The sequence below is a fragment of the Notothenia rossii genome (assembly GCF_949606895.1).
Source record: "Notothenia rossii genome assembly, chromosome: 9".
NCBI lineage: Eukaryota > Metazoa > Chordata > Actinopteri > Perciformes > Nototheniidae > Notothenia > Notothenia rossii.
The window spans coordinates 64264262-64325332 of NC_136907.1; the positions used below are offsets into that span (position 1 = coordinate 64264262).

Here is a 61071-nt window from a genome sequence, read left to right on the forward strand (position 1 = left end):
ACAACAAGATGTTTCCCTCATGCAATTTAGTAGATTACTCCAGACAATCTGAGAGTGACAGTATCTGGCTTTAGACAAGATTTAAAGGGACTGTTTTTTTCTTAACAGGATGTATGTTACGGTGTCGGGCCCTGTGGGAAAGAATAGACACAGAACAGCAGACAAGGCCATCCGATATGGAAGGATTGGTGAGGAATGTAATTGATAGTGTTGGAAGGAGTGGGATGGATTCCTCTCCCTGGCTCTCACATCCATGGAGGGCTTCCTCATTCACACAGTATACAATAGACAAGGACAAGGTGAGCTGCATTCAAGCGGTATCCTGTTCTCAGGAAACAACTGACAACCAGCTTCCCATGTATTCGTATTTCGACACAGCCAGGGTTGTGATGCCAGGGTTGATTTTTAGATTAATTTTTGCCAAGGCAAGCAGGCAAAGGCATGTTATTATATCATTAATACACCTGTGAAGAGCAGAAGTAAAATAAAAATAGTCCAGCGGTTAAGTATTCGTCTAAACTGATGAGTCCGGGACTCTTTGCATGTTGCAGCAGGTAAGGCTGCATTCATGGGAATTTCCAGACGTTCATAGCAAACAGACTTCAGACATGAGTCACGGGAGATGAATCTGTTAAGTGTGCAAACTGTACAAAGCAGATGTGAATAAGGCAGCTTAAGTGCTGATTGAAAGATGAAAGCAATCAATCTGATTCTGTGCAACAGATGTTGCTTAAAAATTGCATTTTGTGTAATACAATTAAAAATAAATAGTAAATATCAAGGTACAGCCAGCTTAGAGCTTAGCTTAGCAGAAATACTGGAAACAGCACATACTGTAACCCTTCCATGAAGCCACAACAAAAATAAATTGGAAACAGTTCTTCCTCTCCAATAGAGTTTGTTTGATGATCTCTTTGAATATGAATACACGTAGAACAGAAAATACCAGCAAACTTATTTTAAACAAACTAAAAAGCAATTGTCATGGCATGAAGAGAAAGTCCAACATGTTTTGGCATCAGAAGTCCACTATAAGGATTATTTGTACTTCTTGATGAAACCTTGGAGTTTTCTTGTTATTTTGTGTTTAATGTTTGAGGACTTCAGTTTTTGTAATGAACTAAAAGTGTTTATTGGTAAGATTAAGGTGCTGTTAGATTTGGATGAATCGAGGCTGTCAGTTTTCTCTTGATACGTTAAATGTCTGGCTGTAGCTGCATATATTCAGAGAGGGGTTTTTGTATTCTCATCAAATTTAAGAAAACATAAAAAAATACAAATAAAACCCTTTTCAAAAAAGATTATGAATTTGGACATGACTGAGTATTGCTATGTACAACTAAGAATATTGTCCAGTAATAGTAACTTTTGTTGACATAATGAATATGTTTAAATCTAACATTATTGAATTGCTTCAGTAGACCCTATCTATAATGCTCAGGTGAGTTTTCATAAAGACCACATGCACCCAACCCCAACTGCCTACTGGACCTGAAATTCCACATTTTTCTCCTCCTCCATGATATTGGAGAAGTCTTCTTGTTACTGCTGAGAAGCCAGTGTTACCATCATCTGAAAGTGAAAGGACTAAATGAGATGTGCTCCATGGACCATTTGACTAAAGCTAACAATGCTGTGGGGAACTTCTTGGCAAATGAAAGACCGTAATATGAACCAACAAAACACAACATGGTCTCAGAATTCAACTGTACAACAGAGAGGAGCAAGCTAGTTAGATCAGATGATCAACAGAAAGTATGGTTACATACTTCACAAAACATGCATTAGAAAACTGCACTTATGTTCTGCCTTTTCAAAATGTCCTGTGACACTGGCCACCCACATCCTTTAATTATTGCTTGGGCGGTTGTAAATTTGACATTTTGATGGAACAAAACAAACAATACAGACTTTTCAAACCAAGCACTCACAGATCTGGTTTACTAATAATGGAGGTATTTATCACCATCGCTGTCTCGCATAAGATTTATTGGATTTGTTTTGGTATTGGGTCATTCAACGCTTACATGTTGCAGCTTAAACATATGAGATGTACATGTCTACACTGCCATGGCAACTTGACTGTTTCTTTTCTGTCTCAAAACACTCGGAATATTTAGCCTCTGCTCTCAGACGCATTACTCATACATCGCTGAGGGCAAATAGCTGAGTGTCACTGTAATCATGTTCCTTTTCCATTTTCTTCCCATCCCTTTATTTCTCATGCCTCTTTTATGTCAGTTCTCTTTGAGTTTACACAGCATAGCTTTAGGTTAACTGTATTTCTGGTATGTGACAGGAAAATGTTAAGGTCAAGCGTCAAGATGCAAACAAGTCATAAAGTTGTTCAACAAAAGCTGTTCTGCCACAGGGCTAGCAGACAGACTTTGTTCATCTTGTAGAGTGACTAATAATTTAGTCTCTGGACCCACCTCAGTCTCAGTCATCCTGACCTTCAGGGCGAGACTGCACTAAACTGAGCACCGTTAATCTGAGGCAAAGCTCAGAGGCCCTTTATAAATACCAGCCCTAGCTGCCATTTAGAGGTGTGAAAACATATTTGCTGCTTTTGGCCCTGGAGACAACATGCCTACTGCAGACAAATGACACAGCAACCAGCCCTGACACCCTGTCCTAAAACAGCCCTGCACCCCGGGGGTTCGCTGCCATCCTGGGAGGTCACCAGAATGCCATGTCATTCATTCGGGCCCCAGCATGTGTCCCCCCAGCGAATAGCTCCTGTGCTGCTGAGGCTGCACATAGCATGTGATCTGATGGCTGGCTTTGGCCAGCGTCAATATGGAGAGAGAGAGAGGGGTCTCTGTGTCTGTCTATGAGCTCAGCAGCTCTGAAAATGTACCAGGGGCTTTCCATGGTCCAGCAATGAGGGGAATGTTGGGTGGGATGTTGAACTGGGTGTGGTGTTTGTTTGAGTGTGAGAGGAAAGGCAGGTAGGTAATGATCATAGTAGACTGAAGGGGGGGTTAAAGTTGATGGAAGGATGGTAATTTAAGCAAGGTGAGTTTGAGCCCCTAACTCCGAAATAAGCAGAAAATGTGATCGTGACATTAGAGTTTACAGCATTGGTTATGTCATATAGATGTATTTTCAAAAGCATGGCATGTTCTCATAATAAAGGACATGTTGGAAGCTTGACATATTTTTCCTCTTACTCTTGATGCTATTTATCAAACTGGATGGCTCGTGTGAGTGCCAAGTGAAGGAGATATCAGCCGAAGAGATGTCTGCCTTCTCTTCATTATTATGGAACTAGAAGGCATCAGGCTTGTGGTACCAAATGCACTGAGTCTGTCCAGAAAACATGGTTCCTCAAGAAAATCCACAGAATTTGTTTTAAGCAGTTTCATTTAGTCATTATTTATGTTCCACCACCTGCTGACTGTTCCACAGCACAGAGGGAAGTGTGCATCTTTTCAGGGACAAGGGGCAAACTAAAACCATCTTGAATCAATAATGTGCACTTCAGGAATTTTGGGTGCATTTAAATCTACTGTTGAAACATTAACCTGTTTTATATTATGTCTCTTTACTGGCGACTATTCAGCTATTTACACTCCTTCAACTGTCATACTGACATTGTGCAATACTGGGTGGTTATATTGTGCAATAAAACTGTATATACTGAGCCATCAAACTCTGAACAACCACTTGACCTAAACCTTTTTATTTTGACCAATAAGCTATTATACTGTAAAAAGACATTTATGATACATAGGTGGTGTCAATTTATAAGAAAAACTGCCTAAGGGAAGAAATGTAACAAATGCGTCTGTACACAAGACTTTACCAAATGGTTTAATGAGGATTAAATGGATATGCTATGGCATTCAAAGTCACCAAATGAACCCAACTGTTTCTTTTACTTTTCTTTGATTGACACTGGAAAGTAGTTTGGGCCTTAAATGACATGTTCAACACGTACACACCTCAGAAGTGTTGTAACAGTTAACTTCCTCTGGCAGCTTGTTCTTCGGCTTGACTTGCTTTAAGTATTGTGTAAACCAAAGAATTTCTTAAAGTGTCAACTGGAAAAATCCATTATCGTATGAATGACTTCTAGCTTTTGCCAGTAAGTGAAGATGATTCAGCTGCGAGATATGCTAATGGTGCAACTCAAGGCCTGTAGGGTCTGCTGACACACAAAGACAGCATTGTGTGGATCAAAAGAAGGCTATTGTCTTGTTATACACAGAATGTCTATTTTTAAGGCTAGGGGGGAAAGCCAGAGGAAAGTTTCTATTCTGAGACAAATTCAAATAGCCACAAATACGAAAGGAAAAATAAATAATTTGAAACGCTTCAAAGTTAATGAAAGGACACATTATGCATTGATCCAGATAGATAAAGGTCAGCTGTGTTGTTGTTGTTGGAAAACAGAATCAGAAAATGCTTTTGATTTCGACAGAAAATCATTGAATCTTTCTAATGAATAATTGTTATTAGTGTCTTTTACCCTTCTAGCATCATGTAATCAAAAACATTCTTTTATTATAACTCAACTGACTAAAACTTTCTTCAACTTTCAAATGTTACTGTAACCAAATCAAGCAATGATAATGACTAACATTATGTTTGCTTCTTAGGTGATGCTTGCCAACAGCTTTAAACATAGCAACTCAGTTATGTTACATTTGTTACACTAGCTTGAAATCCTTCTTTACAAATCCATTCAATGTCGACCAACAATCATGACATTACATTTTCAGAACGCACCATATGATACCATGTCCATTTTAAGATTAATTTATTCAAACTCAAAAATCTGGGTCGTGTAGTTTGGGTCATAAAGAATTACATATTAAAACAGCCCTTCAAATTCTAACTTTAGGATTGATTTCTTTTTCCATATTAAAATGACTGGGTACGTTTTTTGATTTCCGATATACAACTTTGTATTAACCTTACTATTATTTTCAACTCATAAAGATAAAATGGCGAACACATCCAGCACCTGACCAATGTTAGTCCACCATCTTCTATGGGAAATATCTGTCTCTTTTGTCCGTCAGTGTTTGGTTCTGTGTAGGCCTGCAGTTGGTTTTTAGAGCATTTCATAATAATTGTTTTTTAGAAACAAGGTGTTAGTGACACTTAACCAGAAGTTCTCAAAGTGTGGAGCCTAAAGGCATGTCAGGTGGGTAGAAAGTACATTCTTGATACCTTCCCCAAATCCCCAAAATTGGGAAATAACTTTGCAGTAGTAAAAAACAAAATTCAGTGCGACTTGCCCGTCTTGATTTAGCACTCCACTTAGGACTTAAGACTAACAAAACAATAACTAATAAATGCTAAAGAGATGTTTAGCTTTTAGTATTACACAACCCTTTGTGGACCTGTCCAGTCAAAGTTACACAGTGTACTCAGTGCAAGTCAATTCACTGGCTAATCTTCTGTAAAATGATATGATTAAATTAGATTTTAAATCTAAAAAAGCAGGACAAACATCTACTGTACTGACATGTACCTGCTGTCCACAGTTCACAGTTTGCAGAGGAATGTTCAACATCTGCTCACCGCTATTGCTCCTCATATACTTCTCTCTCGGGACAGGGCCGTGATCACAGGAGACCCTGTTAGCACTGCTGTCCCAAAGGAAGAATGCAAACACTAGAGAAGCTCTTCCAAGAAATTCCCAGTTGAGGATCTTTCTGGAATGTCCTAACGAGGTTTCTCCGCTGTGTTTACAGTTCCAGCCCGATGGCAACCCTGCAATCTGTGCTGCCAGCGTATCATTATCTGGCCTCTCTGGGGACTCAGGGAGAGTTAGAGGAGCTTTCTTCCCCCTAAGTAGATATTTTAGATTTTTGTCTTCGTTTTTGCTGTTTAGAGCAAAATGGTCAGCTCTGAAGACAGAGACAAGAGGCGACCACAGACAGTGGTAAATTAGTTCTAATAAATTGCTGTGCAATTAGTCAGATGTCTAGACGAATAGATGCTGAGCAGCCACTGTCATGCCACTTTATTCTTTTGCGTCACAGATACTTAGTGTTCTTGGCTGCTCTGCTTGGTGAAAGAAAAAGACACTTAATCATTGTTTAGCCAAGTAAAGTGGTTATTGTTTTGGACTTGTGCTTTATGTTGGGCTACACATGGAGCATGCATCACCCACCCAAGAAGATAAACTGACCCTGACATTTTACATCAGAAGAGAGAACACGCTTAATGGTTCTTGGCAGAAAAGGAAAAGCATGTGACACAGCTGTGTTGGTGGTGGAGTGTGTGTGTGTGTGTGTGTGTGTGTGTGTGTGTGTGTGTGTGTGTGTGTGTGTGTGTGTGTGTGTGTGTGTGTGTGTGTGTGTGTGTGTGTGTGTGTGTGTGTGTGTGTGTGGTTGTGTGTGTGTGTGTGTGTGTGTGTGTGTGTGCGCGTGCGTGCGTGCGTGCGTGCGTGCGTGCGTGCGTGCGTGCGTGCGTGCGTGCGTGCGTGTGTGCGTTGGCAGTGTGTTCACCCCCAGCTCACATTATGTTCTGATATACTTCAGTGAAATCAGAAACACAAATAAGAACTCGGACCTTATTGACTTCAGACCTCTCTTATGCAACGCAGGAATGTTGGACCTGGAACATTTCACTAGATACACAAGTTGCAAAGGAAAACTTTAAAATGAATTGCAATAAAATACACTAATAAACTTTGAAATATATATTACATATATTTGTTATCAAAAGTTAAAATACTCACTTTGCAGATTGGCCCCTTTCAGCATGTTGCATACATATTTACATTATATTACTGGATTATTAATGCTCAAGAAAAGGATGTTGTGAACAGCATGTTTCAGCCGGTGGTGATAGGGGTTTGACAGCTTAATATACTGTTGGCTAATCACATTTTATGAATTGATATTATCTAAGTCATTTTTTATTATCCTCTCATTAAAGCGTCTATCACTGAAAGTATTTATTAACTAAGCCTTCTGTGACTTCAGAGAAAGCACTGAGCCAAAATAACTTTAAAAGCCTGTTTATAACAAAAGACAGCTCTTAGAGAATGTAAATAATAAATAAAGCAACCTATCTAATAAACATCCTATATGTTCTCTTCAAAAGGGGGAACATAAAAATGAGCTTCAGATGACTGCTTTGTAGAAAAATATGTTGACGAAAAAGGTTCCTTTAGTTATGAAGATATTTCACATATTATGAAAAAGTAGAAAGTCTAGTTTGCCAATATTTTTGCTCCTGCAAAGTAACTTCCAAAGTGTTCCAGCTCTTATGACTTTCAGGGAGTTACACTTTCTGCTCTGAAGATTGAGCCAAGACAATGGAGGGCCTCTCGCAGTTTCCTGCCCACAACAATAGCATGAGGGAAAGGCGAAGGGTCCTGACTGGAAGTGCAGGCTTCACCTCTCAGAAACCATCAGCAGGAACACACACTGGACCGCTGCCTACACTTATGAAGTGCACAAAAATGTGAGGAGAGGATGCCCAAAGCGTGGGAATTTCATCTATTACAGTTTTCCAAAGAATTCCTCGCCTGTGGCCAATAGAGTTGTAACAGGATATGTGTGTTCAAGGAATGTAACCTTCACAGAAACTGACTGTTTATACGTGTATTACTAATATTATTGGAACTCCCGCTTTTTCACTTTCCAAACAAGAAACGGTCATCTGAGAATCACTCAGCCTCCCAATATAAATTCAAAAATATTTCTTTACACTAATGGAACAGACAGAATGTACATGTTAAGAGATTTAGACTAAGCCTGTTGAAAGTGTTGAAAGTGTTTCTTTTTTGTAAACCATTACCATATTTAAGAATTCTGTGTATCCAAGTCTTTCAATGTCTAGTTTTGACATACAAATGTGTGAGCTTTAGAGGTTGTGTCATCAACTCTTGGAAAGAAAGCATGGGCCACAAAATGTCAAACTATTTCTTCAAAGCAGCATCTGGCTGAAGTGCGTACATGATGACCGAGGCCATGAACTACACATAACACTATTGGTGACATGTTTGTTTCATTGGACATCATACAGGAATGCAGCGGGGTGGGACATAAGATATGCAAGATTAGAAGGAAGAGATGATGCAACAGAGGTGATAAGCAAGAATCAGCCCTAACACAAAGTACATCATAATACTCTGAGGGTATACCAAATGCATATGTTATTATACACCATATATGTATGCACTCAGACTTCTAAATACTTTAAAACTCTGTGATAAAGTGAACATCGGTAAAAAGCATCAATTCACAGGAAAAACATTTTTTTTAAAGAAAAACAGCTGCAGACATAACATATTTTACAATTTAAATATAAGTACAAAAATAATTAGGAGCAAAACATTTAAAAGTAAAAGCATGTTTGCTAAGACAGCAGCCTATTTCAGAGTATTGTGTTATTGCTATAACTTATGCATCAATACATTTACTGTATATTGCATTGTACGTCTTAGAATTCAACTTTCGCAAATCTATTAAATTAGACAAACACAAAGTAGGACATATAGTTTGTTCTAAATAGTTGGGACAAGTATCTCTTTATTTTTGATTAAATCAGGGACATTCACACAACTCGACACAAACGTTGTTTTGTCAAAGGAAATACTTTCCTTATCACAGTTTGTAGGTTGCTTGAGTTCAGTGAAGTATACTGCAGAATAGATGAGTGTTACATCCCATCAATCAGGTGGCTGCCATCTAGTGGTGAGAAGGGGTTTGCCTGGCCAAAAAAACAAGGAGAAATATTGTTAGTTTAGTCAGTGACTTATTAAGACAGAGTACAGCAGTGCTAACTAAGTGACATTTACACAGAATTGACACCAATGAATGTCAGATGTTCTCTATATGAAAGATTAAAATACAACTTTTGTATCTCTGTCAGTGATGTTGCTTTCCCTGCAGGGATCCAGAGCCCCAAAGTATGCAGGATGTTTCATGAACCATTTAGAAAGTGGATTCATAAACAAACAGACACACACAGGAACGTGTTTATCATCCTCTGTTTTGGGTCTGTAGGAGCTGAGAGCCATGGCAACCGAATACCGAGGGGAGAAAAATCTGCCTGGCCGAGCTCCATCCCTCTGGCAGTCATGCTAAAACTCTTGAATCCCATGACAAAAACAACATTCCACATCTAAGTGATAGTCTTCAAGGAATTCCTGTTAAACAGAGGCATTTCTCAGCTTGCATACCTCATCCTATTGAAACCATCTGGTGTAACGTGTGAATCTGGAATCTTTGTGCATGTGTGAAAGTTTCATTGTCTTTATTATAATTTTCTGGGATGAGAAACCGATGTCCTCTGACATTAGTGTGCTAACTGATTTTAAATTATTGGCCAGTGAGAAAAAGAACTCCTCCAACACTGCCTTCTTCCAAATAAACACATTCACACACACACACACACACACACACACACACACACACACACACACACACACACACACACACACACACACACACACACACACACACACACACACACACACACACACACACACACGGGGGAACAGGTAAGACATAAGAAAAGATAAATGATTCACTTCTAGTTTTATGGCTTTTTAGAAATGTTTTTTTAAACGGACATGAATTCCAGTTTGATAAGCAAAGTTTGCAAAAGACGTCCAAGGCTAACTGACAGCCCCCTACGTCAATGCTGACCCCACGTCCTGCACGATAAGTCTTGTTTTGACTATTCTTAAATAGGATGGAGTGAAGATTGAAGCTGAAAAGCATGAAAAAAAAGTCGATCTAACTTCATATCACGCAATAATGTCCTTTGGTACAAGCATTTTAACAACCGGGCACAACATCTGAGACACAGAAAGTACAAAGCTCACTATATCTCCGTTTTTTTCAATAGTTAGATTTATCGCGGACTTGTGACACTTATAACAATATCAACAAAAGTATGTCCTGCGGTGTTAGGATATGTTTTCTTGCAGAGGGTTGAATGTTGAAAATCAAGCGTTTTAAGAGCTCTGTTATTTCCGCCCATACATTGCCCACATGGTTCATGTTCCTAAATAAGATTTGTTCAAGTCCATAAAAAGAATACTATTATTATTCAAACACTGCTGAGTACTGTTTGAAATATAGCGAGTGGAACTCAAAGGCATCATGGTACAAACACATTGCACAGAGGGCAGGAGCAGGAGGGTCAGAAGGACCCCCGATAAAATATCTATAAACAAACATATTATCTAAAATGTGTGATTTGAGAGGATGCACTGTTTTGACTTGAAAAAGAAAGAGATTTAAAAAATATCAAAACAAATAATGATGTGAAATCAGCCGCTAACAGACATTTACTTCATAGTCTGCATTTCATTATCCATGTTTAAGTAATGATTGTCACTTTACGGCATAACTTATTCCCCCTGTGAGGGCAGGCGTCTGTCGGTCACTGGAAGCACCCTTGGGAGTCGGGGAGGGGCCGAGAGATGTTGTGGAAAGCCCACTGCAAGATGCTGTCAATGGATCCCTGCTGAGACCCAGAGAGCAGAAACAAACAGCCGGATCAATCTCTGGACAAAAGGCAGAGTCCTGGTGACATCATTTGGCAAACATGTACAATATGATGTCCATGACAACGATAATGTTACAATCTTTATCAGATTATTGCTGCTGTTATTAAATGACAGTACATCTGGGCATGTTTGAAGTTGTAGGTCATTCGGTCAGCACATGCACTCTTCCTCCATGTGGATCTGAGTCAACTGAAAGGTTCAGCCAGGAAACAACATCAAATGTTTCCTCGTTATAATCATCTTACATCGTTAATGTGTTAGAGTTATGTGTTTGAACCACAACTTTAGATGAGGTGAATATGAGGCCCTGAAAAGGTCTAATCCTTATATATCAATCTGGTTAAGAATTTATAGTTTTTTGAGTGCAAAATCATTTTTACAACCAGAAGGAGAAAAACACAAATGATCTATTCTGTTGTTGAAGACAAACACAACTAACAAAGAGGATATTGGTACTATTAGAACAATGACTGTTAATGAATCCGGCATTCCTGACATTCATTCAATCTTACCTAAACTTAATGAAACTGTTGTAATATTGCATGGGCAAGAACTTAATCATCAAACCTTAAACGCAGCAGTGTTAGCTTATAGTACAACATAAATGTGTAAGATTTAAAACTGTTTGAATCTTTCTCAGCACACACTGGTACCTGGACCCAAATGTATTCATTCTTCTATGATGTGTTTTTATTTTCAGTTTGATAAAGAGGCGCTGTTTTGTTGAAACACAAGCAGCTTCATAACAACTCCCTCCCTGTGCAGTCATCTTGTCTGTGACATGCATGGCTGTGTGCTGTATTCATATCATGTCTACATCTGTTTTATCGACATAACTGTGCCTCACTCACGTCTCCCAGGATGGAATCCAGCTCATCTTTGTGGAGGCCGGGCTCAGGGACCGGGGGGCTCTGATCATGAACCCCCGGGGCGAGCTAGACACGCACACGAGATTACAATCAATCACATTCAGATAATGAAGGTGTATATATCATGTGTACACACACGTGCAGACACACCTGTAGGACTCTGGATGATTCAGCCTCCCTCCCTGCGGAGCCGCCCCAGGGCCCGGAGCAGGACGGGCAGATGGATGTCCCTCTAACACACACAGAGACACAGATGGTGAGTCAGAGTGTTTCTGTGGTAAAGAATGCTACCGTCAATGATGAGCAACACTCCTGAGGATAACAGAGCAATAGGTTTCAGATGGAAGACTGAACTGTTTGCTCATCATGTCAAACGTATTATGCAATGATTTTAAATCAAATGGCATTTATAAAATGCTGCAAACTCCAAAAAAAAGGTTTCGGGTAACATTTCATGCTCTGCTAAAAATGGTAAAGGAATCTTAACTTCATCACCAACTATCACACAAACGCACTTAGACAACAGTCAAATTGGTTTATGAGGTCATCACCAAGGTTTCATTTGTTCTCTGTTTCTCTGGTAATATTGAGATATATCATTGATCTTTATCTGCATTATAGACATTAGATTACTTAAAGGACCGAGTGGGCCAGAGCCTCTGATTGAAATTACTGCCGAGATTTCTTATCGGGAAGTCACAAGAGACGCAAAAAGTCTTGTTCTTACTGTATGTAGGAGGGGTGGGGTCCTTTTAAATGTTTGTGCCCAAGGGCCCATTGTCTCATAATCAGATCATGAGTATACAGTATACTGCACACCCTGCTGCAACTGTCCATTTAAAACCCATTAGTCACCATTAGCAAGATAAGGATCAGAGCGTTAATGCACATTGTTGATCAATACAAACACAAACGGGAGTCCAGAGGAAGGTCTTTATCAGTGAGGACATATTTACACACTGATGCATGGATCACATGGAGGCTGAGATTAGAAATGTCACGTTTGTGGGAAGTATGCATGTCATCTTCTGAAAAGGTAGGAGATGATAGTGAGGAGTGTGTGTCTTACTTGGATGAGAGGCAGTGTGTGTGGAAGCGCTGCAAACACTGGAGGCAGCGAGTCAGCTCTCCTCCTCGGTTACAAACACCGCACACCTCCCTCACACTGAGCAGCTCTCCACCTGAACACTGGACTCACATGTGATGCCATTTTAGAGAGCAGCACAGAATTACCAAATGGTCAGAGGAAGAAATAGCAGAGTTATTGTTTAACAAGTGGGACAAAATGGGTGACAATATGAAAGGTCACCAAGCCGATCACAGAATCTTTACCTGGCTCATGCCACTCAGCTCATTCGTAGGAGGTGCGACAGCCGTAAGACACGAAGATGAGAGCAAGGAGAAGAAGGAGACGTCCATGATGGAGTTACTGGAGCTTGTGATGGTTTGCTGCGTCTGGGCAATGAGTGGCTGTAATATAAATATTATGACCATGATCAGTACTGGAACATTTAGAGTACAAACCATTCAGTCTAAAAACTAATCTTTTAACACAATTGTATCATCAGATAATAAATATTTTAAAAGGAGAGTATTCAATGCTACTGTGTGACAAAAATAATGTATTATACTAGAATACAAAACCAATTAAACAACTGATTAACTATAACCAACTATATCAACATCATGAAAATAACTGTATATATTGTTTGTTTTAGGAAGCAGATCATTAATAGTCATAAAAGAATAACCATTATGATCTGAAAATATTATACATCATGTTGTGTGGAAACTTTTTAATACAAATATAATTTCTATATCCTTCAGATACTTACTTGCAAAGGCAGATGGGCATTCTCTCTTTTCACTGTGTTGCCACAGCACCAGTCACACTGCCACGAGCCACTGCAAATAAAACATGTAACTTCAGATTTAAACTTCTTTACAAAGCAGAACTTGACATAACAACAAATGACACAGAGACAGAGAGTGATTAAAATCTTTAGTTTTTCACCACGGTATAGACGTGAGTGGAGGGAGAAGGCAGGTCAGATGAAAAGCTCGAGGACATCCATCACAACAAATCAGCTCCCCCCCGTCCTTACACACTGCACACTCATCATCATTATACTGAGCCTAAACACAGAGATACAAAACACTTAGGACACAAAAGCAGCTTCAAAGGAAAGACATGTGAATGAGTGAATGCTGAGAGGATCTCTACCATGCCTGTGTGTGTCTCCCCCTGGTGGTGAAACGTGTTCTCAGCAGCTTGGGATGCTCCATTTGTCTGCGCAGGGTAAAACTGTTCACCAACTTGAATGCACTGTCTGACAGTTCCTGTTAAATGACAACGGTTTTTTAACATTTATTTTTAAAATAGTAGTTGCTTATTTAGCTATTATGCTATTTGATCTAGACTGATGCATAATTTTGATGATTCAATATAATTGAAGCAAAGTCAAATTCTTGATTTGAACATTATAATCATCAGAAAGATACACATTTATTTTGTTGTGGATTTACAGTTTTTTTTTATTTTGTACTTATATCAAACAGAATATACACCAAATCTAAAGTTTGCTATACTATCTTTTTCTTGTTAAGGCCAGGCGATACAGAAAGAATAGTTCTTCTGCAGATTCTCCTTTTTATCTACTGGCCCAGAAAAGTGATGGTTAGAACTGAGCAACACATTCAGAAACTTTAATACTCCAAAAAGATCCATCACCAGCCTACATGTAAATCAAGTATTCAGGTTAAGTACTTTTATATGGTAAGTGTTGGATAAGGTTTATACAATTTTTTTTCCAACAGGTAATAAGTAAATGTATTGGATTCCTTTTGCGAAGTTACCCTTCCAACCTGCTGGTTAGTTCTATCAATATTTGTAGCCATAAAAGTAACCAGGCTTACCATCTGAAACAAACATCTGTTGGATATGGATCTTCTCTGTGTCTTCATGGCTGACTGGCAGCTCAGCTAAGGAGGAAGAGGAGGACAGAGTGACTGGTCCCTGGACAGAAGACGACACCGCATCTGTGGCAGAACTTGGGTTCAATGTTTCTGTAATATTAAATAATTATATTTACATCTAACGTAGAAAATATAACTGATTTGTAATTACTATTTCCAGATGTTGGCCGTGGGGCTGCAGCTCCACTCTTCACTCTGTACAGTCTTACTTTGCCCCCTGGAAAAATCACACATATCATCATCATCATCATCATCATCATCATCATCATCATCATGAGCTTTAACATGTTCTTAGTTAGAAATCAGAGTCAGAGGAGATGCATTATGGGAAATAACCTGGTCCATCGCTTGTCTTGGCATGATACTGAGGTTGCAGATTGTGTGAGTTTGTCTTTCTGTCCTCGTGGCTTCTCTTCTTGATGTGAGGTGTTTTTGTGTTTTTAGACAATTTCTTCTCACCTCTGGCACCTGCAGCATCCCATTCTGTCCAAAAAATGTCAGCAAATGATAAATGCATACTATAACTTTTGATAAATATGTTGGTGAAACTTGAATGTTACGCACTGGAGTGTAGGTTAGTGAGCAGCGTCTGCAGTTTAGGGTAGCTGTCCAGGTTGTAGTCTTTTGACAGGTTGCTCCAGAAGGCCTGGATGGTGGATCTGCTCTGCTCCAGGACCCAGGACAGGAGGGAGTACATGGCCTTATGGATCCCCTCACTGCCTTCCTTCTCCAGAGTGTCCTATAAGCAACAGGGTGTGTGTGAACTCTTCAGTCTGAATTGATGTCACAATCTAAAAAGGTGTTCCTGGGTCATCGTCTAAATTATTGCTTTTCAGTGTTTGATTGGGTCGAAAATGGCAAATGATTGTAATCAAAGTGAAAAAATAATGTTGTACTTACCTTCAGTAGTTGGTCAGTGATGATATTTGTGTCCACCAACCCGTAGACAAGAGGGAAAGGGTCGTCTACAGCCATGGCGATATCTGTCCGCAGCCCCCTCAGCATGGAGCGGAGGTTTGTGTCCCGAAAGGCTTCCACTCTGGACATGATCCACTTTGTGTGTGAATCAACTCCAAAGTGATCCGAGATCATACAAGAAGTACTTTGGATGGAAGAGGTGTGTCCTTCTCAGGGAGGAACATTGTGCACAGGTGCGTCGTTTCCTGCTAACGATTACTTCATTATTGATACATTTGCTGATTATTTTCAAGATTCATTATTTAGTCTACTAATATATGAAATATAAATAATGTAAGTAAAAACTGAAAAATGCCATCAGCTTGTCAAAGCCCAAGGCGATTTTTTTTGGCGGTCATAAAAAAAGAAATACATCGCCATATTTGAGGGGCATTTGTTGCAACTCTAGCGTACACACATTACCATGCAAATGTATAGCACTGATGCCACTGATTTCAACTGGCTGAGGTTTTCACAAAGGTTTCACCATTGTGGAAATCGAACCAATTCCCCCTCGACCTCTTGTCTGAGTATGTGTCTCTGTGGAGTTCATGTGTCCACTAACAGCACTAACTGTCTCCTTCCATCTGTTGACCCTCATGGGGGTTGTATGAGAAGCTGTCCATCTAGGGGAATACCTGTCCTCTTGTATTGGGAGGACTTGATGTAAGTGTCTTTAAAATGTCATGGGACAGTTTCCTTCTTAAAAGGTTCTTTCCACCACAACTTCCCCATCAGATGTTCAGACACTGACTCACTGCGTGGAGCTCAGGATTGGTGCAATAATTATGACAAAATTAACACTGTAAACAATTCACTGATCGACATATTGATGACACGGTTGGTTCCTGTTGCTGTGTAACTTTATTCTTTGTACAGTCAAGAGCAATAAAGACAGCCTTTCCAAACTGTGCAGTTTCTTCTATTATATTATTTGTATTATTGTTGTTTTGATTTAAGCCAATACTTAACAACAATAAAAAACACTGGAGCAATATGTTCTATTATGTTTCTTCTTGCGAGCCTTTTCTAAATGAAAATGAATGTTAGGGTACCTATCTGATGATTGCTGTTATCTCTCAAACAATGTATCACTTTATTTAAATGTTCATAAGGGACCACAGGGCTCTCACTAATGATACAAAAACATTGTTAAGGTTAACTTTGAAAGCCAATGCAAATGCTCATTAAGTAGTGGGCATACCATAGAGTCCCAAAACTACTTCACCTGCACTTTGACCGTATCAGTTTCTTTAGCATGGATGTTTCAACACAACGTCAAACATGTTTGCATTAATCCAATGATGCTCTAATGTTTCAGTGAATTGTCATTCAACAATCAGTTAATGCTCACTATAGTATGGAAGCCTGTTTGCGCCACAGGAAGTCATTATATTGACTTAGCTATCTCAATATATTGACTTGGCTATCTCATTATATTGACTTAGCTATCTCAATATATTGACTTAGCTATCTCATTAGATTGACTTAATTCACCATCAACTAGTTGTTAATTAACATGCATATTAGCAGTATATTGGCTCTTTATTAGTCATTATAAGACATGTATTAATGCCTTATTCTACATGACCATATTCTACAAGTAATAAGCCATTAGTTGAGAGTTTTTCCTCAATAAACCTCTAATTAGTCCTTATTTATTGCAAGTAAGGAAGTTGTTGTACATGAGTTTTGGTCTTAATATGCTCTGCTCAATATGTCTAAATAACTCAAAATGAGGTATTTCTATCTTAGAATATGTTCCCTATTTTAAAGTGAAGTCTTGTTCATAACCAATAAGCTAGTAGTTTGACTCTAATTGACCTGAACAGGTTCCCTATTCTAATCGAGGGGCAATCTGCCACACCTGTGCCATCCACCTTCATTACCCAAGGCTCTGCGCATGCGCATGTTGTTTTCACACACTGGCATTTGTTGATACTCAAAAAACATGTACCTTATTAAATGTGTGTTTTTAGAGAAAGCCTATATATGAGGTAGGCCTATTCTATTTGTCTTAGTTGTTTCCTAAATAGTCTGCTACAGGGATGTAAAACTTTGTGTACGAAGTATCCGTAAAAAACAAAAATAAAATCATGGATTAAATAGACCATTTTGCTTTCAGGTAAATGTTGATGGTTAGGAGAGTGAAGCCCTTTAATCTGTAATTTATTAATCATTAAACATTATTACATTATTCATACTGGTGAACAAGGACCACTTCTACAGAGGGACGTTCACAACATACATATTACATTATTATATACAGTGCAGTGCATTACAGTGGATCGTTATATGTGTATTAACGGGATGAAGGGATCGGGAGACTGGGAAGGAGAGAGGGTTTGAGGAAAGGGTACAGGAGTGTTTGAAGGGAGTGGGAGTTGTGATATTAAGTTGTATTGTATTACTTATTTTTTTTCAACCACAGTACAGTTTGTTCTATAAAAGTTAAACCCATAGAGAGATAGAGTGCCACATTTTCACAGCTACTGTAAGGTGAACCTACTGAAAGTTGACTCTTGTGGGAATATCAAGTGAGATACATTTTGTCATGAGATGCTATAGAGAGATGCTATAAAACATTCTAAGATAGTCAACCTCCTTCCAGAGTGCAGAGACCCTGGATGTCAGGCCAAAGGTCAAAGATCAGATCAACGTGCATGCGTGCTGCAGACATTCAGACGTGTTCGGCCATTGAGAGTGGCCGACCCCCCACTATTTATTCCTCTGTGTTCAGGCATCATTTTTGGTGATTTCCCTTTTTATATATAAAAAATACAAAACATAACAGCGAAAAGAATTCCGTTGGTTGTCCCGTTTTTCATTTTTCCAAAACTGTTTTTGTTCGTTTTTTATTTCCTCATTTGGTTGGGCTTTTTTTTTTTTCTTTTCTCCTCCAGTCACTTACATATTGACAAAGTATACAATATTTTACAACTGAACAAGACTGAAAGATAACATTTGATTTGTCTAATGAGATACAAGGCCCGCATCCTATATCCAATTAGAGAAGTCAACTGGAAGCTAACCAGTAGTAAGCAACACAACAAGCCTATGGTGTGAAGGGAGCTGTCCGATTTCAGCTCGGCATTAACAAGAGCACCCGCCCTCGGGGACAGAGGGCTCTGCCGGTTTGTCCAGCTTGATGTCAATCACTGGGAAGAAAGGAGTTAAGGAAAGTCACAGGATAGGTGAGAGAAACGTCAAATATTATTGATGGGAAATGCTTTAAATGACTGCCTAAAATGTGCTTCAATTGCATATGTTCCTAAACCATTATGAATGTATGTTGCTTCTCCTTGACATGCTTATTCTGTACATACAAAAGGCTTTATAGAGCTTTTTTTTTTAACATAATACTCCTCATGTATGTACATTCTCTGCATAGTGAATACTTGATCGGCTGTAATAAAAAAGGAAAAAACTAGTTATAGAGCTTTGAATCATCAGATTACAGGAATTGAATGAAGTAGTCCCATGTATAATGTTTCCATTAATAATTTACATGTATTGATAAGTGTCTCTTTTCAATGACTCCCTTATCCATCCTCCATCACATGTCCTCAATGTGTGTCACTTCCCAGACGACCACTATGTGGTGCTGTTCCTGTGCATCCACGCTACCTTCTTGGCTCTATGCATTTCCTCAATTAGGCAAAAAAGCTTTAATGGCTGATGCCTCACTAGACAGTAGGCTGGGCGGTCTGCTTGTACTAGTGCCAACAACCTCTAAGAGATTAAAAATAAGCTGCCTGTTTCTTGGCCGTGTAGCTCTTGGCACAGCAATTCACAGCGGCTATAAAGGATACTGCCTTCAGGATTTGCATCGTCCAAACTTTCCATTCCAGGTAGGGCTGCTGCAACACGACGAAACAGCTATGAGGAGAGAAAAGGAGGAGAGGAGGGAGGGTTAGGGACTCAAAAAGAAGATGAACATAGAGGGCAACGCAGAGAGCATTTAAGAGATAGCAAGAGTAGGAGGGTTACATTTATTCCTTATGAACTCCAGCCTCTTTGTGAAGATATAATTAGTTTTACATATTGAATAAATCATTTAATCTTTTTATCAAGTCTTAAGTAACATCCCAGCTCTGTTTTGTAGAGATTGCAATATGTATAGGCTAACTGTCTTTTTCCTTTGTTTGCTACGTTTGCACCGCACCCACTATTATCGGATGTGCACACCATCCACACTATAGTTAAGACTTTTTTTATACATGTACATATTTCTTTGTCTACTCAAGTTGGTATCTGAATCTCCTTGGATAGACAAAGGAGTGGCAGAAAAAGCTTGGAATAATGAGAAATATGGTGAAACTGCGGGGTTCACCTGTTTGACATTGCAGCCTGTCTTGGCACTGGTCTCGATGAACATGACGTTCAACTCTTTGGCTCTCTGCTCTCCTTCCTCGATCATGATTTGCCTGCAATAAAATCAGGCCAGGCTCAGCAACATGACATCGAAGCATCATTTATTCAGTACTGACATGTTGACTTTTAGGACTTGCTTTCTGCTCAGTAAACAAAATATCCTCCTGTCAAAGACTATCTTAGCTAAATGTTGTATTTGACATACTCACCTCTTCTCTTCCAGATCTGTTTTGTTGCCGACTAACATGATGATGACGTCACTTCCTCTCTCTGTCCGGACGTCATCGATCCATTTGCAGGTCTGCTGGAACGAGTTCACATCTGCATAGACAAGACTCTTAGTTCAAATCCAGTCTTTTTTTGTGTTGTTATGTTAGAATCCCATGGGAAAATATTACTTCTTTGCTGGGTTGTTATGTTTTTCAGACAGATCAACACATACAAGACAATGCATATGTGCTCATAGGTAAATTAGCACTCACTTGTGATGTCATATACGACTACAGCTACAGTAGAGTCTCTAATGTAGCTCGGGATGAGACTCCTGAAACGCTCCTGCCCAGCAGTATCCCACAGCTGCAGCCTTACCTGCATTTACACCACAAACACACACACACACACACACACACACACACACACACACACACACACACACACACACACACACACACACACACACACGCACACACACTTCAATAGCTGTTTCAACGTCATACTACACACAGACTACCCAGGCCTTAGTATAAGTACACATCCAAAGTGATAAGCCAGTATCAGCTCCTGTGCAGGCTTACAGAGCTTTATATCCTGACAAAAAATATACTATTAATACAAGCTAAATGGATGATCCATGCAGGAAAGGATTTCCACTTCTTAGGGCTAGAAGAGCAAAGACTATTAATAGCAGAAATAAGCTAAGTATAATCGTGTTAGTCTGTGAAGTGAGAAGTTATTAAGGAAATCAAATCAGAGATTAGTGAAACCAGAGTGGAAATTGGGGAATTTCTTGCTCAGGAGGTTTGCTGGCTTAAAATGACACATAAAACATGAATTCATCTTTACATGTTTACATGAATTTTAAATGATATTAAAAGCTTCCTACTGTTCGGTCTTCCAGGTACATTGTCTTAGATAGGAAGTCTATTCCAATGGTAGCCTGCGGTGGAGAAAGAACAAAGGAGGGCAAAAAAGATCATCAGTATTACACAGACTTTAAAAGCTAAATGTCTCCCTGCACCATCAGAGCAGATTGACTGTTGTTTAAATGAAGGAAAACACAAAAAGAACAGCCAATAAGCCCTGAAATTGAATCAGACTGAAAAACTAATATAATTTGTATTACCCTCAGGGATCAATCATTCAGAGTTGTTACGTAGCGAACTCCTAAGAAAGGCAGGGACAGAATAATCTGTTTTCTCTTTTTAATAATAGTCTATTATTGCCTAGCATTTCCTTTTGATAACTGCAGTGCAAATTACATTATTTTATAAAAACCCTGATTTGGAATTTGCATATCAGACTTGACATTATTCTGTTAGTCTGCCCATTTGACCAAAAAGGGCTTAATATAATTGAAAGCTTTATTATAACTAATAACTTATAACTAGTGTTATTCTAATCTATCATCAGAAGACTATTGTCTAGAGAAATATGGCAAGGAGTCCTTGGTAACTTCTTCAGTGCAGTATTATGCATTATCTTCTTTTTTGTGAGGCTGGCCCGAGTCTTACCTGATACGTGTTGTCGAAACTGTCATACATGAATCTAGTAATGAGAGATGTTTTCCCCACTGGAATAGAAACAGAAGTATATATTTAGTTATGTGATATTTCAGATTATAAACAGTCATATGGGTTTCTTATGAAAACACAATTTAAATTGTACATAACGATATGACAGTTGGTGTGTTCAGGAAGGGACAGAAAGATATTAAAAGATGTGCAATAGCATTCAATCACTGTCATTGTAACCTTCACTTTTAAAAGAAAGAATTTCATTTCTATTTCAAAATAAGAATATTACATGAAAAGTAAAAATTTGTCGTTTCAGTGTCTACCATATATCCACAATGCAAATTATATGGAGTTTAGTTGGTTAAGATCTGTGATAATAACCTAATTTTAAGTAACCTCCCTTTCATTACAACACAATGCATTTCATTGTAATGTTAGTAGACCAAAGAAATGACTACATTGTCTGTTCTAAAGAGAAGAAGTAAGAAATAAATGTGCTAAAACTAACATCAGTATCTATAGATCATTTTTTAAATTATTCCATTCATCATATAGTCAATGCCTTTTAAATGTCGACTAATTCAAATGTTATGTTTTGTCGCATCAACACTGAGAAGTTTAAAGTAATACAAAACATATTAGCAGGCAACCCTCACCTTAAAGAGGCTAACCCCTCACATTACATTTTTACTCAATCTATTAATTTAAAGGATTTGTTGATTACCAAATTAATTTATATTTTGTATTATTATATGATGGTTTATGTTTTGTTTTGTATGTACTTTCAAATGTTGTATGCTTTTATAATGGCCCATCTATGGGTGCATTGTAAACCACAGTGGGCCGCTGTGGTATGTGGCCTTAGTCCAACCTATATATCTAATTGTCCCTATAAATATAACATATAGATTAGATATTGTAAAAAATAGTTGCAGATTTATTTTCTGTTAACCACCTGATTGATTGATGGACTAATGACTCAGCTCTATTTTCTTGTATTCTTTCTTTGATGGTGATCAAGAACATTTGAATGAAAGAAAAAGGAGGAAAACAGAAATTCTTTCTAATAATTATCACAAAAAAATGCACAAGGCCTCCTAAAGCAGACAGATGTGTGGCAGTGTTAGTCATGGTGACTCCTCAGAGCATCAAGGTGAGCCGGATCTTATTTACATCCCATCTTACCACCATCTTTAGCACCATTTTACTTCGCATCTACAACATGACTGAGCAGTGGACTTCTGCAGCAGGCCCCAGGCCCTCATGCAGAGCCTCTCAGGGCAGACAGCTGTGCTTTTGAATCCAGAGATGGGCAGTGGCCACACCAGGCCTCGATACAGCACCGTGGACAGCAACATTGCAGCGCAGGCCACACAAACACACACACACACACACACACACACACGCACACACGCACACAGGGAGGCTCGAAGTCGACACACAGTCTCCTCATATACATGCAGCACACACACAGGGGCTTCACAATGTAAGACACCAGTCAAGCTGTTGTCCTATTAAGCCTATTTATGTGTTTTCTACAGCTGTATTGTATGGGATGTTTGTTCCCTTGCTGCCACTCTGGATGTCTGCTGTCTGAACACGTATTCAGGCAGATTTACAGCGCTAAACCATTATCGATCTGCCGAATTTGTGCCATCACATTAAATAACACACAGTCATCCCCACCCTAAAAAAAGATGGCTTATTGAAACCATAGAATAATGCTGTGGCGCTGCCAAGCTCGTTTATATTTTATTATGTGTGGGACCGAACCGGAGACTGCGAGCTTTAGAGATGCTACAGACATCGCCAGCCTAGGGTGTGTCCCGAACTGACACATGGGGGACTGTTTATTATCTTTTCCAAATGAAATAAATACCCCAGAGGAAGAGGAAATTATTACACACTGTCATGTAATGGATTAAACGATTGTTCTTGTTAGAAATAAGCGATGTGAGGGAATTATAGCTGTTATCTGAAAACAGGCTGAGCATTTTGTCGGTCACTGCAGTAGGCTACATCAAAACATCTGAATTCATATCGCCTGCTAGGATGCGAATTATGACAATTTGGACCAACTAAACAATGATTAGGGATATTCAGTACAATGAGCTGTGAGTGGTCATGATAGTTATAGCAAATCCAAGGGTGACATTTACATGCAGGCGGTTTTTTTTCTTCATCTTCGGGTAATCAGATTTTCTACAGTCACATATTGTGCCCAAGGGTCCATGGGCGTGAAATTACACAAAGCCGGCCACATCCTTCAGATTCAGCTGAAACTTTGTAAATCAACAAGGACAACATACATGGCCTTCTACATATACGCATGTTAAGCAATAGATGGGAGGACAACACCGAACCCTCCCAAAAGATCTGACTCACCGCTCTGCTCGCCCAAAAACACGAGTTTAAATTTCCTCAGGGGGTTCCCCAAATCTCCTCCAGCTGACATGGTGGCAGATAAAGAGCTCAACTTGGATTATTAGATATGTTCTTATTGCTCGGCGTCTCCTTCGTTGTGGGTGCGCAGGGGGATCCTCCTCTCCTCTCAGAATGATGGGAATGCAGCTCAGCATCCTCCTGTCAATCTGTGGAGCTACTGCGCCTGCGCGACCTCACCTATTTTAATTCGTCACCTTTCTATAGGAAATCGAACGAAACTGTTTTTAGTGTAGTAGATTTAAGATAATAACAACGTGCACGACTGTGAAACATAAGTAAATAAATGTTTGGTCGATTACAGAACACATGTCAATGGTTTATTTTTCAGCTATTGTAATTTGTTTAGTCATTGTACGCCTTTGTTTTTTTTAAGTTAATAATAGGGTTAGGGTTCAACCTATTTCTAAGACGAATATTATACTTTTAACTTTACTATACATCTTTTTGATTTACAAATTAAAACATTTGTGATCAAATGTTTCATCATTGTATGCTTTGTGAAAGATGAAAACAAACAAGCTGCAAATTGCAATGTGAGTTTATGCATTAATGACAATAATCCATAAATATAGTATAGCAATACAAACATATAATTACATATATTGGAGTCATTTTATATCACTGTCTTGCTACTTTTACTTAAAAGATTTGAATATAGAGTGCTTACTCATTCTATAAATTCTCTGAGATCTTAAAGAAGTCTTTGAATTGTATGACGTTTACCGTGGTCCTGCTGTCAGAATACACACATTATATATCAAATTAAATGAATAGGATTTAGTTTTTGTTTTCAGTAAATAGATGTTGAATTCAATGCCTTTCTTGGAGGCCTTGTCAATCATTTGGATATAAACAAATAATAACTGTAATCATCAACTCAGTTTGCAGTAATAATGCATCGATAAGGCATTCTCAACAACGTTTAATTCAGCTTTTATAAACACACCAACATGTCATTATTTTGTGCAAAATTATCAAATGGAATCTTAATACTAATGTGCAAATTCAAACAGCTCAGCCTCCTTCTCCTTCCAGAAAGCAAAGCTACGGTCAATATATTTACAAATGTCTTGGTTGTTGAAGCAAGAGAAGTTAGAGTCCCTGCCGCACTCATCTGCAGCCACAGTTTGAACCACAACTTTGGGTAGGAGTCTGGTATCTGCCAATAAGGATGATGATGGGCAGTGGCACGGTCTGGAGTCTCCAAAGAAGCGAACTTTGATGTCCTCAAAGCCGTCGCTCCACTGTCGACTCCCTGACTGGATTTCCTGGAGAACGGCCTTGTGGAAGTCCTTCACCTTCTCCCAGGAGAAACTGCCGACATGGTCAAAGACTTCGAAGCAGAGTAGATGCCTCATCTTCCTCTCCTCGGGCAGCAGCTCTTGCTCCAAAATGTGGAAGTATCCCACCATGAAGAGGTCAAGGGTCAAGCTGTCGTGGGTCACTGCAACACCGTCCACGTCTGGCAGAAATTGCTCTGGGGAGAATATTACTCGAGAACAGTTTGAGGAGGACACACAGGACTTTTTCTTTTCTTTGAGTCCTAGTTTACTTCTCCAGCAGTGAAGCACCTTGTCTACAGCACATCGTTGTTGGCAGAATTGAAACATGGAGGTGATTTTCTGTTGGGGCAAAGCGCCTGTCACTCTCTCTGGCAGTGCTTCCTGTCCCTGTCTCTGCCTCGCTGCTCTCACTGAAATAGCATATGCAGATTTCTTCCAGTGGCTCAGGAACAGCACCACGATACGCTCTTTCCTTAGGCTGGTAGTCTCCATCACAGGTTTAATTGTTTTGGGAGGGTCGCAGTGACTATTCAGGTTGTTTACTTCTGGAGCTCCAAACATTACCTGTCCTCCTTTCATAACCCCAGCAAAGGGATAAATGCTGCCAATCTGACCCTCAAAGTTGGATCTTAGGTTTCTGACCGACACCCCGGACTGTTGGATCTCCCTCACCACTCTCTCCCTCCGAGCTCGGCTGTAGCTGTTGGATTCCAGTCGATGGCTGAAAGTAGACGCCATTCCTATGTGAGGAATCCTAGGACCACTAGAGGTCTCATCATGTGCAGGCACTACCTCTTGCTCGTGTTGCACCAATCCCTGGTCCAATTCAATTCCTAAACTGTTGCTAACCCCCTGCAAACCCTTCATCTCTCCCATTATTCCATTCATTACGCTCCTCTCACCCCCTTCTTCTGTGGTTTGCGTCAGGTTGGCCACCAGCAGCGACATACTCTTAACAATCTCTGAGACACGACTGCACCACATTGGCAAAGTAGGGTGCATTTTCCCCTCAGTGTCCATCTTTTGTAGGACCTCTTTGTCGAGGGAGATGTTCAAGACGGAATCAGGTAAAATGGACCGCAGCTCCTCGGTGAGCCTGGTCAGCTCCAGCTCGTAGGCCTGGCAGCGTTTCTGCAGTGAAACAGTCTCAATTTGTTGCTGCAGGTACACCAGATCATCCTCTGTTAGGAGCTCTCCAAAGGGCCCCAAGACGGCGTTGTGGGTTTGGGAGTACTTCCAGCCGTCCACTGGTGAGTAGCCGTTAGTCATGTCCTGTTAGGGGAACGAATAGATTTTCAGAATAATTTTGAGTGATAGGATTCTAGCTGATATTTGGTCTACAAGCCTACTCTACATGCTCTTTACTTGTTCCCCTTGTTCATGTCTTTTAAAGCTCAATTATCACCCTGGTGAGTCCAACCCTATTCGAGAAACACTAACTTCAACCAAATAACTTAACTTGTCTTTTTTAATTCATACACACAACGTCTATTGCGCGTCTGGCCGTCCTGGGAGAGGTATACCTCCTCTTTCAGTCTCCCAGATGTTTCTTCAATTTCTTCTCCAATAGCTTTCTTAGGAGTTTTTCAGGATCCACTGCGATGACTCAGGACATATGCTGTACACACTGTGATTCACCCTGAGACAAATGTTTAATTTGTTATGTGGCTATATACATTTGTATTGATTGATTGATTTTTTGATTGATTCATTTACTGATTTATTGATGAATTGATTGATTGATTGATTGATTGATCCAACCACTCCCTACCTCTTTTAATCTTACCAAATAGGATTGGGTATGCAGATGCAGACATATCCAATAACATACATCGACCACAGATTTTACTGAGTCAACACTAAAGTAAACATACCTGTCTCCTCTGCTCCTCCTCGTCCTGCAGCCTGACCTGCAGCTGCCGCACCATCACCTGTCGTTTCCACTCCGCGATGGGCCGGCCGGCTTCATCGTGAGTCGGCACCAAGGAGTCGATGTCAGCCAGGATCACATCAGCGTGCAGTACCTCCTCCAACAGTTCATGACTATTACACTGCACAACCATCCGAGACAGTAGTTGTCAGTGTTAAAGGTTTGTGAAATAAAATAAATAATAACAAGTATTTTTCTGATGTTCTTTCATTTTTTGTATACCATGTTTCAAAACTAAAACATTATTAATGTAACACCCATTATACATCCACACAGTTATTATTACTTACTAGTTTTGATACAGTGTTGTCATTTTTATTGAGAACATACGAGCCTAATTAAATATGTTCCCATCCCTCCCCTAGCTATAATTGGACAACAGTGATTGTCCAATTTAGTCTCAGATAATTGTATAGGGTTTTGTCATGTAATCGAATGTACATTACCCTGTTAATCATTCCCTATCGATCCTGAAGGCAGCCATCTTTTATGTTTTTATGCACAAAGTACTGTTTATCTTGAAGGTTGTTATCACCGTTTGTCCAGTGAAGATGGCAGCATTCTTCAGAGACTTAATGGACTTCATGTGGGACATCAGCGTGAGATCCCTGTCTGGAGGCTTCAGGTAGCTGAACGATGTCACCACTGTAACATAACAAAGGCTAAATGTCAACAATTGTATCTTAAAATGAATCAATATTATTATTTTTGTATGTGTAATTTATGGTGGTTGTGGCAGTTTAATGTCATTTTATATAACGTAATAGTCCCTGTTAATCACCTGAGGAGGCCATCTGCACATTCTGCATGGTGTCCGAGTGGTATTTCTTTGAAGGGGCGGCAGGGGTCACAGAGGGTGAGGCCCCAGGAAGTGGTGAAGGGTTGCGAGGCAGGGGGAGCACCTCTTTCATTGGCTGCTGGGGACACACACAGCAGGGATGATCCATGATTAAAGGGACAGTTCTGCTTAGTGGAACACTTCAAATGCCTTTCTCTAGGAATTATTTTCTGTTTTGGTGCCATTACCATTTACAGTATAGGGAGGTGTTGAATGAGATTGTGAATATTACAAGGTTTGCTGATATTCTTTATAAAATAACGAGGTTAGATAAGATAAGATTTACTTTATTGATCCCAATTTGGAAATGTTTTGATAGTTGATAATATTTTGGGTTTGGGCACTGCAAACAGATTATTTAGATGTTCTCAAATGCATTAGTTCTCATTAGTGTCCTCCTTGCTCCCTTTGGGATGCGGAATACATTTTGACCTGTCATAGCAAAAAAAGCAGGTCATATTATTAAAAGCACCTTTGAAGGAATTAGTGATTCTATTAGTTTGCCAGGTTATATTCTCCGACTGTAATTGTCTATCGCTGCACTGATGATGGTTCACCTTGCTGTTCTCCATGTTGGCTCTGCTCAGTCACTGTCTGGTCTTCTGGAAGCAACAGGAACTCCTCTTTCTGAAAATGACATTAAGAATAACAACATGTGACAAAAACTAGATAAAGTGAGCAAAAGAGGACCCCTCCTGGAAAGAAATGTGACACAGAGTATCACACAGCAGTGAGTAAATAAACGATTTCAAAATAATCTTCGAAGAGACCTCCTTGATGCCACATGGTCAATATAAAAAAACTCTGGCCGCAGCTTGTAGTACTTGGATAAAAAACAAGACGTGGTGAAACAGGAGCCCCGTCAGCATCAGTAGCGTAGCCCGCACAGAGTGCAGGAGAAAGTGTTCTTAGAGTTATGAGAGACATGATATCCTGCTTCAGGTAACCTTCCTGATTTCTCACAGGCTCCACGCCATTCTAAAGCATAAATACTCCACAGAAAATTAGATGTTTGTCCTAATTAGATGTATATGCAAGAAGTTAGATTAAAAGCTTTGTGAACAACTAACATAATTACTGTTTTAAAAGATAAGTCATATTAAGTTAATTTGTCACCAAATATAAACCTGTAAAACCTTTGAAATACATTTGATTCTTTTATTGACCAGATAAATTGTATTTAGTGCCCTTAGCAATCTGTTGCTTTCATTCCAACGGTTAATGGCAATGGTTTCCAATACACATGACATTCAAAAAATGTTTTATATCTAAGTAAGGCTTTGATGGTTAATAAATATAAAATGTAAACTGTCAAGAAAGCATTTTTAATTCAAATAAAATAGATTCAAAATCTATTTGTCATTTGCAAATACACAATCATTTTTCTCGAGTTCCATCTCTTAACATTACCTTGAAGATCTGATAATATAATACTTCAATATATGAAAGCATGCAGTACTTACAATATATCCAGGAACTGTGAAATCACGAGCAATGGGACAGAAGATTAATTATAGGAGGAATTTAAAAAAAAGAATAATAATACTGAAAATAAAGACGCGCAGTTTACTCCAGAAGGTGTAGTCTCTCTACTCTGGAGCGGCCAATAAACAGGCAGACCAAGGAGCAGCATCACCTGGACCCAAACCTCAGACGGGGGCCCTTCTTTGTGTGCATAATTAACGAAGAGGGATAGGGTGACTGCATCAGGAAGTATAACAATTGCTCTGTGAATGTATGTAGGAGACGGCATACAGTATGCTGTGTGTGTGTGTCCGTGTGTATGTGTGTGTGCATGGACACCTTCTCACATGTTCATGTTCACACTTGAGACCGGAGATGAAAGTCAATATCCGAGACTGCACCCGAGTGATTCACTTCTTGTGGGAGACGCACTTGGCGTGGAGTTTTGTATTTCAATATCAGCATTTCAATGAATAGCAGTCTGCTTTATTTGAACATGTTGCTATAGCTACTCCTACTGGCACAGTTTCAGAGCAGTTAATCTAAAGCTGTTACTTCAACCTTTTTGTCAGATTCGTGACTAAGCAAATAAATTGCCACGCATCACTGGAGAAGTATTGTAATGGCTATCAAGGGTGGCGGGGGGCTGCAGGATAGTATTTCAAAAGTTGTGGCCTATAGTCCATAGGTTAGCTAAATCAATTACTGAACTTAATCCTGATCTTTTAGTGGTGATAGCCTACTGTTCTTTGTTTTGTTAGTTTTTTTTCCTTTCATAGGAAACAATTCAACTAATTTGACAGTAACTGGGAATCCCCTTCGGTAGAAAGAGAGACAAGCTGCTGTTTACTAAACCGAAATAGTTTACATGTCGGCTCAGTGGGAAGAAATCAACAGCTTTGGTGAATCATTCCAAGAAAAAGGAAATTGCATAAACCAGCAATCTCCCGCACAGACTGCTCTTTATTTGAACTAAAATGGACCTAAGAAGTCAAAAGTTGGGGGCGCATCTCACAAATAATGTGTAGATGAATACGTTTAATCAAATGGAAGCACATCTCTGTTCATCTATACAGTTAGCGATTGTGAGGAAATATTAGCTGCATTTTACAGAGCTATGAGATTTAAATCACTGACTGCACCTTTGATGAATTTTAAAACTTTTGGAGTAACTATTTTAAATCAAAGTATCTTGTTTTCTAATTTGTTATCAATATATTATTTTTCACAATTGTGTTCAGTGAAGATTTTAAATGCCAGTCGTCTCTATTGGCAGTATGTCAATCTCCCGGCTGCTGGTCACCTACAGTACAAACAAAAAGAGGGCAATTGGACAGAGATATTGAAACAGAACACATGATTAAATATTCAACATCCGTTACACATAAAAGCCCTGCAGATATCTTACCAAACGTATTGTTCATCAATAGTGAGCTGTAACCTCAGTGCCTGGGATGAGCCTTTGTTTGCAGTCCAGTATTTCTGCCTGTGTAATAAGGGGGATTAGTGTGACCGGCCCTGATGCAGCTAAGTACATGGTGAGTACATAATCAATAATGGAGGGCTGCAGAAACGCAGAGCAACAGTCTCACACTGCAGGCGTTCACATGTGTCCATGCTGAGCAAACAAACTGTTATGACACAGACAGGAAAAGCATTATGTTATATTAACAATGTATGAGGTGAAGGAAGTACTCAGATTGCTTATACTGTAGCAGTACTAAAGTAAACATACAAATACTCAGTTATAAGTAAATGTTTAAATAAGAGTACAGAAGTACTTTTTAATTACTTTATATACTGCTGCTGGCTATCGTAACCTATAATTATATGTCAACATGTTTACTTATTCATTTATTTACATTCTGTATTAGCTTATAACCTGGATCTGTCCAGTAACTAGTAACGCAAGCTATCAAATACCTGTGGAGAAAGAAGTCCAACATTTGCTTAAACATTTTAGTAAATTAGAAATATAAAGTAGCATAAAATAAAAATGGTGTACCTAAAATGTGTTCTTACAGATCTTGAGTAAATGTCCTTCATTTCATTCCAACACTTTCAATGTATTTTATTCCAACACTTTCAAGGTTGTTCTGTAAACAAGAGCCCTCTCCTGTTGGGGACATTTTGTTTTCTAGGTTCAACCTAATGAGATGGGCAGAGCAGGAACAACTTGTTACAGAAGACATTATCACGTGTCAGCCAGGAAACATGATGTGCTGCACAGAAGTAGTCACTCCAACTCAGGATAAATATACCAGATTTTTTTCTGCTTCTGTCTGTTAGCTATTCTTAAAGGAACTAAAGGCTGTTGTAGTTATGCTTTTGATCATTAAAAAGAGGGCAGAATCAAGATTTAAAGATCCCCCAAACACGTTTTTAGACAGAATGAGAATCTGTCTCATATGGACTATTTCTTGGTCGCTGGGTAATCCTGCAGTGAAAAAAACTGTTTATCTGTCAGTTGCTTATGAACAATCATGTTTTCTCATTAATAGGTAGTTACTGTATGTATGCAATCGAGATTGTATTTGACTGCCATAGTTCTTTATGAAAGAAGTCATCCCATTCTTCAAATTGTGCAGTCAAACTAAAATGGTTCCATTTTTTTTATTAAAATTGGAATATATTCATTTTTAGTCTTACCTTTGATGAATAAGATGACCACAGTCACAGCCAGTGTTATATATTTTCTTTTGCAGATGTCAAGGTATATATATCTGAAGTGTGCTGGGTCATTTGGACAATATTCAATTCAAATTGTGCACAATAATGCAGACTTCTACTCACCCATTCAGGTGTCACATGCTGTGTAATGATAAATGTGAACAACACTTGTAAAAAGGCGACAATCATACACATCACACTAAAATGTTGCATAAGTTTCAACACTCATTTATTTGTATTTTATTTTTCTTGACAACTTTTGTTACGTGTCCACAGACATGAGAAATAACTCCAGAACAGTCAAAAGCTAAACGTGAGCACTGAGATTAAAACTCGATCACAGGCTGAGACCCGATTCTACTTCGGTCAAGCTGCTCAGAGCAAGAGTGGCAAACCAGGGATCATCTACTCTGTCCACGATCGCCACCTCACCCACACTGAGCTGAAATGTGCAAAACTGATCCCCGCTCAGCACTCTTAGCTCTGGGGTGACGCTTGACCAAGCAGCAGGCCAGTTATTCTAATTCATCATGGTACACAGAGGAAGAGAGAGTTAATATCATCTGTGTGACGAGACCCAACACAGAAACATCTCCATTTATATACAAGACGGAGCCAGGAGGAAGGTTTCCAGTTAGTCATACAAGGATCATGGATGACAATACTTTACAAGCAGCACTTCAGGGGGGGAAGCTGTTGTCATTAGCAGGCGGTAAGGCAGGAGAGAGGGACAGAGAACAGCAGAAGAGAAGTGGACCTGCATGCTTTGATCCAGAGCTGTGACAGTTAAAAAGCAGCCAAATATAAATTAATCAACTCATTAACCTCTCAACGTTTATTGGCCAGTACACTAAAGCTGTCTCACAAAGTGTTTTCTTTTAAACATGATATCCTTGAACTATTGCGTCTGGAAGCATTGCAAGTCATACACCAGCTGTATATTAAAACCTTAAAATAATCAATGCATTTTGGTGCAGTGTTGTTCGTGGTTTGATTGCTGAAGCAAAAATGGCACAGATCTAATTCTAATCTTCTCCCTCCAGGACAGGGTCGCTATAGGTTATTGTTTTAAAACAAACCAGTATTTTCCATACATTCCTAACATCATGATATGAAATCATATTGAATAAAGATGCCTTGTGCATGAGTGCAAAATATAGAACATAATCCATCCTTCTAAGCTTTATAAATAAACCTTTTCCTTTGTCTTCTGTTCCAGCAGACAACATACCGTATATATATATATATCTTTAAACATTTTACAAAACAAAGTTGATTATACCAAAATGACCCAGAAATCAATTATGCTATCCTATTTGTTCTTTGCAAACAGACAGAACATCATTTTCAACATCAAAGCAGCGACAAGAAGCAACAAATCTAAAGGTCAATTTGAAGTAAAACCTTCCATTTATCACAAGTATAAGCCTGCATTGCTCAACAGGTTGGTTGGCCTGTGGCGTACAGAGTCCTCAACACTTTCTGTAATCTGATTATATGTCGGGTTAAACCAAAAAAAATATCAGAACCACAAACGAGAGGAAAATGGGAAAGACAAAATGGTTGACTGACCATGTCTTTATCAGAGATTTGCAAAAGAACGAGGTGAATTAAGGTGTAGATAATGATGTAAATAATGCTATCGAAATTAAAATAATCTCCACCTTAGGTATTTTCAGTTACCTTTATCTTTCCTCTGATAATATTTATCTAAAATCAACATTAAGGGTCATCTTGGTATAATGCAAAAATAACAGACAGTCGGTGAAAGCGACTGCAAACAATTCCCTGAACATAAGAGTCAAAACGACACCAAGCTAATCATACTTCAGACACAAGCATCAAGCTGTCAAATATCTAGCAGCGACAGTACAAAAGCTGAGGGGGGGGGGGGGATGCTTTTAAATGCAACATTTACAGTCAATGATAATGAGATACAAACTGCACTACAGGCTATACCAACATACTATATAGCATCATTGATAATATTCACTCTCCAAAACAACGACATAGGTCAAAAATGTGGGACAAAATTAAGATTCACAGCCTCTACATTTACTTTACATAAAAGCCAAATGTTGGACACATGTTATTAACTTCCGCGTTGATGTGAAAGACGATGAGGGAGGGGGAGAGAAGTAAAAGAGGTGAAGAAAGGGAGGCACTATCTGGTGCATGGACAACGCTCCTGCCCACTCAAAGCAACCGCCTTCAACAGATCCCAGGTCCATCGTCAATTACAACCTTTCATTTAGCTAGAGGAGCCGTGAATAGTAAACGTATTGGCTCTGCTGGCCCATGACAGACTGAATAAGTGCTTATTTGATTCAAGTTAAACAGTTGTGGCCCTGGTGCATTTATCATCTTAGGTTAATTTAGATATTATTGATACGTTTAAAAAAGTTGCTCAACAATTTTGGAAATATGCTCATGTGCTTTGTTGCTACTTGGAGTGTGAGATTTGCGTACTTGCGAGGATGCTATAGCCTACTTGGGTTTGTGACTAGATAGAAAAGTTAGCATAGCGTAGCGGTACACTTAAAAAACGGCAAAACATTGTTGCTACCAGCGCCTTTAAAGCTCACTCATTTATGCATTAAATCTCATTTGTGTGTTCCTTCATCTCGAAAATGGTCAAGAAATGTTCTGGCACAAACCGCCTTGTTAAATCTCAACTTTGTACACTTATTAAATGAGATATAATGTGCTATAAGTGATTTTAGAGTTGCTTCTTTTGGACACGCTAGCTGTGTACCTCTGGTTCCAGTCTTCATGCTAAACTAAGCTAAGCTAACCTTCTGTTTGCTGTAATCTGCTCACCTAACTCACGGCAAGAAAGCAAATAAGTGCATTTCCAAAAATGTAAAACTATTTCTTTTATGTTTTAAATATCTGCTCAGCAGCACAGTGGACAATGATTTGAAACTCTAAAACAAGAAAATAATGCTTTGGTTAAACAAATGAGTAAATGATACATTAACTCAACAAAGACAGTAAAGTGCCATGCAACAAAACTGGTAAGTGGTCATGTCACAAATAAATAACAGTGCAGAAACGTACAATAGCGACAATAAATATCATTATGCTTTCTGGTTCTATGTGCACAAGGGATTATTATTTAAAAAAATAAGAAGCACATAACAAGAACAAGGCAAGGACATGAGTTATCTCTCCTGATATTGGATTATTTTTGCCTTATTTTAGCCAAAGAACTCAGTTTTCGTGGAATCAGTTAAAAAAACAACATCACATGAACAACAACGTACCCTTTTGTCCTAACAAATCCCACATGCTACTTCAGTGTTACAATGACTATCTGAAACCTCTGCAGTGAAACAAATACTCTATGCTGGAGAACACCAAGCAAACCCAAACTGAGGTAATGTACAGTATACGACGGATATATGCGGAGCGATCATCCCTGCACTTAACACACTTCTACAAAGAGAAACATCCGGTTTGCAACTTCCCACTCGCCTGATGCCATCAATTACAAATACACGAATGGCGGATTTCAAATTGGGACTTATTTTTTGTTATAATAAGTGAAACAGGGACTGACCACTGACTAACTCTCTACAGGGATTCACAGATACTGGATTATTTACACCAAAAGCTAATCAAAACTAGTCCCAATGCCCAGCAGAGGTAAGTTTATTTATGAGTTTGGGTATTTAGTTTGTCTTATGTTTCTTCTAAAGGTCAGGTGGGAGCACATCATGCAGGGTTTTTGAGGAGGGGACTGCAAAAAAGACAGGAAGGAAAGTTTTGTGGGGTTTCAGGATGAGCAATCAGGTGATGTTTGGGATAGGGACGGTCATCATATAGAAGGGTTTAAGTGGTTTTATGTATAAGTTTGTTTATATGGTCTATGTTCATTAGAGCAGGATGCTGAGTGGAGCTTTTGGATTGTTTTGTTTTTTTGTTGTTTTCCACCGGGCCGGTTCACCTCTCACATCCTCAGAGCAGCGGGGGCCGACTGCACTGACTTTCTCCGGGAGAGCTTGGACCTGAGGAGATGGAAGAGAGGGGGAGTGAGATGTCAAGAAGTAGGATCTTGTAAATAAACAGAAATCATTTGTGGTAATCTTTATTTTGCAGGTCAATTAAATTACCAATCATTTCCAAGGATTTTTTTCTGAACTATATCAATCTTTTCTCTTTATTTAAATATTGTGTGCTTGTTTGTGTGTGAACAAATTCAAACATTTTTGGATGTTATAATGAATCAGATGCACGCTGACTTAAACACAATCTAATGCACAGTTCTCCCTACACAATAGTCAAATGATTTCTGGTCTGATTCCCCTCAGACAAGCTTTTTATTTTTTCTAAAAATCATCCAAAATGTTGTGTGGTGTGTAAGGAAAGTTTATTACATCCCCTAATCTGTTTGATCCATCAAAGCCGAACCAATTTCAAGTCCAAAACATATAACATGTCGGTATATTCGTGATCAGGTAACCTGTTGTGGGTGGAGACCCCCCGAGTTTTAAATCCTGTGAAATATTTGAAATGTTCGATCTATAAGTCTGTTAAAATCCTTCCAAAAAACAACCAAATATATAAAATGACCACTTTTCTTTATCTCTGCACTTAAGGTATAACCTGTAATAAGTAGTCGCCTCAGGAACCACACTACTTATCTTCAAGGTTTTATAAGCAAAAGAGTCTGAAAACCGTTGCTCTTGGTTTTTTTATTGACAATGTAACACATTTTCCCAGTTAATAAACTGTAATAATTTAGATCTAATTTCTTTCTATGATAGCTAAATGAAAGGATCTTTAAAAGTGCATATATAATTATATTTTAAATGCTTAAGAGCAACATCTGTGTTGCTAATCAGATTTTCCTTATCTGTTATGTGTATTTTTACCTTTAGAGTGTCTCCCCCACTCACCTGATGGTGCCGGCTAACAGAGGGTTGAAGGCGTACAGCCAGTCGTGCATCTCTTTGTCGTTGGTGGCCTGCAGCAGAATCCCACGATGCTCAGTGCACACAGCAAACGTGTTGGGAGTCTGGAAACATGAGGTAAATTAAGCTCATCAGGTTTACTGCACAACTATTTATTCATTTATCTATAAACATGTTTTGCTAGAGTATAGAGCAGTAGCTCGGTCGTACCCGCAGTAAGGTCTGTTTGTCTTCGCTGTATTCCACCTTGGCAGACGACAGGTTGATGACAGCTCTCTCCACGCTGTCCCTCTCGCTGCGATACAGGTAGACGTAGGGCCGGCGCACCACCACGAAGCGCTTCACCCAGCCGCTGGTGTGGGGCTCCAGGAAGTGCAGGTAGCCTTTCTTTGACACAATAGGGCTGCACACAATCAAATAAATACAAATGTTAAACAACAACTTTTCTTAAATAATGATTGTATCGGAAATAGGCACTGTGGAGGTTGCAGTTAACAAATACAATGTTTTGTACACAGTGACTTCAATGTCATTATAGTCCGAGTGCTCTGACCTGACACGGATCTCCTGTATGTCCGGAACGAAGCTGCATCCTCGGAGAGTTTTCTTCCGGTCCACTGGGCTGTACGGGTCCAGATCTGGAGTGGAAGCTCCTGAACTGGGATCAGTGTGTCTACACGACACAAACAAGGAACATAAATTAACAATTTAAAATCTCTACTGTATATATTGGCCTTTAAATCTGTTTGACACTTTTTCTTAATCCGCAACGAAAAATATTTTTTAATGATCCTTTTACAATATCTCAGCAATAAGGGACTGCTCTTGTAACTTAGATAAGTATTTTCATTTTATGCCATTTTAAACTTTTAAATCACTACATTTCAAAAGGATATATTGCCTTTTTTACTCCACTAAACTCAACAGATTTTTTGCTTTAAAAGTAGTGACAATCGTCTCCCCATACTGACCTGCTTTTTACATTGAAATACTGCTTACATGTTACTGCATCAGCAATTATTTTCCAATATGAAATGTTGACTTAATAATTATACATAATAAAAAAACAGCCTGAAAGGAAGTGTTCTGCTTATTAAGGACTTTCAACAAGTGTATTTGCTGATCATGCTGTTCTACTTTTACTAGAGTAAGACTTAGAATGCAAGACGCTAGACCAGGACATCAAGAGTATTTCTACATTGTCTTATCACTATTTTACTTGATCAAATAAAAATACTTTTGCAAAATATCTATTATTGCCTAAACACAACATTTCTCATGCACAGAGGAGATAAGCTGCTTGTTACTGATAATGAGCAGAGTAGCTGCATCTGGTTTGTACCTAATGTCGTAATTCCCCTCGACCAGTGAGGGGCAGGTGGAGGACGGAGTGAGCGTGCTCAGTCCAGATGAGCAGGAGTCTCTCATCAGCGACGCAGACATCTCAGAAAGCTAAAGAACACACACACACAGAAACACATTCACAACAAAGCATGCATTGAGAAGCACACACACACACACACACACACACACACACACACACACACACACACACACAAACACACACACACACACACACGACAAGAAGGACACACACAAGTACAGACAAAACATACCCGAAAACAATTAAGCACGGACAACACGGACATGCATTCAGAGAACAATACAATCAGGACATTTTCTAGCGATGTACAGTAGAAATACCTCTGCACCATTTTAAATCCTCATTATCTAAGAGCCCCTCGCTGGTTAACATGTTTAGTAGGACATGCAGGAGTAATATTGGGTTAGTGGAAGCCCTGCAGGGTCTAAAGAGGGGGGGACAGTGAGGGAGGAGGCCAGGATAAAAGGAGGTGGGGGAAGGAAACCTCAAATATTTTAAGGCGTGAAATATGGAAACATTAATTTGAGAATAAAGAGATGAGCAGTAGACCTGGGTCATTATTATTTTAAACTAAAAGGTGTTATATGATTGATCAAGCTCAAATTCAAAGAATTATTAGTGAATCATTTTAAACCCCAGCCTACTGAGTGGTTTTAGAGTGCTGCAGGAATGAGTTAGCATTTTAGTATTTCAGGTTACCTCATCTCTAATGTTTTTCTAACAGGTTTAGATTTGATGCCTGAAAGATAGTGTTCATTTCGTCAGCTATTTTTTTATTTAGTTTTAGTCTTAGTCCTGTGTTAAATTTCCTTTTTAGTTTTAGTCATATTTAGTCAACTTCGTCCTGTTTTTATTTAGTCAAGTTTTAGTCGACTAAAAGTCTGAGCATTTTAGTCTTATTTTAGTCAAAGAAAACTCATTATTTTAGTCTACTTTTTGTCAATGAAAACGGTTGAGTCTTTTTAAGTCATCAGATTATATAGAACATTTCAGTCAAACTAGTCTAGCCAAAACCAATAATTTGTCATTTTAGTCAAACTTATTTCACAATAAGATTATATTTTGTCCTTATTTGATGAAAAACACAGGTTGAATGATTAAGAAGCTTTGCAGAGAGTATCAGGTCAGTTTGTGGTGTTTTTACCAGCTGTGTTATGGCCACATTGCTTCCTTTCTGATATAACAATGCATTCCATTTTTTTCTCCGCCTCATTGTAGTGAAAATGGGCCCAAATATCACATTGTTTCTTTCTCCCAGGCAGTGGTGTCGTTAGACTTTTTCGTTGTCAAGTCATTTTGCCGGACAGGATCGTAACATTTCCATCATAATCCATTATTACCCGTCGAGTCTGTACACAACTCGTCTGCTCATTTTTGGTCAACGAAAGTAAAGAGAGATTTTGGCATAGTTTTTATTTAGTAAACTACATTTTCGTCTCGTCACTTTTCGTCAACGATATTGCTTGATGATTTCGTTACAGTTATTGTTTACTGCCGTCGGTGCCGTCTCGTCATCGTCTCGTTTTAGTCATGGAAAAAAGGTCGTTGACGAACACATTTCGTCATAGTTTTAGTCAACGAAATGAACACGACTGAAAGATAAGACCGTGTTTAACACTATATTAGGAGATATTTATGTTTCCTTATACAACATAAAATACACCAGTAAATAAGCCTCACTTGTGAATTTTGGCAGAAACTTATTTTTGCTTAAGAGCTAATTCTTCTGCAATCATCCAAAATCCAACAGGCAAATCCTCAAAATACGTCGCCCCTGTAGCACTCTATTCAGACATAATGTTAATGGGGAAAAAAAGAGTGAAATGCAAAAAAGACAGGATTATGTGTTGAAAAAAGGCAGAGAGAGGGTGGAGTGTGGGGCTTGAGTATTTTGTGGAGGTAATCGCTAAAGGTTGGAAAGGGTTAACGGGCCGGGTTAGAGGGCCTAGGCTGGGGCTCACCTTGCTCTCACTGGCACTGCTGCTCACCTTGCTGTACTCCCTGTTGAAGGTGTGCATCAGCAGACGCAGACACTGGAGAGAAGATACGAGACAGAACAGATGATGTTGAATAAAAGCTGATACAAACAGGTAAAAAAACATCTCAGGGAGCATCAGTCACCTTGGCAGCCAGCTCCCTCTGCCTCTGGTTGGGACTGTCGAGGGCCGGGCTGCTGCCGGGGCTGTGGCTGTAGACGGGACTTTTAGCAAAATCACAGATGTCACTGTTCTTGAAGAGCGCATCCTGCCCGGCCAGCAGGGTCGCCTCCAGCTTCTCCCTCAGCAGCAGGTAGTGCCTGGTCTTCTCCACCTGAAAACACAAGCACATAAGAATTAGAATTGGAGGATGAGACCCTCTATATTTGTGTCACTGGGGTGTCCAGTGCCTCGCTCAAGGGCACCACCATTTTCATCAAGTCGGGGGATTTGAACTGGCAACCCTACGATTCCCAGTCCCCGACTGACTGAGCCACTGCCGGACACACTTTAATGGGGTAGGTCTTCTGTGGGTCGTACAGAAAAGGATCTATATATGCTTTCCTTTGCTGAGACTAAATAAATGCACCAACAGCACGTTTCTTTTCTCTTTATCTCTCTTTAGTGTACTGCATATGATTCAAGCCTTGCATCTGCAGGGTCATCGGTCAAGTAAAAATACTTTTCTCATTTAAATGATCTAGATGTCATCTCACTTCTCACTAACAAACCTCTCAGTTTTAAAGACTGACCTCCTGCAGTAAGCTGAGTTTCTCCAGCTCCCACTGGTGGTCCAGGATGAGGCTGTCGCTGCGAGGCCTCCACCCTGCCAGGTTCTCCTCTCCTCTGACGTACGCCACCGAGGTGTCCAGCACACGCCTGCGACGACGCTGCATCCCTGAAGAAGAAGAAGATGCTCTGTGAGTATTTCAAATACAAATAAAAAGACTAGCTCAATTGAAACCATTTTGTTGTTTGATTTTGTTTTACCTGGACTTCCATTGTCCGCCACATGGCAGAGGGTGACTTCATACACTCCAGTGACACGGTTACTGGGAAAGAAAGAAATTGTATATAATTATGATATCAAACACATTTTTTAGATTGAGCATTTATAGAATTTAGAATCAGTACAAGATCCAGTTTGTATCTAATCCATAAATGTGTACCTCTCAGAGGGCCTGAGGCATCCGGTGCTGAAGAGGTTTCTGATGGAGCGAGAGGCTGGCAGCTTGGCGTCACGGGAATAAAACACCATACAGAAATCTTTGGTGATCACTGTCGGCTGAGTGCAGTTCTCCATCTAGTTCAAATATAGATGGACAGCAACAAATCAGAATCCAGGTGAGTTGGTTACACAATGACATCATTTATATTTCTTTCTATCACTTTAATCTACAAAGAAATACAAAGAAACACATTCTGTAAATCAAATGTCATTGAGTACCTCTAGATAAGCAGAGAGGGTGATGTAGATTTTCTCCCCGTAGGGAGTGACTCTGTTCAGGAGCAGAGAGTTGTGCATGGAGCTGTCCCATGCCGCCTCAAATCGGTAGAAAGTTCTGCAGCAAAAACAAACAGTCATCTATACGCACAACATTGAGCAGATGAGTTAACCTTATTACAAGCCTGTGAGCTAATAATGTTATTTTGTAAATAATAATAGATAAAGACAAAAATGATTGTCATTTATACCTATGATCAACTCCCAAGGAGACGCTGGCGTTAGCAAAGGATAAAGAGAAACAGGAAACGAGTTAGAAACTTTTAACTGCAGCTGTTAAAAGTTTGAAACCAGCAAACCATACTGATCCATGCAAAATAAAAAAATGCATTAAGGCCAAATCATATTTCATTATAAAAGGCACGTTGAAGCAATGGGAAAATATAGGTTTTAGGTTTGGTAACAAATTCAAAGAGGAAACTTTTGTTGAATATCAAATACACAGAAAGATAGTAAGTAAATCAGAAATGTGTCTGATGTGTATACTTGTCACTGTGTTTGGGCCAGAAATATCCAGAAGACAGGATGTTGAGGGACAGGATGTTGGGGTCTATGATGGTTTCATCTGCCTCGGGTGTGTTTCGGATACGACCTGAAGTCAAACAAAACAGTAAGAAAAAAAAAACAGGTTTTTTTCAAATCTAACCAACTGGGCCAAATATGTTTTTGAATTGTTGTTTTTACTCACCAATAACCAGCTCCTTCACCTCTTTCCACTCGATGTCATTTCCTGTCTCATGAGCGATGGTGACTGTGATCCTCCTCTGGATGCCCTGAAGACAGGATTCAAAGAGTTGAGTGGATTAGGTTTGATGATTCTTGTTTATTAAACGATTAATATAAAGGTATGTAATTGGTAAACATGATGGTGGGTCAGACCTGATGTAAAAGGTAAGTGCCGTGGCAGGGCATCCCACTCCTGTGGTCAACAACAGCTGGGATGTAGCTATAAAAAAGGGAGATAATTAACACAATAAATACTCAAAATAATAACGCAGAATATTTTCATCGCTGCTGCAAAATAATTGTTGTTATCATATGTACAAAGAGCAGTGGCGAACCGTCAGGGCCTTCAAGGTATTCAGAGAATACCCTGGAACACTCAGATAAAACAAACAAAAAATCGATTTAATTATATAAATAAAATGTAATAAAATGTAATAAAATGTAATAAAATGTATATAAATGTATATAAAATAAATAAATGAGAATGGTATCTGTGTTGTTGATCTGTAATATTACAGTGTATTGTTTGTCCTTCTCGGACCATGCACTACGCATTTAAGTGGTTTTGTTTTTGAAAATAAAGCAACCAATCAGATCTTGTTCTGGGTCTCTGGGTAGAATATCCTTCAACCAAGGTATTCTACATCCTTGACAGAATGCCCTGGCCGTTGCACTGAATCAGAGCGTACATTTGGACTGACAGTTTGATCAACCAATCATATATTTATTTGTAGCCAATGGGCGTATTCTTTCAGAGTTTCCATCGGTTCCAGGGTACTCTAGAAGGCCCGCTAGTTAACTGGCTCGAGACAGAGGATCTAGAACGAATGCGACGAAGCAATTCATGCCGTTTTATTGTTTTTAACGTTGAAATGACAAGTGCAACAGGTGAAGATGAAGTTGTTGCGGAATTGTTGTGAGTACCCTTTTCAAGACGATAATTCAGTGAAAAGATGGACATTATAATGCCGCGGAGGGGGGGGGGGGAGGGGCGGCGGCGGGGGGTGTGTGTGTTCACAGAAGGTCCAGTTGTGATAGACACGGTTCGCCACTGGCAAAGAGTATGAGCTACTGTGTTCTTTGCTTTATATTTGTATATCGGGACACACAGCAATAAAGTCACAACTCACTCTCCGTTAGCTTCCAGCTCACATATCTCAAAGAATGACATCAGGTCGTATTTGGCGTGACAAGGTCCGGCGGTGGAGCGCATCAGAGTGCTGAGCTTTGTGGCCGGCACTGGAGGAAGTAAGAGGAAACAGATTCATGTGTGAAACTGGGTCAACCTGTCTGTACGGTCCGAAATCAAGGGTATATAATATTAAACTGGAGGCTGAGACACTGATCATATTGTGGAGATTAAATCATGAAATATAAAAACGTTTGATCTACTCTCAGGCACATTGAATGTCACTGCTTACCTGGTTTGGATAAGGGCATCACCCTGGGGAACTGCCTCCTGGATGGTCTCAGAGGACTAAAAAAAAAAAAAAGGACAAAGAAACTGAATACTAGGAAACTTTCTAAAATATCAGCTGGTGGAAATTAAAGGTCAAATGTCTTCTTACCTGATGAGGTCTTTGCAGAGTGGAGGGAAGGGCTGTTTCTGATAGTGACCAAACACCTCGAAGACGATGGGCTGAGTCTTGATGTACTCCACAAAGGACTTGGTCACCTCCACCGTGATCTACCAGGAAAGAGGGAAATGACATCTTAAGCACAGCCCTAACACAGTTGTTTGTATCTAGTGATATTTGTTAATAATAGCTCTGAATGTTTACATTTTGAACATGGTAGAAGCCCAGCGGAGGTCCTCTGCCCGTGTTCTTCAGCGGCTCGGTGGAGAAAGCTTCATCGTGGCGGTGGATGAAGCTAGAAAAAAGGGAAGCCATTTTATTAGACTGACCTCCCTTTGCTCTTCCTGCACATTATGCTGACCGAAAGCACCCAGCTGACCACCACACATGCTGAACACTTTGTTTAAAGCCACAAGCCACATACATTAACAATAAGTGAACATTCATATTACTGTAAATAATAAAACGTAGTTAGTCAATTGTTTCCAGCAGTCAGGACACATTAAGCATTGAGTTATATTTTTGCATAATCTTTCTGCAAAAAACGAAATAATTTGATATTCTGTTTTTCTGTAACACTTAACAGATGTGCATGCATTATCATTATTTAATAGCAGAAAGTCCAACTGAAATAACTATTTAATTTAACTATTTAATAGATATTTAAATATTGGTTTCAGATTTATATTGCATTTTGCTTCCCTAGAAGAGAAATAGATTGCTGACAAAGACATAATGCATTCTATAAAAAATGTGAAGCCGATAAATCATTTTATTTCCAGCACCTAAGTGGAGGAGGCATGCTTGAAACTCACTTGAATTGGCAGAAGATGTCGGCGTACTCGGCCGAGATGCTGGAGGCCTGCAGGACGGTGACTCTGAAGGTGAAGGTGCTGCCGATCTTCAGGTGGGACAGAACTTTCTCTGGGGAAAGGTCGAGAGCGAGATCCAGACCCAGACCTGCACTCTTCACCGGGCTGCTGGGAGTCTCTATGATTTCTACGAGAAACAGAGAAAGAGACACAGATGGGTTATTTTAAATTCTTTATATATTTTTGCTTTTGAGTTTATTATAGAACTGACGAGCTTACAATTGTGATTTTAATTTAGACTGTTAATGTAAACAGTGGCTGGAATGATTTTCAGTGCCTGTAAAGGTTTTTCCTCTCACCAGTGTTGTTGTTGACTTCATCTGCAGAAATCCCTATGTCTGCGCTCGCTCCTTCTCCCTCCACAAAGCGCAGCTCCTCCTGCGAGGTGTTGGAGTGAGAGAGAACACCGGGACACGACTCGGTCTGGAACTGGACCAAAACAGAAAAACATCAGCATTAATCTAACTTACGCCACACATATACTGTGTTTATTCTTTTGACTTGTATTGATGTATAAGACGGATTCAGAGAACCAGAACAAATCACTGCATGCTGGTACCTTCTCAAACTGTTTGTCTTCAAAGGAGATCTTAGCAGTGCCTGACTGCCTCACACCAGAGCCGTAATCAGGGGCCTCCTCATCAGCTAAAAGGAGACAAAACAGAGAGATATAAACAAACAGTATTTTAAAACAAACTAAAAGGCATGTCCAAGAGTAAGTCTGATATTCCACCTGTATTCGTACCTGAGATTGCCTGCACAGCCACTCTGAGGAAGCCTTTCACTTCTCCTTTCTCACTGACGATGGCCACGCGGTGCACGAGGGGCACGGGGTACAGCAGGTTGCTCAGGTACACAAAAGCCCTGAGGAGGAGGCAGGAAGTGATGAGGGGATGTCAGTTTGTAACAAGCATTTATAGTGAAATAAAAGAAAAAGCAGGGTTTTAACTCAATACTGCTTCCAGGAGGGAGGAGGTGACGCACCTGCCCACCAGACGGAACCAGGGGAAGCGGTCGTAGAAGGGGTCTCCTCCGGTCAGAGCCTGGTCACAGTCCTCCACAGCGCTGCTGGGGAGCTCTGCCGCTCGGTCGTACATCTCCCTCATCAGGTCCAGCCTCTGCCTGCAGGGGGCAGCGTGAGAAGAGAGGAAAAACCCTTAATAATGGCCTCCCTATGTTCAGTTTACTGTGTGCACACATATTATGATATCATTATTGTGGTTATTTTAAAGTTTATATAGAAAAATATCTTTTTTTTTTGTTATTGTGAATAATATATCATTTTATATTTATATATTTCTTATCAGATGAAAGGAATGTGACCTTCAACATTTTAATAATTGTATGTGTAATTAAATCGACCTATACCGAGGCATCAGCTTTTTATTATTAGATGACACTGTACCTGAGTTTCTCCAGAGTCCAGTAATGTGTCGCTCCGTTCTTCTGATCTTGGACTTCAACGGCGACGATGGTTCGGGGGAAAGGTCGCTTCTCTCTCTCTTTGGCCACGCTGGCGGGCAGTAGGTCGGGCGGCAGAGGAGAGTAGAGAGTGTCTGTCAACAGGACGAACTGGAACTGCACCTGTGGACGACAAGAGCCATAAAAACATGAGTGATTGCTGGTTTGAATCCTCCTGCATCGTATATGCAATGTCACATCAGGATTTCCCTGCTTTTCAAACATCCTTTAAGCATCAGAGACATGGAAATGTAAACAAATGCGGCTATAAAAAACGTTATGCCATTTCACACGCAAAGAAAAACCTCTAAAATCTTCTTTCACCCCAACAAAGAAGAAGACTGATAAGGTAGCATTTGTCTTTATCAAATATGTCTACAAGTAAAGTCATATACTACTTCTCATGCAGAATAGCTGCTCAGCTGCATTATACATTATTCTAGTAAGAGTCCATATTCTGTGTATTCATTTCCAAAACTGGGTGAGTCACGATGCAGTAAGTTTTATTTTTGCCCAAATAAGCTTTATCATACACGAAACCTTTTATTAAATGGGTTACTTGACAGAACTGACATGCAATATGCAGCAGTGTGTACATCATGTGGAGATTGGACACTGACAAACATTTATTAATCTGCAGTCTGCATCCATTTTGGATTGAGGAGCAAGCTCTTCCTTCATACACCAGTATCACAATATCAAATAGATAGCACATTTGCAATAAGGATGTTATTATTTTAGAGAGACAACACTAAGCTTTTATTGCATTGCCACTGGAAGTAGATTTAGAAAAAGCTGTCTTATGTTTAGCTAAAACAAAACAAATAATCATAACTTATGAAAATGAAATGAAAATATGTCACAGTGCAACAAGAAAAAGGACAATGTTTTACAGTAACAAACACCCCACCTTTTTCTTCAGCTCCACGCTGATAGCATTGGCCTCTTTGAGGAAGATGGCGTTGCCCCACAGCAGATCCCTGAGAGATGTGAACTGGTAGAAACGCCACTTCCTGAAAGCCCACAGAGCCAACTCCGTCTCACGGGGCGTCCACGGCACTGAAGGGGAGGGTCAAATGATTTGTAAGTACATTTTTGACCAAAAGAAACCTATTTAAATCAGTTAAGAAAAGTGACAGTACCACCTTCCTCTTCAGGCTCCTCTTCTTCCTCAGGAGACTCCAGGTAGCGGGAGTCAACTTGTTTCTGAAGAGCCTCTAGTTTACTCTCATAGTCCTGAAAGAAAACATAGGATTCAGTTGTTTTCTTTACACACACATTTGAAGTGTTTCCGTATGACTGAGCACTCACCAGCCTCTGCTGCTCCAACAGGTTGCTGGCTTCTTCTCTCTCTTTGCGATACTGATCCTCGAGCTCCTGAAGCCTGAAGGGATTCAGAACTATATGTCAGAAAAGTCAATTTGACTAAATGGAAATAAATACAACAAAATGATGTGTTCTCCACCCACCTCTGCTCCATCTCCTGCTTCATGTCGATGCCTTGTTTCTCCAGCAGCTCTCTCTGAGCGAAGGCCCAGTCCACGGGCTCCACGGGGGTCTCGGCGCACGGCGTCCTCTCTCGCTCCAGACGAGCCTGCTCCGGGTCGTTGAAGCGGAACACGTGGCTCTTTCCCATGATGATGCGGTTGCCTAAAAAGTGTGTATGATCACAAATTATTAAAAACTTTTAAGATACTTTGAAAACCACTTTTAATTCAATTCAGGACCTAACCCAATTATACACACCAAACTCATCGCTTCCATTTCAAATAAACAGTCATGTCAAATGACGATTCCCCGTACAACACAGTATAATTATTAATAGATTCATGATTAATGATAATACCATACAGTATACAGTATACTTAAGAAAAGCCAAGTTAGAAGATTCTCAATTGGCTAAAGGAGCAAATAAGCCACAGCAATACATTTGGTTCTACGAATAGACATTATATAATAACAATAAACAGTAAGTATTAGATACATTATTGATCCTTCACTGCAGTATAATGTTCACTGAGACTTGGAATAGTCACAATCGTAGAAAGTGATCTTACTTTGGCCATTGTGATGTAACACAGAGTTCTATCTTTCCCTCTTCTCTTAATTTGGATTTACACCTTTTTTTTCAACCAAAATAATATGAAGCTTCACTCATACCAGACCGCAGGACGGTGGGGGAGCTCACTCTCTTCCCGTTGACGTACGTCTCTGAGCCCTCACACGGCTCCATCATGACGCAGCCTGTCAAAGGACATTGTATAACTTTAACAACAAAGTCTTAAACCCATGCACAATAAGTATCTTTCATTTTTAATATTGTTTTTAATGCAACAACTTTTATTAAACTGTTATTTGGAGGAGAAAGCAGCAGGTCTACCTTCCCCCAGAGGCACCGTGGTGCTGGTGAAGGTGCAGTGCTCGTCTTGGATGAAATGTCCGCTGAGAACAATGTCCTGACGAGTCTTGGCATTTTCACGGCCAACCCTGAGGGAAGATGATCCATTAGAGACATATTCACAGCAACACCAAAATATCTTGAGTACATTTCAGAAACTGAAAAACATTTTAAAAATTACTTTGTGAGGCCGTCTTTGATGTAGTACAGCAGACACTCTGACATCAGAGGGTCTTCATTCAGGTTGACCAGGTGAGGCGTCTAAACAGGAAATAATGACAAACGTGTTAAGCCTGTGGAAAGATGTTGTAAATATATGAAATTAATTAGCAAAAGGAAGGGTCATCTTACCTTTTTCGGTGAGAAGACTCCCAGAGTGCCTCCATCTTCTCTCATGGCAACACCCATCTCAGCCAGCAGGGCCTCTCTGCAGGAAGCAAACACACATGATCCTAACATGGCTACAAATATGTTGTTTGTATTAACATTTGGCTGGCAATCCAGAACTGAATGTATCCTTTAAGACATTATGTCAAAAATAAATCTCAAGGGTCAAACCATCAAAAATGGTCCATATAGAAATTATAATATTAAAAATATATATTATTTGTACACATGAGTGGTCCAAAAGCCATGGGCATATACAACAGACCTCAACTCAACTTGAGGAGAAAACAATCAATACGAACAATAAGTTTAGTTTAAATAAACTGTAGATTTATTCATGAAACCATGAATCAGGCGTGAATATGTGTGACCAACCTCTCCATACGAATGGCCTCAGTACGACGCAGCTTCTCTTCCCATGTCTCATTGAGCTCTGCAATGATTTTCTCAGTTTCCTGTTGGCAAAATGTATACATTTATACACATAATAAATGTACTTACTCTTTCCAGCAGATTTCTGTGCCTTTCCCTGTAATTAAATCAATCCGGCTCTGCTTGTGTCAGTCCACAGGTCACTATCTAACTCTCCACATCCTGAACAATATCACCATCATGGTTCTTACCTTGAGCCTCTCGATGGCCTCTTCGCTGGCCGGGCTGAAGATGCGGTCATGGATGTTGGTGATGGATCCGACGCGACTGGACAGGACCGAGAGCGAGGGGGAGGGACTCATTCCTGTCATGACAGTGGACACTGCGGAGAGATCACCCCTTTGATTGACAGCCTGGCGATTATTCACAAAGTTCTTGTAATCGCTCAGGTCTGTCAGAAAGAGAGGCGTTGCATGGGAGTGAGCAAGGAAGATAAGGAGGAAGGAAAAACGGAAGGACAGAAGGACGGAAGGACGGAGCAGACGCCAGGTAATTAAAGAGAGACATCAGGAATGAGAGGAACACGCAGAGAAACGGATAAAAGGGAAAAAGGTAGGGGCAACAGGGAGGAGTACAAAAGAAGAAGAGAAAGCTCAAATAATGGATCAAAGCAGCAGAGGTCAAATCTTTACCAAAGCCATCGCAGAATGAGAGAAAAGGGAAACTCAAACTGACAGAGCACAAAATGCTGAGAAGAGAGTAAGAGCTTTATCTCCGACACTGAAATACATGTAGACACATTCGACAAGCCTGCAAGCATGAGAATGAGTAATAAATAGAGTGCATTAAGACAAAATACAGGCTAGAGATTACTAGTGTTGCATGTCTTCATGTTTTCAAGTGTTTTTTAAAGCGCAGCCTTTGGTTGCACAGCTGCCGGGGATGCAGGCCTCCAAGCACCTGAGTCGTAGCTTCAATTAGCTCCACACATAGAGAGAGAACCAGGATGCAAATAAAGAGTGCCCCAGCAATCTAAAATGGCATCCTCCAAATCAGTGCTCTCTTCCATGTCTTGCAAAACAAAATGCATAACAAAGCATGCTTTATGCAGAAGCTGACTACGACTGTCTGTTTCTGCAGAACCAGGAAAGCAGAGTGTCGGGCAGCTCAGGTTCGAAATGAACAGCTACAGGATCAAAGCTTCTCAGTGAAAAAGAAAATCCCAGCAAATTTAACATTTGTAATGAGGATTCATTTATTTGGAGGCTGGACTTTCTAGATTAAGTAAGGGAAGAAAAGTGCATATTTCTATGGAAACCAGATCTAATGGGGAAAAAAGGAGGCCATTTTGCAGAATTTGTTAGAAAAGAGAAACTACAGCTCTAAATGCTGTATGCTCCTTAAGTGCTGGCTCTCCTATCTGACTTAGTTTCTTGGGATTGATATTCAGATCTCTGGTGTGCTGGAGGAGGAAGGCCAGCTCGGGATTCATTTATTTTAGTGGCAAAGCGCAGGCTTGCTCGAGTTATACACACATTTCAAACCAGCGATGACGGGGCCGGTGCAGCGATACGCTGATAGGAGAGAAGAGAATGGGTGTGAGAGACACCCTCACTCCAAGTTAAACTGTCATCCTCTGTCTTGCATGTACAGTCAGAAAGTGTATGTTTGTGTATGCCTTTGTAAGAGCATTTCTGAGACAGAGCATTGTTTTTCTGGGTGCGACACTCACTCTCTATGATGTCTCCCAGACCCTGAGCCATCAGCAGGTCTCTGAGGCGGGCCACTTCCTCCTTCAGCTCACGCACCAGACGGTTGCTGGGGTCCTCGTTGATCACAGCGTTACAGCGGATCTGTTTAGCACGATCAGCGTACCTGGAAGGACAAAGGTCTTCTAGGTCAAACGGACATTAAGCTATAAAGCATGATCCCTTAGACTCTCTATACTGCATTACAATGACCAACTAATGGCTGTGACGGTACAGCTGAGGGGAAAAGCATTTGTTAATCATTTTGTGCAAATAAAAGAATGCATTTGTAAAGGTTTTAAAAGTCTAATCAGTACATCTCTTCTGCAGGTTGAACATTAAGAAAGAAACAGATTGTTGACATGTTTCTCACCGGAGGGTACTGAGGGTCTCATCATAGTTGATATCAGCGGGGCTGAGGGCCGCCACCATGGCAGTACGAGAGTTTCCACCTGTAACACAGAAAGTGAGACGATACATAAACTGACACAGAACATTTTTTTTTATTGGTAAAAGCTAAGGTTTATGATTATATTTTATATCAGATTTTGCATTAGTAGTATGTGTGCATACCCAAGTTCTCCCTCAGCAGCCAAGTCAGGACTGAATCTCTGTAGGGGATGTGATTCTCCACCTTCTTCTTTTTCTTGTTCTGCACACAAAACCAACACAAATTATTCTCTTATCGGAAATTATTATTGTTAAAAGTATTTTATAAAAATAATGATTTAATTTGCATTAAATATTGCATACTGACCTTGTTTGGTACGGAGTCCTGGTAGTTGAAAAATAAATGCCAACATGTGTTAGTTTGACACGATAAAATAAAAGTTTCTAAATATAATTATTTGAAGAAGTGTGAAAAAACATACCACTTCAGACAGGGCAGAGATAACCTTTCCCAGTGTAGTCAGAGATTTGTTGATGTTTGCTCCTTCCTGCAATTAAAAGGGAGTCTTATAAAGAACTGTCCATCTATTCATACATTTATTTATCTCTCTAAAAAACATCTTCCTCCTCTCACCTTCAGTCTGGTCCCTTTGGCTCCGGTGGAGTCGGCTCTCTCGCTGCCAGCCAGGTCCACCAGGCTGATCTTGCTGACCTGTGATGATACAAAACATTTTCAAAATAAGATGCTTTGAATAAAAAGATCAAACATCTACTTTTGCTAGCATATTTTCCTGAAACTGCAGTGGGAGAACTGGCAGTAAAGTGTTCCATGTGGTTATCAAACAATACACTAACTCATTTTATAATAATAAAAACGCAGACGGCCTCAGCTCAGGTCATAAAAGGCAATACAACAATTGTTTAGCATCTCTAAGGCTGCTGTGGTGAATAGGACTATTCCTCTTATTGATTTGTTTGTCTGAGGAGCAGAACAACATCATTTCAGACGTGCAGATTATTTGTTAGGAGCTGGTTATAAGTACCTTTTCTGACGTGTTCTCCGAATCCATGTCGTGTTTCTTCTGCGTGAAGATGATGTTGAAGACGGCGTGGGAGCGGCTGCTGGTCTCGTTCATGTTGGTAGCAGCCACAGTCCTGAAAAAATGAATTAATTCTATGTTAAGTACATATCACTGATAAATGATCTGCTCCATCCATCAATGGTTCCAGCGACTGATTAATGTATTCACCCCTTATCTACATCTCTTCATAATAACACAGTATAATCTGCGGAGTCATTCAGTCTCGCTCTGTTACCTGGCCTTGTTTCCAGACTCCATCAGGTCCTGGATGTCGTTGTATGAGGTGACGGCTAGTTTGGAGAGATCTTCCACGTAGGGTCCCATGAGAGGGTGCTCTCTGACGCGCAGGTTTCCTTTGTTCTTTGGGTTCAGCAGGTCACGCACACGCTCGCAGTAGATCTCCATGTAACTCACCTGGAGAATGCACAGGGTTGGTGATCTTGTTAAACCTTTTTATGAGTTATTAATCGGTTATCATTTGTACTGGTTGCTCCTGGGACAATAAAAGATTAAAACTCGAGTCAATCTGTTTCACAAATGATTAATTAATATAACTACAATATCAGCTACCCCTCTGCAATCTTTGAATAGTTCTTTAAATGTGAGCTAGTAGCAGGATCTAATCAAAACTGAAAGCGATCCAGATGTCTTTGTAGCAACGAGAGCAACAATAATACCACTTGAAAACTCAATGGATGAGGGGTAGGGGTTATATTGAGCCACTCGGAATAGAATAGCTTCCAAAGTTGGAAAACATAAAGTAAATGATGGTATGAATTGACTCACCTCAACAGAGTAAGACATGCTGTTGTCGTTATTGGTGTCATTGAACTTGGTGAAAAGGTCCTCACACATCTGAAACAAAACAGAGTGTCAATGGTGTTCTAAAGCTTTTTATCTTTATTTCATTCACAATGATTAAAGGGAATTTGATTTGTGTAATATAATAATATTTGGTCAGCGCTGCACTCTGTATTACCAGAGGAATGATTCCTTCCTGGTCCTGCTCCTGTCGTCCCATCATGGTGTAGCTTTTTCCCGATCCTGTCTGGCCGTATGCAAATATGCACACATTGTAGCCTTCAAAGGCATGAAGCAGCATCTCCTCTCCGATGTCTTTGTACACCTGCAGCTGGGACGCAAAGCTGGGGTCCTCGGGCTGTGGAAAAAATGAAATAGACGAGTTAGAATTTCTCCGAGCATGAATAAGCTCTATAATAGACATCGACACATTTCTACCACCATGAGGTGGCATAATATGGAAATGTAGATCAATATTGAATATCAATTACTAGTGGCTTGTTCTAGCAGATCTTGAATGTTCTTATCTGTACTTTTAGTTAAAAATAGGTGTTGCAATGAAACTCACCGTGGTGTGGGACCAGTAAGAATAATCAAAGTTGAAACTCTTGTTTTCTTTGGGCTGTTTGGGGTTCAGGATCGCTAAAACAGAGCAAAAAGAGGCATCAGAAAATGGGTCCCTCTTATTAGCTACAAATTCATTACAGTCTATTTACTGTCGGTTTAAAAAATGCACGACACAAACTGTGAAAACATCAAAACGCCAACCATATACATCTTTTGATAAAACACATTCATTCTCTCCCAGCCAACCACAGTAGGATGCTGGTTGCATAATTTTCCCCGATATCTTCCCCCTTGATCCCTGTTACCTCCATACTTTCCACCACTAAATAACAGCAAAATATGCTTCAAAATAGGGCAGGGTGATATGGAGAAAATCTTAATCACTTTCATTTTTACCAAATCCCTCACTAACAATATTGTAAAGTTGACCATTGGTGATTTGTCAAAAAATATTTATACGATTAGATTGTTGTAATTATTGTGGATACAATTACTAAGAGGGTAAAGGTAAATTGTAGACTAGCAAAGACAGTCTAGCAAGCTCTAAAATCTAGGAAAATATACATCTATACCATATACGAGATCCAAAATCTAAGATAAAATAAAGTCACATATCATGATATTGAGATCATAAACAAAAGGAGGTGACATCATTTGTAAACATTTCCCCAAAGTTCAGAGAGGTCTTATTACAGTTGGTATCAAAAGCAGCGTTGTAAATGCACTGTTCATCCTTTTTTAATAGAGGTGATGGGAAATGCACCCAGAATATGAAACAAGAACTGAGCAGGAGCAAACGCCCCCTGTGGACACATCTTATCATAGCTGCACAAACACATCCTGTTGTTTCATGCACTCAGACAGAAACAACACAGGGAGACCTCCAACAATCGGCTACACCCGATTATCTTTCGGATGTTTTTTGAGCAACTGTGACCAAGATACAGAGACAGCTGACCCTGGGTCTGGGCTCGACCAGAACAAGGAGGTCTTTTTGGTCTGTGCAGCTCGTATGGTGAGAGCAGAGCTGCGACGGTCCCTACGTCCTACACACAGACACACACACACAGACACACACACACACACACACACACAGACACACAGACACACAGACACACAGACACACAGACACACACACACACACACACACACACACACACACACACACACACACACAGACACACACTGGCTGGCCTCAGGCCTGACTGAATCTTTTGTTTCTCTCTCTGGCTGCCATGATGCTGCATGCCTCCATGCCTACTCCCTTGTTGCTGAACGACAAAACTGCCTACCAGACAAATAACTGAGCTCAAATGCTAAATGTGCCTCAATGCAGGCCGTAAGAGTTGGCTTCAAAGAGCAGCAATACGTCCTGCATTGCTGGGTTTCACACTCTAAAGGCATGCCATTAAGGATTATTCACAGTATATATTAACGTTAAATCACACCTACATATAATATTTCTTGATGCAATCATCCAAATGTATAAATCAATATTTTCTTTTACGACCCATTATTTGTAGTGTTATTGTGATATAGAGGGGTTATGTCTATGTGTTGTTTTCAGCCCACAAATCATGTTTTGTCCTTAAGTCTTATATCCCCCATTATTTTTTTCTTCAAGTATACTTTTAATGTCTTTATATCTTAAAAATGTTTACCACGACCAAAGATTTTTCAATCACAAATATTCAATATTTGCTGCTTTCATCTTCTTAAATGTGAGGCTTTGCTGTTTTTCCTTGTTTTATAATAAAGTAAGTTGAATATCTTTGTGTTTTTGTACATTTGATCTGACAAGAAGGCAGAAGAAGTCAACTCTGGAAAGCTCTGGAAAATGATAATTGTCATCTTCCACTTCAACCTTAATGTTTTGTGATTTTAAAGACCACAAATTCATGTTCAAAGAGAAATATTCCCCCCTGCCGCAGATTAATGTGAACATAAGCTTCCAAAGTAAAAGAAACATGTACATCATTCTGCACAGTGAAGCTCAAACATCCAAGGGACGTACCAATAAGCCAACAAATTCACAGTAAAATATGGCTTAACCAAAGCAGGGTGAATATCAAAGCATAATGTTGGGAAGTTACTGATAGACCTTTGATTAATTTATTCCAATTACTAATTAAAACATGTATCTTGATCACCCTGTAAACAATAAAGTCCACATCCATCGGATTTAATATAACTTTTAACTAGGTACATTAAAACTGACTTGAGTATATACTCACTTGTGGTGTTTCCTGACATCTGAATGATGCACTTGCTGTCCTTCCCAATCTCTCTCGAGTTGAAGGGTCGGACCCTCACGGCCACCTTTACTGACGCTGTCGCCATGTTGCAGGAGGTTGTGTGAGGGAGCAGAGAGCTGAAGATCTGTGTGGCTACTCACACACACACACACCTGGTACCTGAACAAATAGAAGATGAGAGGGATTCTCAGATGGACACAGGGCACTTTTTTTGCACCGTGATACATTTAATTACACATTTAATGAATGCTAAATAAAGGAAAATACATAAATAATATGATCATCTATGGCCTGTTTCTTTTATTGTAATATAATATGGAGATCAGGGCCTTGAAAGCCAAATGTAACCCCTAAAACTGACACACATTCTTCATTTTCAAACCCCTTATCAGTCAGAGCAAGACACAAAGCTCCCACAGGCCGACTAAATGGCTAGGAAATTATCTGGCAGGAAGATTATCAGCGTCCCTGCTATTCCACAGAAAAATGGCTGCATCCCCTGGCCTCATGCACCTAGGATGAAGGCCTTGTGTTGAAACTGTATCACCCCTCTTCTCAAAACAACACACCACTGTCTAGGATCAGCTGTGATGTTTTTCACAGCATATTTGCAATTATTAGCCCAAATCTTTACACTGCTCCTCTTGTTAAATCCCAAAATGATGGCTGTTATGTTTTTTTTAATCAGTTAATGACCAGACCAGACAGATTTTTAACACTAGGATAATTGTTTCAAGGCAGCGACGCGCACATCCATCTTCTCTGTCTGAATCGATGGAGGAAAAGAAAGCATCCTTAACATATACTTATAATAAGCCTTTATACTGTATGTTCATGGAAAAATGAAGGATGACACATATTTTCATAACATTTTAGGACACATTTGTGGTAAAGATATATCAGTCATGTAAATATTGTCTCCTCCATCTTGCTTCCCCTGCCGCACCTCAAAGGCAGGCCGCGTAAACATAAACGGGACAAATACAAAATCATCCAACACTGCGTCAGAAAGGAGTTCAACATTCATCATTTACGCATAAATGACATCAACGTCTTGAATAACATCATGTGTTTTCCTACTCGATTCGGGGTGTTTTTTAAGAGATGGACTTGATTATTGAAACATAATTGTTGACAGAGGCGGAATCAAATACCCTGACGCAGCGTCGTTACGCGTACAAAAGGCCTCATAATCATCAACACATACAAATACCGTCCTCACCGAAGCGTGACACCCATTAATACCGAAAGAAAAACCTCTCAGAGGAGCAGTGTCTTACCTCAACTCAGACTCGACGACCGCAGAGGGTGAATCCTCTGCCCATTCAAAACAGCGCCCGGATGCTCCGGTGCCTCCTCCTCGGATCTCCTCAGCAGCTTGGATTTTTCTCCGTCTTTGCTCAGCCTACAACCTGTCCTCTCCGCTTCCATACATGGAGAATCCGTTAGGAAGGAGAGTCAGCCTCAGCTTCAGCAGCAGCAGCAGCGCTGGGTGCGTCAATTGAGACTGTGCTGAGAGGCAGGAGGAGGAGGAGGAGGAGTCAGGGCCGGGTGGATCAGCGAGAGGAAGGGTGCGGGATGCTTCAGCGGCCCTCCGTCGGTCTGTCCGTCAGTCGTTCTGGAAGCAGGGAAAATGGCGGTGCTGCTGTGGCACGGATGCTGGGAGGTGGCGGTGACATCATCAGCATCATCATCAGCAGCCATGAGGCATCGCGATGCAGGGACACAGCGGGGGGTGGGAGGGGGCGAGGGGGGTTGAGGCCCATGGCTAGACCTTTGTAAGCCTTGGAGAGACAAATAACGGTGGAAGTTTCGTTTAGTGAGCGTAAATGTCAAATAACAGTATGTCTGAGATTGATTGGTTTTTTTTAAATAGGGAGACTAATACAATAAAGTGTTCTGATAACTTAGTTAAAACATGACAAGTGGAGTGCTCATTTGCATGAAACTGATCATTGATCAAATAAAACGTTTACATATTAAAATAAAATGTTTTACAAAAGGAATATTTGCTATCACAAAAACATATATGTTACCTTTATTTAACCAGGATATGTCTCATTGTGATTACAATCTATTTTTCAAGAGAGTCCTGGCCCAAGATAGGTAACAGCACAGTTACAGACCATTTTAAAACATAAAATCACATCACAGTCATACAACAAGTCAGCCAAAGCATTTACAGCCACAGCGGCCTACTTCAAGGTCATTTAGAGCCGCTTGGAGTCAGTTTGTATAACTGTCAACAGCACAATGTGTTTTTTCATTTCTTTAGGAATAAAATTGTATAAGAGGATAATACATGAACATATAGGCCTCAATAAAAACGTTCTCAATATACTGTATGTATAATGAACGGGAAAGCCTGGTTAATGCATGTGCTGCTGAAGGATTCAATACAGTTGAGCAAGGTACAATTATAAGTCTGCATCTGCATCATGTTGCACTTTTTAAACCAACAGCAGCCCCAGAGATAATGCGTGCATGCTTTCACCTCTCAGACTCAATCTGACTCAGCAAATGCATTGTGAAGAGGATCAAAATCAATTAAGCATTTTAAATTAAAGTTTGGCATAAGTTTTTTAAACTGAATGTGCCAGTCACAGGCTATGGAACAAGGGAGTAAGTGGTAAAGTACTTTTTCTTTTTGACAATTATTTTCATAATACAGCATAGGCCTATTTTGTTACACGAAGAGCCCATTTCTCAAGCATCTTTAATGAGAATATGTGCACATTTTAGAATAACTGGTTAAGTAAAACATATTTTATGTCCTACCAGGATTTAGTATTGAATAAGAAACCAATATATCTGTGGAAACGTGGGGTTAAGGTCTTAGTTCATCCACAGTTATTTGTATTTACATTGTAAAAAACTAGGATTAGAAATGAAGATAAGAACACTGTTCTGTCTTTTAAACTTGGATGAACTGGCCATGGCCTTGTACATAAACTGAGAGTCATGGCGTCATTCATGACAGTTTCATAACGCCCCCTGTGGATGAACTTGTACAGCATGCAAGTCTTTATCTTTCTCTTCCTCTTTCCGTGTCCCTCCCAGCTCCTCCTCCTGCTCTGTTTGGGTAGATTTTGAGTGTTACGTTCAGTGCAAAGGCCAATATGAGGAAAACATTGTGTCCAAATCTATTTGCCAGAGGTATAATTATTTACCCAGTCAGACCCAGAGAGGGGCCCCTGCTGGCTGTGACACAACAACAGTTACAGTTACACGAGATTATATTCAGTTACTGACAATAATAGAAAGCATGCACATGTTGAGAGGAAACTGCATTTTCAAAAAACCACCCGTACGAACAAATGCCAAACTTCATTGCATCTCATCAAAAGGTGTTAGTCTGTGGAATAACTGTAATGATGCACTGAAATATTGTACAAGTCTATCTAAACTGAAAGTATTATTTAGGAGCCAAATCATTAATGGTTATGAACAGGACCTGTAAAATACCATTTGTTGTTATTTCTTGTAATTGTAAAAGGATTTTTTTCTGATTGTTTTGCAAACAAACAAAAAGCAAACAAATTAACAAGACAAACATGTCGCTGATGACGATGACCTAATATTTTATTTATAAGAAAAATATATGCTAGAGGGGGTAAGAACAGAAACGTTTTTTTAAGCTTCTTCTTGCCCCTGTTGAACATGACAGAGACTATCTGAGAATTATTATTGGTTTTTTTGTTTGTTTGTTTTTATTATTATGTGTTTGTACTTTGTTATAATTATTAATTTGAGTGAGAAAAAAAAGGAAAAAAAGAGAATATATATATATATATTATATGTATGTTTTTGTTTCTGACATGTTCAATACATTGACTAATAAAATAAAATAAAAAATAATAAATATGATCTCTTAAGTTTTTGGAGCAAAACTTAGCTTTTGTTTTCTTTGTTAGTGGAAATGTTTCACCTCAATGGTTTGTCTGTGTCAGTTTGATCCCTCTTTCAATCTTTAACATTCACTAAAACATGATTTCAATGATTGAACAACTGAAGAAGAACTGGATGACATTGTAGTTTACATAATGTTAAAGTAATTGCTGTTTGCTGTCAATTTTAGATCAAAACTGTGAATACTCTTACCAGCTATGTTTTGTGGAGAAATAGCCACAACAACAATCCTATACCATTAATAATACTCCCCATTCCGGTTACTCATCTCTGTATACACCTGGCACTAAAATGATGTAAAAGTGTTACATAATCCCAGCAGAGCAGCTCAGACACAACACACTTCGATGACTCAGAAGTGGTCAGAGGTTAACAAAGAAATCTGATTTTACTGTATGCACTCTGCATATTCCACCAAATCCTGTTTGTGTTGGAAAATGTATTATGATTCATCACAAAAATTGAACATGAGATTCATTCTGATGCCCGTTGACCCGTTGATGACCTGACACCCGAAACAGGTGAATAAAGACAGCTGTGTGGGTAAAAAACGTTTCAGGCCCTTGTGTGACATTTTATTTTGTGTGTGAAAAATAAAACCTCTAATTTGAACGAGAATAAATAACAAAGTCAATGGGAATGCTTTTAAATCTTACCTCACAAAGAACATTAAACATTATGTATGATGATTTGCATGATAGATAATAACTTTGTG

General features: G+C 39.6%; 4 protein-coding genes across 10 annotated transcripts; all 4 read right to left on the reverse strand.

Moving 5' to 3' along the window:
• Positions 1–8317: 8317 nt before the first annotated feature.
• On the reverse strand, positions 8318–15390 carry aire (autoimmune regulator). Its single transcript, XM_079651032.1, has 14 exons — positions 15238–15390; positions 14902–15076; positions 14674–14820; positions 14489–14554; positions 14278–14343; positions 13586–13701; positions 13376–13497; positions 13197–13266; positions 12694–12831; positions 12431–12549; positions 11512–11593; positions 11344–11427; positions 10326–10449; positions 8318–8682 (listed from the first exon to the last, which is right to left on the reverse strand). Exons 1-13 carry the CDS (start codon positions 15382–15384, stop codon positions 10366–10368), a joined length of 1416 nt encoding a protein of 471 aa, XP_079507158.1. The 5' UTR covers positions 15385–15390; the 3' UTR covers positions 8318–8682; positions 10326–10365.
• A 2030-nt stretch (positions 15391–17420) lies between these two features.
• rab6bb (RAB6B, member RAS oncogene family b) lies at positions 17421–23984 on the reverse strand. The gene is made up of 8 exons (XM_079652487.1): positions 23787–23984; positions 21399–21457; positions 20771–20824; positions 20151–20256; positions 19878–19989; positions 19628–19721; positions 19107–19173; positions 17421–18452 (listed from the first exon to the last, which is right to left on the reverse strand). Exons 1-8 carry the CDS (start codon positions 23854–23856, stop codon positions 18388–18390), a joined length of 627 nt encoding a protein of 208 aa, XP_079508613.1. The 5' UTR covers positions 23857–23984; the 3' UTR covers positions 17421–18387.
• A 443-nt stretch (positions 23985–24427) lies between these two features.
• espnlb (espin like b) lies at positions 24428–27929 on the reverse strand. Its single transcript, XM_079652483.1, has 4 exons — positions 27841–27929; positions 27595–27704; positions 27004–27180; positions 24428–26401 (listed from the first exon to the last, which is right to left on the reverse strand). Exons 1-4 carry the CDS (start codon positions 27866–27868, stop codon positions 24839–24841), a joined length of 1878 nt encoding a protein of 625 aa, XP_079508609.1. The 5' UTR covers positions 27869–27929; the 3' UTR covers positions 24428–24838.
• A 4307-nt stretch (positions 27930–32236) lies between these two features.
• kif1ab (kinesin family member 1Ab) lies at positions 32237–58082 on the reverse strand. 7 transcript variants are annotated; one of them, XM_079652460.1, is made up of 49 exons: positions 57728–58082; positions 56427–56606; positions 54194–54267; positions 53804–53983; positions 53611–53679; positions 53060–53238; positions 52786–52897; positions 52377–52454; positions 52225–52290; positions 52110–52127; positions 51926–52004; positions 51726–51804; positions 51337–51479; positions 51140–51178; positions 49856–49986; positions 49608–49687; positions 49197–49272; positions 49027–49106; positions 48828–48934; positions 48608–48691; positions 47917–48097; positions 47759–47831; positions 47593–47683; positions 47358–47506; positions 46392–46570; positions 45971–46108; positions 45732–45850; positions 45546–45631; positions 45286–45415; positions 44930–45113; positions 44319–44409; positions 44106–44224; positions 43959–44014; positions 43668–43776; positions 42691–42757; positions 42500–42584; positions 42298–42403; positions 42003–42026; positions 41755–41869; positions 41477–41610; positions 41298–41359; positions 41060–41205; positions 40453–40641; positions 40293–40364; positions 38290–38399; positions 37501–37620; positions 37158–37350; positions 36933–37051; positions 32237–36041 (listed from the first exon to the last, which is right to left on the reverse strand). In XM_079652460.1, the coding sequence occupies exons 2-49, from the start codon at positions 56530–56532 to the stop codon at positions 35984–35986; spliced, it is 5085 nt and encodes a 1694-aa protein (XP_079508586.1). In that variant the 5' UTR covers positions 56533–56606; positions 57728–58082; the 3' UTR covers positions 32237–35983. The 7 variants fall into 7 exon arrangements, with proteins under 7 accessions (XP_079508586.1, XP_079508584.1, XP_079508582.1 ...); XM_079652458.1 differs by having other exon boundaries at positions 40320–40364; positions 49856–50055; XM_079652456.1 differs by having other exon boundaries at positions 49856–50055.
• Between the last annotated feature and the right edge of the window lie 2989 nt (positions 58083–61071).

What these genes read in the sequence shown, in the direction of transcription:
- aire (XM_079651032.1), bottom strand. Translation starts at nt 15,384, where the DNA reads ATGTCCAGAGTGGAAGCCTTTCGGGACACAAACCTCCGCTCCATGCTG. An exon ending in CAAGACAAGCGATGGACCAG is followed by an intron (nt 14,555 to 14,673) that starts GTTATTTCCCAT and finishes TGATTTTTCCAG; the next exon opens with GGGGCAAAGTAAGACTGTAC. An exon ending in TGGATTCCATCCTGGGAGAC is followed by an intron (nt 10,450 to 11,343) that starts GTGAGTGAGGCA and finishes TCTGGGTCTCAG; the next exon opens with CAGGGATCCATTGACAGCAT.
- rab6bb (XM_079652487.1), bottom strand. Translation starts at nt 23,856, where the DNA reads ATGTCAGCTGGAGGAGATTTGGGGAACCCCCTGAGGAAATTTAAACTC. An exon ending in GTTTCGACAACACGTATCAG is followed by an intron (nt 20,825 to 21,398) that starts GTAAGACTCGGG and finishes TCTCCACCGCAG; the next exon opens with GCTACCATTGGAATAGACTT. An exon ending in AGTCGTATATGACATCACAA is followed by an intron (nt 19,990 to 20,150) that starts GTGAGTGCTAAT and finishes TTGTCTATGCAG; the next exon opens with ATGTGAACTCGTTCCAGCAG.
- espnlb (XM_079652483.1), bottom strand. Translation starts at nt 27,868, where the DNA reads ATGCAGAATGTGCAGATGGCCTCCTCAG. An exon ending in TGTGCAGATGGCCTCCTCAG is followed by an intron (nt 27,705 to 27,840) that starts GTGATTAACAGG and finishes GTTATGTTACAG; the next exon opens with TGGTGACATCGTTCAGCTAC. An exon ending in CCATCTTCACTGGACAAACG is followed by an intron (nt 27,181 to 27,594) that starts GTGATAACAACC and finishes ATGGTTGTGCAG; the next exon opens with TGTAATAGTCATGAACTGTT.
- kif1ab (XM_079652456.1), bottom strand. Translation starts at nt 56,532, where the DNA reads ATGGCGACAGCGTCAGTAAAGGTGGCCGTGAGGGTCCGACCCTTCAAC. An exon ending in CACGGTGCCTCTGGGGGAAG is followed by an intron (nt 48,692 to 48,827) that starts GTAGACCTGCTG and finishes GTCCTTTGACAG; the next exon opens with GCTGCGTCATGATGGAGCCG. An exon ending in TCCTTGGGAGTTGATCATAG is followed by an intron (nt 41,870 to 42,002) that starts GTATAAATGACA and finishes TTTTTGCTGCAG; the next exon opens with AACTTTCTACCGATTTGAGG.